The sequence below is a fragment of the Panthera onca genome, chromosome E2, assembly GCF_046562875.1.
Source record: "Panthera onca isolate mPanOnc1 chromosome E2, mPanOnc1 haplotype 2, whole genome shotgun sequence".
Lineage (NCBI taxonomy): Eukaryota > Metazoa > Chordata > Mammalia > Carnivora > Felidae > Panthera > Panthera onca.
The window spans coordinates 9,225,703-9,286,650 of NC_138353.1; the positions used below are offsets into that span (position 1 = coordinate 9,225,703).

At 44.3% G+C, this 60,948-nt stretch overlaps 2 protein-coding genes and 1 pseudogene across 12 annotated transcripts in view; 1 reads left to right on the forward strand and 2 right to left on the reverse strand.

Annotated features, from left to right (window-relative positions):
* ZNF114 (zinc finger protein 114) overlaps positions 1-11,091 on the reverse strand; it is a 23,124-nt gene extending 12,033 nt beyond the window's left edge. Inside the window, exon 1 of the mRNA XM_078439219.2 lies at positions 11,058-11,091. Coding sequence (XP_078295345.2) covers positions 11,058-11,091 — 34 coding nt within the window. The remainder of the gene's footprint in view (positions 1-11,057) is intronic.
* Positions 11,092-36,716: 25,625 nt separating this feature from the next.
* On the forward strand, positions 36,717-59,462 carry CARD8 (caspase recruitment domain family member 8). 11 transcript variants are annotated; one of them, XM_060651614.3, is made up of 12 exons: positions 36,717-36,819; positions 39,397-39,500; positions 40,992-41,150; positions 43,279-43,443; positions 47,758-47,813; positions 49,866-50,016; positions 50,809-51,038; positions 51,112-51,374; positions 52,653-52,778; positions 53,105-53,246; positions 54,853-54,897; positions 58,271-59,457. In XM_060651614.3, exons 2-12 carry the CDS (start codon positions 39,442-39,444, stop codon positions 58,540-58,542), a joined length of 1,668 nt encoding a protein of 555 aa, XP_060507597.2. In that variant the 5' UTR covers positions 36,717-36,819; positions 39,397-39,441; the 3' UTR covers positions 58,543-59,457. The 11 variants fall into 11 exon arrangements, with proteins under 11 accessions (XP_060507597.2, XP_060507596.2, XP_060507598.2 ...); XM_060651613.3 differs by lacking the exon at positions 36,717-36,819 and adding an exon at positions 38,270-38,401; XM_060651615.3 differs by lacking the exon at positions 36,717-36,819 and having other exon boundaries at positions 39,397-40,299.
* On the reverse strand, positions 45,680-47,122 carry LOC132691287 (density-regulated protein pseudogene; annotated as a pseudogene).
* Positions 59,463-60,948: the final 1,486 nt, after the last annotated feature.

Genomic DNA, 60,948 nt, shown 5'->3' on the forward strand with positions numbered 1-60,948 from the left:
CCGCCCCCTCCCCGCCCCACCTCCACCCCTGCTCCACCCCTCCTCCCCTCCTCCCCTCCCCCAAAGACAGAGGCCAGCCCAGCCAGCTCCCCGGCTCTCTAGGAAAGGGCAGGGAACCGCTAAAAGTCAAGTCAATTAACATTTTATGAAATGTCTCCTCTCTAGAAATGCAATTCTACCCTAAAGCTTACATTGCCTATTAGTACCCTGCACCTAAACTCGTCTTTTAAAAAGTAATCGCCCACCCAAGGTGAGTCTTGAACTCACAACCCTGAGATCAAGAGTCCAATGCTCCACTGACTGAGACAGCTGGGTGCCCCTAAACTTGTGTTGGAAAAAAGACTTCATGGGGGCGCCCGGTTGGCTCAGTCCGTGGAGCACGCGACTCTCGATCTTGGGGTTGTGAGTTCAAGTCCCACATTGGGTGTAGAGATTACTTAAAAAAAAAAAAAGCACACAAAAAAACACTTCTGGGCGCCCGGGTGGCTCAGGTGGTTAAGCTAAGCGGTCGACTTTGACTCAGGTCATGATCTCCCCGTTCCCGAGTTCGAGCCCCGCCTGGGGCTCCGCGCTGACAGCTCAGAGCCTGGAGCCTGCTTCCGATTCTGTGTCTCCCTCTCTCTGCCCCACCCCTGCTTGCGCTCCGTCTCCGTCTCTCCTCTCTCTCTCTCTCTCTCAACATTAAATAAGCCTTAAAAGGGGCGCCTGGGTGGCGCAGTCGGTTAAGCGTCCGACTTCAGCCAGGTCACGATCTTGCGGTCCGTGAGTTCGAGCCCCGTGTCAGGCTCTGGGCTGATGGCTCGGAGCCTGGAGCCTGTTTCCGATTCTGTGTCTCCCTCTCTCTCTGCCCCTCCCCTGTTCATGCTCTGTCTCTCTCTGTCCCAAAAATATATAAAAAAAAAAAAATAAAAAATAAGCCTTAAAAATTTTTTTAAAATATATTTTAAGAAGACTATTATTATTACGAAAGCAGTATTGGGTTTACAACGAAACTGAGGTACAGAGATTTCCCATATGCCCCCGTCCCCAAACATGCACAGTTTCCTCCCGTATCAACATTAGGCACCAGAATGCTACTTTTTTTCACTTAAATTTTAAGTAATTTATTTTTAATTAATTATTAATTATTTTAATTAATTTATTGTTCACGCTGGGCGTGAAGCCCAATGCGGGGTTCCAACTCACCACCATGAGATCAAGACCTGAGCTGTGATCAACAGTCAGCTGCTTAACTCACTGAGCCACCCATGTGCCCTGTACTTTTTTTTTTTTTAAACTAGAGACGAACCTACATTGAATACGGGGTAATCACCAAAGTGATTACACAGTTTACTGTGTGTTTGGGTTCACTCTTGGTGTTGTATGTTCTTTTTTTTTTTTAAACTATTTTATTTATATTTTATTTATAAATCATCTCTACCCCCAACATGGGGCTCGAACTCACAACCCCGAGATCAAGAGTCGCCTGCTTCTCCGACCGAAGCAGTCAGGTGCCTCTGATGTTGTATATTCTGTGGATTTGGGCGAATGTATAACGACCCGTGTCCACTTTTATACAGTGTTTTCACTGCCCCCCAAATCCTCTGCGCTCTATGCATCTCCCTCCACCCCCACCTACACTGCGACAGAGTTTTTGTTGTGATAAAATATACAGCAACAGACATGTCCCCTTTAACCATCCTTAAGGGTACAGTGCAGTGGCATTCAGCACATTCACACTGTTGTGCAAACATCACCACCGTCCGTCTCCAGAACCTTTTCATCTTTCCAAGCTAAAATTCTGTATCCTGTCCACTGAGAGAAAACCGACCTCTGTTCACCACCGCCTGGGAAACAGTCTTCTCCGTTGCTCTGAAGACTGCTCCAGGGACGCCTGGGGGGCTCTGTCCCTTAAGCGTCTGACTTCAGCTCAGGTCATGATCTCGCAGTTTGTGGGTTCCAGCCCCGCGTAGGGCTCTGTGCGGGCAGCTCAGAGCCTGGAGCCTGCTTCCGAGATTCTGTGTCTCTCTTGCTCTCTGCCCCTCCCCCACTCGCTCGCGCACGTGCGCGCGCGCGCTCTCTCTCTCTCTCTCTCAAAAATAAATAAACATTAAAAGAACTGCTCCAAAGCTTGTTAGCTGCTGGGGATCATATATACAAAAGGGAGAAGCATATCTTTGTTTGCAACCAGTTCTCCAAATACTTGAGCGTCACAAGGTGTAATTTGTTTCCGGCCTAAAAATTACGTCTCCATGGAGACAGGAGAGAGACCCTCAAGTCACCTCAATACATTATGTATCTATCCTATCTGATTAAAAATATTGCTTGCGTGCCTCTGCTTAACCGGGTTTTCAGCTCTTCCTTTTTTTTTTTTTTAATTCTTAAACAATTTTTTTTAATGTTTATTTCTTTTTGAGAGAGGGAGAGGGACAGAGCATGAGCAGGGAAGGGGCAGAAAAAGAGGGAGACACAGAATCTGAAGCAGGCGACACGGGGCTCGAACTCACGAACCCGAGAGATCGTGACCTGAGCCGAAGTCGGACGCTCAACAGACTGTCACCTGAGTGCCCCAGTTGTTTTTGATTCTTCCTTGAGGTCACTTGAGATGGTCACAGAAGGCTGACATCAGTCACTTGCCACAATTTGAGTGCTTGCTCCCTGCTTCCTTTTCCCTCCAGCCCTTGATAACGTCTATCTGCTTTCCCTCTCTACAAATGACAGTTCTAAGTGCTTCATAGAGGGGCACCTGGGTGGCTCAGTTGGTTAAGCATTTGATTCTTGATTCTGGCTCGGGTCATGATCTCACAGTTCACGAGTTTGAGCCCTGCATCGGGCTCTGTGCTGATAGCTCATGAGCCTGCTTGGGATTCTCTCTCTCTCTCAAAATAAACAAAAATAAACTCTAAGTACCTCATAGAATTGGAAGCATATAATACGTGTCCTTTTGTGTCTGGCTTTTTTATTTGACATAATGTTTTCAGGGTCCACCCGTGTCATAGCCTGTGTCAATGCCTCATGCACCTTTTTAATGGGTGAATAATATTCTATTGTATGGATACATCACATTGGGTTATCCCTGCATCCATCTACAGACCGGTGGGTTGTCTTCAACTTTTGGCTATTGTGAATTATGCTGCTATAAACATGGGTGGAAAGGGGCACTGACAGCAGCCTGATGTGGGGCGTGAACCCATGAACCAGAAGATCATGACCTGAGGCCGAAGTCAGACATTTAATCGACTGGGCCACCCAGGCACACTCATTTTTATTTTTAAAAGATATTTTTACTGGGTATAGAATTCTAGATTGGCTTTTTCTCCTTGGCACTTTGAAGACATCATTCCATAACTTTCTCTGTGGTCTGATCTTTCTATTGGAAATTCAGCTGTCATTATAATTTTTATTCTTTTAAAGGTAATATGCACTCCCCACCCCCTCCCCAATACTGCTAAGATTTTTTTTTAAGGTTTTATCTTTAAGTAATCTCTACACCCAATGTGGGGCTTGAACTCACAACCCCAAGATCAAGAGTCGAGCCCTCTACTGACTGAGCCGCCAGGTGCCCTCTTTTTCCATTCTTTTTTGTATTTCCTTCTCTTATACTCCATTCGGGTTTGCTTCCCCTACCAACCTCCTGTTCTTTGTTATTTTCTTCAGCTGTGCATAATCTGAGATTATTCATAAAAACTCATAAAGAATTAATTATAAAAGTGCTTTTCATCTCATGCTTCACCCCAGAGCTTCTCTGCTTCTGCAGGAAGTGATCTTGGGGGAGCCCACGTGGCCACTCGCACTGGTATGTGTTCCAACCTGAAAGTGGGAAGGCATCACACTTTCTTGGCAGCCCCTGACTGAAGGCTGATGGGAACCAGAGAGAAAAAGGCCAGCCCCCTGCCCTCTGTCCCAACAGAATGTCCCTACATTCCTTGTAGTTCCTCAAAAGATACCCAGAGGCACCTGGGTGGCTCAGCCGGTTAAGTGACCTTGCTCGGGTCATGATCTCACAGTTTGTGAATTTGAGCCCCGCATCTGGCTCTGTGCTCTCATCTCAGAACCCGCTTTGGATCCTCTGTCCCCCCCCCCCCTCCCCTGCTGTGCTGACAGCTCAGAGCCTGGAGTCTACTTTGGATTCTGTGTCTCCGTCTCTCTCTGTCTCCACCCACCCCCCACCCCATGCTCGCTCTCTGTCTCTCTCTCTCAAAACCGAATAAACATTAAACAATTTTTTAAAAATAAATAAAACATTAAAAAAACCTCACAAAACTTCAGGGGACCCAGTCACAGGGTTACACACATGAATAATATTTACACACACACACACACACACACACACACACACACACACACACAGAATTCTTGTTACACCATTGCTTAAAGTGGGAACCAGAGCGATATTATTTATTGGGGTGCCTGGGTGGCTCAGTCAGTTAAGCATCAGCTCAGGTCATGATCTCACAGTTCCTGAGTTTGAGCCCCACATCGGGCTCTGTGCTGACAGCTTCGAGCCCAGAACCTGCTTTGGATTCTGTGTCTCCCTCCCTCTCTGCCCCTTGCCTGCTCATGCTCTGTCTCTTTCTCTCAAAAATAAAATAAAACATGAAAAAATAAGTAAAAGTTTTTATTTATTTATTTTTAAAATTTAATTTGATTTTTATTTTATTTAGTTTTTTTAATTTAAAAACATTTACATTGTTATCTCTTTGGGTCTCGATTTCATTATGGGTCCTCTGTGTGTCTGTAATACAACTTTGTTGTTTTCTCATTGATCTGTCTCGTGTTAATTAATTAATTAATTAGTTCGTGTAAGTTTAATTCTTAGTCCAGCTGGGAAACCTTGAGGGATAGAGGAAGACTTTTGCTTTCCTTGCAAAATCATTATGATGAGGAGAACAAAGAGAAGAGAAATGCAGATAAAATTAAATTTCCTTACCTCTTGCAGCCCACAGATAAATACCTGGGGACCGGAAGAGCCCCAGGGGACCTTCCTTCAGGAACTCACAGCTGCCTTAATGTTAAGGCTTTGCTAGAGACTAAAAGCAACCTTAGTTTGACATTAGTCAGGCCTCCAGGATTCTATGTCTTCTTTAACATATGGAAATCCCTTTAGAGACTTCCGTAAACTCTACCTACCCCTCCAACTTAAAAAATATATAATCAGCCGCACCTCACAATTCCGGTGCGCCTCTTTCTTTCTGCCCACGGGTCTTGTCCCCATGCTATAATCAAAGCACTTCTTTTGCACGGCAAAAACGTCTCAAGAATTCTTTCTTTCTTTCTTTCATTCTTTCTTTTAAGATTTGATTAAAAACAAAAAAATTTTTAATAACATTTATTAATTGTTGAGAGACAGAGTGAGAGCAGGGGAGGGGCAGAGAGAGAGGGAGACCCAGAATCTGAAGCAGGCTCCAGTTGCTGAGCAAGAGGTCAGCACAGAGCCCGATGCGGGGCTCGAACCCCCGAACCGTGAGATCATGACCTGAGCCAAAGTCAGATGCTTAACCGACTGAGCCACCCAGACGCCCCAGAAAGTCTTTCTTTCTTTTAAAAAAAAACTTTATTTTGTAATGTTTATTTATTTTTGAGAGAGAGACAGCACATGCGTGATTGGGGGAGGGGCAGAGAGAGAGGGAGACAGAGGATCGGGAGCGGGCTCTGTGCTGACAGCAGAGAGCTCCATTTGGGACTTGAACTCATGAACTGAACTGTGAGATCATGACCTGAGCCGAAGTCCATCACTCAACCGACTGAGCCACCCCCCGGGTGCCCCAAGAAATCCTTCTTGACTGTTGTGCTCAACAACCCAGCACCAATTATACGGTTGTTGCATCCACACGACTCCTGAAACAGAATGCTACGGGCACCAGGGACAGTCACAACAAAGTTTATTGCAATGAGAGGCAAGGCCAACGGATCGGGACCGACACTCTTGACCAGAGTGCGGCCTCGAACAGGCAGGGTACAGAGTTTTTATAGCCAACCACATTGTCTTATCATCATCACCTGGGGACAGAACAAAGGAAATAGTTCCCAGATGGGGGTGGAAACAGTTCAGACCTTCTGCAGCTAAGCCACAACCAGTTGACCTCCTTGACCCTGCCTCTGGCCCACTTTTTCAAAGTTTTCCAGTCAAACACCAATCCAGTTGATTTCCCTTGAACTTTTGTTCCCTTGATTGATAGGACAAGGCTGTTATCTCTTTACCTACAGAGTCAAATTTCCTAAGGCTATAGGTTAGCCCTACACTACAATTTAACCCTTACACTGTATCCACCTTAAACCTGCATATATTACATGTCAATATCTCCATAAAGCTGGGGAGGGGGTGATGGTGGGGGAATATACCACCCCAAAATGTCACTTTGGCATAAGGATTATTTTGAGCGTCAACAGATGCAAGACGAGCTCTCAGTCCTTCCCTTAAGTCTCTGAAAGCAGGGCACCTGGGTGGCTCAGTCGGTTGAGTGTCCGACTTCAGCTCAGGTCATGATCTCACACTCTGTGAGTTTGAGCCCAGCGTCCGCCTCTGTGCTGACAGCTCAGAGCCTGGAGCCTGCTTCAGATTCTGTGTCTCCCCCTCTCTCTGCCCCTCCCCTGCTCATGCTCTGTCTCTCTCTGTCTCAAAAATAAATTTAAAATTTTTTTAAAAAACCACTGAAAGCAGACCATAAGTGTCTCTTTGAGGAAGGTACCTGTGCTCCCTTCCCAGCTCGGGATCAGGTAGAGAAAAGCAACTTTTATCCTAGAAGGTGGGGAGTCAACGCAAAGATGAATTTGCATAAACCGACCTTCTAAAATAGCTCCTATCTTCCATTAGTTTCTCCCTATGTTTCCTAGTCCCTTCCCTCACTAGGGATTGTCCCTTAAGGCCCAAAACCTCTTTCCTACTGCTTCTTTGAGTTTCGCTTCTTTACTGTGAACTCCTGAACATAAAGCTATTAATAAATCTGTCTTTTGTTGGTTTAATTGGCAGGCCCCCAGGAGAGTAAATAAGAGGGTAGAGGAAAAATGTTTCCTCCTTTACGTGGGAAAAAACGGTACAGGAAATCACAAACACTGAAGATCACGTGACTCTGTTTACATAATGAGGATAGAGGGCCCTTTAAGAAAGGGAAAATGACTTTGTAGCATCCTCTGGCCCTATTCCTTGATTTGAAAGTGATCCACTTTGAAAATAAAATACAAAATAAAAGAAACAAGAATTTCCCCCGAAGGTATTTTCTCCTCCACCAAGGCATTTCAAAGCATGGTCTTCTATATGATATTAACTGATCTTGCTTTATGCCTGAGGGCTGAGTTCTATTTTTAAAGGGGGCGGGGCACCTGTCTGCCTCAGTCATTGGAGCCAGGGACTCTTGAAATCCAGGGGTTGGAAGTTCTTCCAGCCCCACGTTGGGTGCAGGGATTACTTACAGCTGAATGCAGGATAATGTCTCCATTAAGCCATACTCACACAATCCAGGGACGCCTGGGAGGCTCAGTCAGTTAAACATCCAACTCTTGATTTTGGCTCAGGTCATGATCTCCCGGTTCGGTTCATGACTTCGAGGCCCAAGAAGGGCTCTGCCTGAATAGCGCGGAGGATGCTTGGGATGGTCTCTCTCTCTGTCTCTCTGTCTCTGTCTCTGCCCATCCCCCGCGCTCTCTCTCAAAAATAAATAAACTTATAAAAAAAAAAAAAAGGAAATCACATACTCCAAACCAATGGCAGATCAATCACACTATTATTCCAGGCAAGGGGAGATGAAAGGAATCAAGTCCACAGTTAATCAGTACCCTGGAGAGCGGATGTCCAGCGGCCAGCCCCAAAGTGAAAGTCCCTGGAAGCTGGAGCACTTGTTGATAGGGAATGAGATGGGTCCCTGTGCGGATGGCAAGAGGATGGCCTTTGGGGGTTCTCTACTTAGCTTTCCACACTGTTGGCAAGAGTCTCCTTGACCGTGGAAGAGCCTGGTCCTTCACTCTTACAGCAAAATGATTTTTCTCTCTTAAAAAAATTTTTTTTAATGTTTATTTATTTTTGAGAGAGAGGGAGACAGAGTGTGAGCAAGGGAGGGGCAGAAAGAGAGGGAGACACAGAACCCGAAGCAGACTCTAGGCTCTGAGCTGACAGGACAGAGCCCGACGCAGGGCTCAAACTCACGGACCGCGAGATCGTGACCTGAGCCAAAGTGGGACGCTCAACCGACTGACCACCCAGGCGCCCCAAAATGATTTTACTCTTAAGAACAATTTCATTTTGGGGGCACCTGGCTGGCTCAGTCTGTAGAGCATGTGACTCCTGATCTCAGGGTCTTGAGTTCAAGCCCTACTCTGGGTGTGGAGATTACTTTTTTAAAAAAGGACAATTTCGTTTTGTCAAAAACATTACATTTCCTGTGTTAAGAGTGACAAAAGTCTTTTTGTTATGTTAATGAGTTAATGGGGTGGGTCCTCCACCCGAGGATGGGGATGGTTGCCAGAGCAACCAATCTTGTGATTGGAGGGTTGGAGCTTACACACACACACACACACACACACACACACACACACACACATGCATCCCGCCCCGCACCCCTGCCTCCCTGGAGGACAGAAGGGCTGGAGGTGGAATCAATCACCAATGGCCAGTGATTTACTCAATCATGACTATGTAAGGAAACCTCCCTAAAAACCCAAAAGGACAGGGTTCGCAGAGATTCTGGGTTGGGGAGAGAGTTGTGTCTGGAGAGGGCACGGATATAATAAACTGGCGATTTAGCAAGTAAAATGTGTCTCTGGGTTCTGTGAGCCACTCTAGCAAATTAAACCCAAGGAGGGGGTCTTAGTGATGTGAGGGAACAAAGGCATAAAAAAAAAAGCAGATACAATTAAATTTCCTTGGAACCTGCAGCCCATTGACAAATACTTGTGTCTGCCAGAGTATGAGATTCTTCCAGGAAGTTCCTACTTATCTCAGTGTTAATGCTTTGCTAAAGGGCAAAGCAAGTGGCTAACTGACAGAGATCACAGTCATGCAGGACGGGAGTCTTGATCAGTTTGCAAATGTCTTAATGATTTACAAGGAAACACAGAGCAATCTTATCAATAGCCAAACTTCCGGAAACCTGTAGATTCAATTTCCTGTGACCCTGACGTCACCTTCCCCTCCAAAGGATAGAAAATCTTATATAATCAGTCAGCCGTCACAACCCCAGGCAGCTCTATCTGCCCGCGTGTCCTGTCAGCATGCTTTAGTAAAACCACCTTTTTGCACAAAGGCGTCTCAAGAATTCTTTCTTGGCTATTGGCTCCAGACCCCATCACTTCAAACCACATCATTAGGAACCTCTGATCTGTTGCCAGTTGGTCAGAAGCACAATGCGTGGGCTTTCGACTGGTGTCTGCAGGGGTGGGGACAGTCTTGTGGGATGGAGCTCTTCACCTCATGGGAATCTGACACATCGCTGGGTAGACAGTATCCAAACTGAGGCGAATGAGGGCTCTTGGCTGGCTCAGTGGTAGAGCACATGGCTCTTGATCTCAGGATTGTGAGTTCGAGGCCCACGTTGGGTGTAGAGATTACTTAAAAATAAAATAAAATAAAATAAAATAAAAAACTGAGTCGAATTCTAGGATACCCAGCTGGTATCCTGAGAGTTGCTTTTTGGTGTGCCGTGCCCCTCCCCCACCACATACTTTGGGATTGGTACTGGAACCAAGTTAAGAGGAGAATCCATTTCCTTGCCTCTCCCAGCATCTAGAGGCTGCCTGAATTCCTTGGTCATGGCCCCTTCCTCCATCTTGAAAGTGCATCTTTTCACCAATCACTTCTACTCTCTGGTCTGTGACTGATGCTCCCAATTCCCTCTTTCTATAAGGGTCTTTATAAAGACCCTCGGGATCTTGGGGCTCATAGGTGGCTCAGTCCAGTAAGTGTCTGACTCTTGATTTTGGCTCAGGTTGTGGTCTCACATTTCGTGAGTTCAAGCCCCGCACCGGGCTCTGTGCTGACAGTTCAGAGCCCGCTTGGGATTCTCTCTCTGCCCCTCTCCTGCTCGCTCTGTCTCTTTCAAAATGAATAATAAACTTAAAAAGAGGGGGCCCCTGGGTGGCTCCGTCTGTTAAGCGTCCGAATCCGGCTCATGTCATAATTTCGTGGTTCATGAGTTGGAGCCCCGTGTCGGGCTCTGTGCGGACAGCTCGGAGCCTAGAGCCTGCTTCGGATTCTGTGTCTCCCTCTTTCTCTGCCCCTCCCCTGCTCGTGCTCTCTCTCTCAAAATAATAAACAAACATTAAAAAAAAATAGAATGGATAATGAAGATGTGGTATATATATACGATGGAGTATTACTCGGCAATCAAAAGGAATGAAATCTTGCCATTTGCAGCAACGTGGATGGAACTAGAGGGTATCATGCTAAGCGAAATTAGTCAGAGAAAGACAAATATCATATGACTTCACTCATATGGGGACTTTAAGACACTAAACAGATGAACATAAGGGAAGGAAAGCAAAAATAATATAAAAACAGGGAGGGGGACCAAACAGAAGAGACTCATAAATCTGGAGAACAAACTGAGGGTTTCTGGAGGGGTTGTGGGAGGGGGGATGGGCTAAATGGGGGAGGGGCATCAAGGAACCTACTCCCGAAATCACTGTTGCACCATAGGCTGACGCACTTGGAAGTAAATTAAACAATAAATAAGTTATTTTTAGAAAATTTAAAAACTCAGAAAGATACAGTAAAAAAAAGGAAAAAGAAAAGGCATGGCCTGTGGGTGACCGCTTCATAGGGGAGAGAGAAAATTGGGAAGGCGCTGGAAAGCAAGGGCAAATTTATCTCCACGTGGATGAATCGGACGGTATGTGAAGTACGCGAGGCATCGGGACGTGTGTATCTTCCAGACGCAGAATGCAGGTAGCTGACTCCACAGAAGGAAAACGCGACAGAGACAGGAGAGCGTGGGGGCATCGCTAACGGGCAAAGGAAAGTGTGGGTTTGAAAAATCCTCATGGGTAATTCTCTCTACACAAACTCCGGGGGAAGGCAGCAGTCTGAACCTCGTTTTCTGAGGAGACTTCTCTCCAGGGCTAATTTTAGGAATTGTTCATTTGCATACCGATGGCCAGGAATGACTCGTCTATTACCCTCATTTAGGTTGTCCTCTTTCCACCTCAGTGAAGCTCTAGAAATTAAGTATCTATGTGGCTTCAAGACTTCTGTCTTCTAGATCCGGCAGTCAGTGGCTTATGAATTAGTCATGACTTAAAGGTCTTCTTTCCAATTTTAACCCAAAACAAGTTATAACATTTTTTTCCCCCACAACGTGTGGAAAGTTTCTTGAAGAAATCATGTTATCTTGCAGAATATGAAACACTTTATCAGAGTGTGAGCTGTACCAGAGAGACCGTTGGCTTTGGTATCTGATACGTCTAGACCTGAGCCTTCCAGTAGGGTAGGTTCCGTGGCCATTTAAATTTAAATTCACTATGGGCACCTGGCTGGTTCAGTCAGTGGAGCAGAGAGGGACCCTTCTTCTTGGGGTTGTGAGTTCAAGCCCCACATTGGGGGTGGAGATTACTTAAAAATAAAATCTTTGAGGGGCGCCTGGCTGGCTCCGTTGGTTAATCGTCCGGCTCTTGATTTCGGCTCAGGTTATGCATGATCTCACTGTTTGTGAGATCGAGCCCCAGGTTGGGCTCGTGCCGACAGCGTGGAACCTGCTTGGGGTTCTCTGTCTCTCCCCTTTTTTCTTTGCCCCTCCCCTGCTCTCTCACTCTCTCTCAAAATAAATAAGTGCTTTAAAAAAATAAAATCTTTATTTTTTAAATAATTTTTTAGTGTTTATTTATTATTTATTATTATTTTGAGGAGGGGCAGAGAGAGAGGGAGACACAGAATCTGAAGCAGGCTCCAGGCTCTGAGCTGTCAGCACAGAGCCCGACATGGGGCTCGAACCCACAAACCATGGGATCTTGGCCTGAGCCAAAGTCAGATGCTTAATCGATTGAGTCACTCTTGTTTTTTAAATTATGTGTTGGTGACAGAGTTTTTTCAGTTTTCTGACTTTCTTAACTCGTTATTAAGAACAGAAGACATCTACTTCCTAGTTAGATTTTTTTTTAATGTTATTTATTTTTGAGACACAGAGAGACAGAGCATGAACGGGGGAGGGTCAGAGAGAGAGGGAGACACAGAATCTGAAACAGGCTCCAGGCTCTGCGCTGTCAGCGCAGAGCCCAAGATGGGGCTCGAACTCACAAACCATGAGATCATGACCCGAGCTGAAGTCACATGCTTAACCGACTGAGCCACCCAGGCGCCCCTTCCTAGTTAGATTTTGTATGTATACATGATGTTTCTGAAATAGGGTCTGACACTAGATCCTCCAAAAAAAAAAAAAAATTACCTGCTATTTCCCTCATGAACCCCAGTCCCAACACCATGGACAAATACAGTGATTTGATCGTAGCAAAATTATTAAGACCCAATCTGTCTTGTCGCTGAACTATCCCGCCTACAAGTCATTTGAATAGATTCTGATCATTCCAACTGCCTCCAAAGTTCTTATTCTAAGTATAAATTTCAGAAATTCATTGATCAACAAATCTGCCATATTACTGATGAGCGGCCAGAGAACACCGTTTTATAATGGAAATTTGAAGTCAAAAATATATTCAAGAACAAAGGAATTTTTTTTTTTTTGATGGTAAAAATCCAAGTTATTTGGATAAGAGGTAAATCGTATTTTTTTGGCAAGAACCATGCAATAACGCTGAATGATCAAGAAACCCCCCCAAATTGGTCTCTGGTCACCAGACATCTTTCCCAACTAATAGAATTTAGGAAAAACCTTTGTTAAATGGACACCCATTCACCTAATCTGTGTCGTGGGGACAGGTGTCTGTGACACAATAAATGACGTTTCCCCCCACTTCAAAACTCCACGAAATATATTATCTGAAGTAGGAGCAACTTCTTTCTCAACAGTATATTTTCTTAAGGCATAAACAATACAGTCAAGTGAAGATGATGCCATTTTACCCGTCTCGTGGATTTTAATGATATTTTTGCATGGAACAGGCTTTGAAATGCCCATAATCTCCGGTATTCAGATCACTGCCTTTGCCTTGAATCAGAGGACAACATTCTTTTCTTTCGTTTTCTTTTTTTTAGATTTAAAAAGAATTTTTTTAACTTGTTAAATTTATTTTTGAGAGACAGAGACAGAGCACGAGCAGGGGAGGGGCAGAGAGAGAGGGAGACACAGAATCCGAAGCAGGCTCCAGGCTCTGAGCTGTCAGCGCAGAGCCCCACGCGGGGTTCGAACCCCACGAACCATGAGATCATGACCTGAGCCAGAACCAAGAGTTGGAGGCTCAACTGACTGAGACACCCAAGTGCCCCTTACTTTTTTTTTTTTAATTTTATTTTTTTAATTTACATCCAAGTTAGTTAGCATGTAATGCAACAATGATTTCAGGAGTAGATTCCTTAGTGCCCCTTCCCCATTTAGCCCATCCCCCTCCTATAACCCCTCCAGGAACCCCCAGTTTGTTCTCCATATTTATGAGTCTCTTCTGTTTGGTCCCCCTCCCTGATTTTATATTATTTTTGTTTCCGTTCCCTTATGTTCATCTGTTTCATCCCTTAAAGTCCTCATATGAGTGAAGTCATATGATTTGTGTCTTTCTCTGACTGACTAGTTTCCCTTAGCATAATACCCTCCAGTTCCATCCACGTAGTTGCAAATGGCAAGATTCCGTTCTTTTTGTTTTTTTGTTTTTTTGAACGTTTTTTATTTATTTTTGGGACAGAGAGAGACAGAGCATGAACGGGGGAGGGGGAGAGAGAGAGGGAGACACAGAATCGGAAACAGGCTCCAGGCTCCGAGCCATCAGCCCAGAGCCTGACGCGGGGCTCGAACTCACGGACCACGAGATCGTGACCTGGCTGAAGTCGGACGCTTAACCGACTGCGCCACCCAGGTGCCCCAAGATTCCGTTCTTTTTGATTGCCGAGTAATACTCCATTGTATATATATAGTTACCACATCTTCTTTATCCGTTCATCCATCGATGGACATTTGGGCTCTTTCGATACTTTGGCTATTGTTGATAGCCAAGTGCCCCTTACTTTTTAATTTTTTAAATGTTCATTCATTTTTGAGAGAGAGAGAGAGAGAGAGAAAGCGTGAGTGGGGAATGGGCAGAGAGAGAGACCGAGGATTTGAAGCAGCTCCACACTGACAGCAGTGAGCCCGATGAGACAGCAGTTTGAGCCGATGTGGGGCTCGAACTCACAAACTGTGAGATCATGACCTGAGCCAAAGTCAAAAGCTCAGCTGACTGAACCACCCAGGTGCCCCCCCAAAGGAATTTTTATATACACGTTAAAGTAGACTTACAGGATCTTGCAGGGTCTGGCTAAGATTGCCTTTTGCCCTTAGCAAAGTGTCATCATTGAGGCAGCTGAGCTCCTAGAGGGGGGTCACTCTGATTATCTCAAGGACTTGTCAATGGGCTGTAAGCTGTAAAAGAGACTTAATTTTTCATTTGCCTTTGTTTCCCATATCAATCTCTACACCCACCCTGGGGCTTTGCACTTGGAACTCCAAGATCAAAAGGGGCCTGCTCCGCTGACGGGGCCAGCCTGGCGCCCCCTGGAGGACAACAGATGTGAAATGCTAGATTGAAATGGAAATCTAAATTGCTCCTTGTGAAATGGAAAGCTGATTCCCAGAGAAAAGCAGTTCTTAGACCATCAGTACTTGAGCAATTCACAGAGGGGGGGAGCCTTCCTAGGAATCGGCCAAGGCTGCTTCATATGGAGTTCTCAGCCCTAGCTACAGGTGTTCAGAGGAAGCGGAAAGACGCCATGATTCGTGGATGTGGGAGGTCAGGTCGCCAAATGGACGTCCTGTCCCCCTCCCTGCCTCCTGCAGCCGAGTCCCGGGAAATCGATGTCTGACCCTCTCTCAGCTGGGAAGGATGAGTTGGTCACTTAGCAAGGACTCTGGCAGTCATGTGAAGAAATGTATCATTCATAAAGTCATCGATGATTATTTTTTTTTCTAATTTCTCCAAAATCTGAACCTTACTATTGAGAACACTGCACGACTCTCTCTGATATGTCTCCTAGGTGATTTGGACATTTGAAAACCATCTACAATCTTGGATATTATCACCCCGGTTTTTGTTCCCATCTACTTTCTCCAAACTCTGAGTCCCACTATGAGAAACACCGAAGGATATTTCTCAAACGCCTTGTGGGATACTTTGGAGATCTTCTCTACCAAACGCTTGCTCAACAAGGAGGGTGCATGTTACAATCTGACCAGGATGCTCCCTAGGCCAGCGATTCTGAAAGCTGACTTCACATGATCATCACCTTAAAAAAATTCCTAAGATCCCAGGAAATTTACTCCCCAGGTTTCTTCTATAAGGTAAACATAGGGGCGCCTAGCTGGCTCAGTTGAAAGAACATGTGACCCTGATCTTGGGGTTGTAAGTTCAAGCCCCACATTGGGTGTAGAGATTACTTAAAAAAAAAAAAAAGTTAAACAGAATTACAATATGATTCAGGATTTCTCCTAGGTGTATACCCAGAGGAACTGAAAACAAGTATCCATACGAAAATTTATACATGAATGTTCATGCGAGGGCTATCCACAAAAGCCAAAAGGTAGAAACAACCCAAATGTCCACCGACGGGTAAACACAATTGGTTATGAATACAATGGAATATTATTCAGCCATTAAAAAAGGAATGAAATACTGATACATGGTTCCACGTGGACGAACCTTGAAAACACTATGCTAAGGGGAAAGAAATCTGTCACGAAAGGCAGTACATAAATGGCTTTATTTATATGAAATGTCCAGAATGGGCAAATGGTAGAAACAGAAAGCAGATTAATGGTTCCCAGGGGCTGGAGGAAGGTGGGATAGGGAGTGACCGATTAATGAGTATATTCAGGTGTTTTATGCTGGGGACAAATTCGGGGACCACTGAATTAGAGGGTTCTGTTACTATGTTCTTTACTCTGCTGGGAGATACCCAAGGAAATGACAAATTCGAATTTGAGATAATCATGAAAATCATCAGGACTCAATGAGTGAGCCATATTACATCATTTTCAAAGGTTCTGGACTTCTTATTTAAAGTTTGTTTTTAAATTTACAGGGGCACCTGGGTGGCTCAGTCGGTTAAGCGTCCGACGTTGGCTCAGGTCATGATCTCACGGTTTTTGAGTTCGAGCCCCGCGTCGGGCTCTGTGCTGACAGCTCGGAGCCTGGAGCCTGTTTCAGATTGTGTCTCCCTCTCTCTCTGCCCCTCACCCGCTTACTCTCTCTCTGTCTCTCAAAATAAATAAGCAATAAATAAATAAATAAATAAATAAATAAATAAAATTTATATTTAGGGGCACCTGGACAGCTCAGTCTTGATCTCAGGGTTGGGAGTTCGAGCCCCATGTTGGGTGTAGAGATTACTTAAAAGTAAAATCTTTTAAAAAAGTCAATAAAATAAAATTTATCTTTAATAAAATTCATCCTTTTGAAAGTACAACTCTGTGATTTTTGACGATGCAGAGAGTTTTGTAGCCACCCCTGCCTTCAAGATACAGAAGGTTAAGGCGGACTTCAGGGCTGTCAAAAACCTTTTCTTGTGCTGCCCCCTTGTGGTCAAACATCCTTCATTCTTGAGCCTTAACTACTGGCAACCCCTGGTCTGTTCTCTATCCCTATAGCTTTGCCTTTGCTAGAAGGCTACAGAAATGCAGTCACAAAACGTGAAGGCTTTTGACACAGGCTTTTTTTTTTTTCTCCTCGGCATGTGGCATGTGACATTTATCATATGGATGACTGAGAACCTCGTTCCTGTTTATTTCTAAGTTTCTAAGTAACGTACTACAATTTGTTTATCCATTCAGCCATTGAGGGACATTTGTTTGGGGTAGTTTCTAATTTATGTGATTTATGACTAGAGATGCTTTTTTCAACTTTAGTTTTTTAATGATTTTTATTTATTTTTGAGAAAGAGAGAGAGACAGAGCATGGGCAGGGGTAGGGACAGAGAGAGAGGGAGACACAGAATCCGAAGCAGGCTCCAGGCTCTGAGCTGTCAGCTCAGAGCCCGACGCGGGACTCGAACTCACGAACACCAAGATCATGCATGACCTGATCCGAAGTCGGATGATTAACCGACTGAGCCACCCAGGCTCCCCAAATAATCCGACTTCAGCTCAGGTCACGATCTCACAGTTTGTGAGCTCGAGCCCCGCATCAGGCTCTGTGCCGACAGCTCAGAGCCTGGAGATTACGTGTCTCCCTCTCTCCCTCTGCCCCTCCCCCGCTCGTGCTCTCCGGTGTCTCCCTCTCTCCCAAAAATAAATAAACATTAAAAAAAAATTTTTTTTTATTATGCGAGGGTTATGCAGGGTTAGAAGGGAAGAGCGATTTGTCTCCCCAAACATCAGATTCTCAAGAAAAAAATGGGTTGTATCGCAGGCTCCTTCAGAGGATTTGCATATGACTCCCTCAGGATCTTCTGACAGAATAAATACAAGAGCGGCATCCTGATTATTATCCTGGAGGCTAACTAATGGAAGATTCGAGCAGAATGCATTAATGCCCAGTATAAGGCCGCCTCTTGCTCTCAGGAGGCGAGGCTATAATACCTACCAAGGGCAATCACCAGGGAAGTCAGGATGCATTGTCACATATGCAGACTAGAAAAACAATACATACCTTCTAGCATCTACGTATTATGTATAAATACCTCTCCCCCTGAGTCTGTGAGTGAGAGAGAGGTGGATGGAAAATCTTGCAGTCTTTCTCGGAGGGAATGAATTTGTGACATTTTAAACATGGTCATGACTGATCTCTAGTGCGTACCAGCCAGGGACGGCCACCTCCCTAAAACGTGCAAGGGACCTTTGGAGTCTGTTTTCAAGGGATGCCGAGGGATGGAAATGTTTGCTCTGTTCCTGATTTTTAATTTAATTTAATTAAAAAAATCTTTTTTAAATGTTTGAGAGAGAGAGAGAGAGACAGTGCAAGCAGAGGAGGGGCAGGGAGAGAGGGAGTCACAGAATCTGAAGCAGGTTCCAGGCTCTGAGCTGTCAGCACACAGCCCGATGCGGGGCTCGAACCCAGGAGCCATGAGATCATGGCCTAAGCCAAAGTCTGACACTCAACTGACTGAGCCACCCAGGCACCCCTAACTTTTATTTTTTTAACATTTTTTTAGTATCCTAATATTTTTTTAAAGTTTATTTATTTTGAGAGTGAGCAGGGGAGGGGCAGAAATAAAGGGAGACAGACTCCCAAGCAGTCTCTTTGCCCTCAGCACAGAGCCTGATGCTGGGCTCCATCCCACGACCTTGAGATCATGACCTGAGCCAAAATCAAGAGTTGGGTGCTCAACCCACTGAGACACCCAGGTGCTCCTCACCACCCCCACCCCCCTCAATTTTTTTACATGGATGAACTTATCAACTAATCTGAGGGCCCATATTTGCTAAATATTCCTGGGCAAACATTCATATGACCATTGCTCCTTTATTTATTTATTTTTAAAAAAAATTTTTAAATTTATTTTTGAGAGAGAGAGAGAGAGAACGAGTGGGGGAGGGCAGAGAGAGGGAGACACAGAATCTGAAGCTGTCAGCGCAGAGCCCGATGAGGGGCTTGAACCCACGAATCGTGATATCATGACCTGAGTGGAAGTCGGACGCCCAACCGACTGAGCCACCCAGGTGCCCCCATTGCTCCTTTAAATTTCTGGAAGCTTTCAGGGTGCCTGGGTGGCTCAGTCGGTTGAGCATCCGACTTCCGCTCAGGTCACAATCTCGCAATTCGTGGGTTTGAGACCCGCATCGGGCTCTGTGCTGATGGCTCAGAGCCTGGAGCCTGCTTTGAATTCTGTGTCTCCCTCTCTCTCTGCTCCTCCCCCACTCATGCTCTGTCTGTCTCTCTCCTTCAAAAATAAATTTAAAAAAGCATTAAATTGCTGGAAGCTTTCAAGTTTTTTTGGATTTTTTGGGGAGGAGCAGATTGAAAATTGGACCTGATATTTCCTTGGGTTTATCCTGTATCATCAGCAGTGGAATAGCGCCATGGCTTAAAACCATATCTTATTTGAGAATTTCTCTCCAGTTAGGAGATGAGGAGTATTCAAACCTGACACTGATTGAATACTTCTTCTCCCTCCATGCATCTCTCCTGAATACATTTATTCATCAGTAATTACTAAGCGAGGCATGACGTTTGAGTAGAAGAGAAAACCGCAGAGGACACAGCAGATAAAATGTCTGCTCTCACAGAGCTCCCATTTTGTTAGGGGACAAAAGAAAGAAATCAGTAAGACTAAGACATGTGCAGTGGTCCTATTAGTTAAATGCTTTATTTAAAAATAGAGCAGGGGGCAGGGCGCCTGGGTGTCTTGGTGGTTTAATCGCCAGACTCTTGATTTTGGCTCCCGTCATGATCTCATGGTTCATGAGATCGAGCCCCACATCGGGCTCTGTGCTGAGCCTGGAGCCTGCTTGGGATTCTCTCTCTCCCTCTCTCTCTCTCTGCCCCTCCTCTGTTCTCTCTTGTGCATGTGCAATCTATCTCTTAAAATAAATAAATGGACTTAAAAAAAATAGAGCAGGAGAAGAGGTGTGGGTCTCTGAGGTATTGGATGGGTGTGGTGGGCCTTGCTAGGATGGGATATATGAGAGAGATGCTAAGGGAATGAGGGGATGGGGCTCCATAGATATCCATGGAAGAACATTCCAGAAAAAGAGAACAGCATGTACAAAGGCCCTGAATGATGAGTGTTTTGAGCACAAGTCAGAATGCCAGGCGACTGAGGTGGAGTGAGTGTAAGGTACAACTGTGGAGAGCAGAGTAGAGGCAGCCAAGGCCAGAAATGGGTCTGTAAGGTCACAGGGAAACACATGAACCTGGGGTCGATCTCAGTGCTTTGCAGATTTAAATCTAATAACAACCTTGGAATGGTTCTGATTTTACATATGAAAATATTGAGGCTGAGAATGATTCCATTATTCATAGGCGTCCTTGGCCGATACATGGTAAGTTCTAGAAATGCTGCTACCCAATATGGCCACCACCCCCAGTGTGTGGCTGCTGGGCATTTGAGATGAAGTGAGTCCAAATTGAGATGTGCCCTAGGTGTACATCCTGGGTTTCAATATCTCATTATTAATTTTATTATATTGACTATGCTTTGAACCGATAGTATTTTGGACATAATGGTTAAATAAAATGTATTATTGAAAGGGCATCCGCCTAGCTTAGTCAGGAGAGCATGTGACTCTTGAGTTTGAGCCCCACGTTGGGCAAAGAGATTACTCAAAAAAAAAAAAAAAAAAAGAAAAAATATATAATTAAAATTAAACTTACCTTTTTCTTTTTTACTTTTTGTAATGAAGCTACTAGAAAATTTACTGTTACATATGTGTCTTGTATTTATCATATTTCTATTGGACAGGGATGTTCTAGAAAACAAACTCATTTTTTGCCTGGCATGAAATATTGTGATTTTATGGTACTGTGCTTGACTTCAGGGAGCTGAGAAGATGATTTTTCTAATATTTGACTCTATAGCCCTAGTATGATTGAAGCTTTCAGCCACACAAGGACATCCTATAGCAGGCTTGTCTTTAAAAGACTGCCAGTGAAAATAATACCATTTTTACAGCAAATTGGACCATCTTCTGATTTTCGTGCTGCTATCCAAATATGTCATTTTTCAAACAAGCGTTCTGTATAGCTCTATATCTCAGAGTGTTTGTAGAATTATATTTTATACCTTATTTTTTAAGAAAATATTTCCACTTAAGTATACTTTATAATATATATACATTTACTTTTCTATAAACTGTATTCAATGATTTAGAACTCAAATTGTAGGTGAAATTTGAGTTTCACTGGTAATTTAACATTGAGCATTCTAGCACCCAGGAGATGAATTACATCGATATATTTTCAAAATGATGTCATTGAGTATGGATAAATGACACAGTTTTGTGGCTTCCTGAAACTCACCGTCAGCGTTAAGCGACTTACAGGTGTTAAAAACCACCACAGTTCTTTTTTTTTTTTTTTTTTTTTTGTGAGAGAGACAGAGAGTGGGGGATAGGGGCAGAGGGAGAGAGAGAGAGAATATTAAGCAAAGCATGATGAGGGTCTTCATCCCATGACCTTGGGATCACAGCCTGAGCCGAAATCGAGCTGAATACTCAACCGACTGAGCCACCCAGGGGTCCCTAAAACCACAGCTCTTTTAATCTCTCTCTCCCTCTCAAACAAAATCAGTCCCTTTGTAACTGCCTCATCCCTGCTGGTTCCAGACCTGGTCAGATAACCCATTTCTTCTATCATTGGCAACTCTATCAGGATGAGCGATAGAAGGGTCAGGAAGTAGGGAGGGACAAAGGGATGACAGAACACACATAGAAGGTAAAGGCAACAAGAGAAGTCAATTTGGAAGAAACCATATGAACACTGAGAACAGAAAAACAGGATGTTGTTGAGTTAAGAAAATAGGTGGGAGGGGCTCCTGGCTGGCTCGGTCAGAAATGCTTAGACAATTTTTAAGAACAAATTTGTTTTGTTTGTTTATTAAGTTTACTTATTTTTGAGAGACAGAGAAAGAGCATGACTGGGGGTGGGGGGCAGAGAGAGAGAGAGGGAGACACAGAATGTGAAGCAGGCTCCAGGCTCTGAGCTGTCAGGGCAGAGCCTGGCACGGGGCTTGAACTCACAAGCTGTGAGGTCATGACCTGAACTGAAGTCGAATGCTTAACAGACCGAGCCACTCAGGCGCCCCAATAATGCCTTAAAAATATTTTTATTGGGGCACGTGGGTAGCTCAGTCGATTAAGCATCTGACTCCAGACTTTGGCTTAGGTCATGATCTCACATTTCGTGAAATCAAGCCATGAGTTGGGCTCTGCACTGAGAGTGAGGAGTCTGTTGGGGATTCTCTCTCTTCTTCTCTCTCTCCCCCTCCCCTGCTTGCTCTCTCTATCTCTTTCTCTCTCAAAATAAATAAATAAATAAACTGAAAAGACTGTTTGAAAAATAAAGTAAAAAACATTTTAATTTTATTTTCCGTTTTAAGTAGGCTCCACATTCAACGTGGGGCTCGAACTCATGGCCCCAAGATCGAGAGTCGCATGCTTTTCTGATTGAGCCAACCAGGTGCCCCTGATAATGCTTTTGAGCTGCATTTCCTTTTTTTTTTTTTAATATATGAAATTTATTGTCAAATTGGTTTCCATACAACACCCAGTGCTCATCCCAAAAGATGCCCTCTTCAATGTCCATCACGTACCCTCCCCCGCCCTCCCACCCCCCATCAACCCTCAGTTTGTTCTCAGTTTTTAAGAGTCTCTTATGCTTTGTTGAGCTGCATTTCCAATACCTATTTCATCTTGGCTATCTGTGTAAGAAGGAAATTACTACCAATATTTGCTGCCAAACCCCGCCATCTGACATGGGCAAATCAAACCGTGAATAATTATTATTGTCCACAGCTCTTCAAGCCATTACTCGGAAACAATTATAACATTCAGTGACACTAGATCGTTGATTGCCTCAGGAAAACAAAGACTCTGCCTGTTGGCTGTTTGCTCCAATCTGTTTTCTCCTTTTGCCTTAGTACACGGACCCTGAGATTTTGGAGGTGGTTAATTGCTTTTAGCAACATGCCAGGCTTCCTTGTAGTGGGATGACAGTGTGATTAGATTATGGCAAATGACAAATACCATGTACATAAATACTACTGTGTTCCTTAAAAAGAAGACTTAATTGGCTGGCATGTGATTTTATGTCTTGGCTTTTCTTTCCCACTAATTGGAATGTAAACACTTTAGTTAGAATGCCAACAATAATATGACTTGACTGTTAGTTATGACAGGGTATGGAAATTATAAAGGTACCCCCACTGAATCTGCTGGCTCCTGGACAACGTAGTACTCCATGCCGTCTTTGGTAACAGCCAGCCCATTTCCTCTTGGTAATCAGGATCAGTTGCCCTAACCTATAAAGCAAACCACTCCCCGCTACTGTGTTCTATCATTTTGGTGGTGTTAGGAGCACAAAATGGTGCTGGGGGGCAGTAAGCACGCGATTTAGAGGAACGTAACTGTGTTCCCTGGTAGAAGAGTTCCTTCCTTGACAGGGAGGATCTCCGAACCTGCTAAGTCGAAGGTAGTGAGGTTGAGAAGCAAAAATTCCAGAAATGGGATAATAGGTGTATCATTGAAAGGGGCCGCTCCCAAGTTTATGGCATGTTCATGAATCCGTGTGCACTGGCTATGAGTGAAAGAGCACAAAATCACAGGTACTTGTGAGGACATATACCACATCTTCTATTTCGTAGTTTTTTAAAGTTTATTTGAGAGACAGAGACAGCGGGAGTGGGGGAGGGGCAGAGACAGAGGGAGACAGAGAATCCCAAGCAGGCTCCGTGCTGTCAACACAGAGCCCAATGTGGGGCTCTGACTCAGGAAACTGTGAGATCATGACCTGAGCTGAAATTGAGAGTCGGATGCTTAACCGACTGAGCCACCCAGGGGCCCTTACGTATACCACATCTTTTAAGGAAGCACTCAAAACTCACAGGGTGCCAGAAATTAACCTTAAGTAGGCTATTCCAATTTTTCACCTGCCAGCTCCTAATCAGTGATGGGCATAGAACAATACCAGACATTTCCATCAGGGTAAGCACTTCCTTCATGAAAAATGATTTTCCTTGCCAGAAGCAATGTTGTACAGAATAAAAGGGGGTAAATGAGACTTTTAAAATTCATGGATATGGTGAGTTTTGGAAGACAAGCCAAATAAAAAAATATGTATCCAACTCCTGTGTCCATGAGGAGACTGTAATCAATTCACCATTACTTCATGAGAGCGGTCCATATCAAAGATAGATCATTAAATTTTGGAACAAGCCAATGGATAGTGGTCCTAGTAAACATCCCATTATGCTCTCTGGGAACCTTTTAGGGGGTGAAACATAGGTAGCTGTAGTCTTACAAACACACAACCCAGCACCAATTAAGTTGTCTTGGATCAGATTAATTTGTCTCCAATGTATCTGCTGATAAGAGGATAGAAACACACTCTTGAAGAAGATATCATTATTCATAGCTTCTAAGGCCTACCATACACAATGCCCACCATTTAAGCAAACACTTAATTGTTAGATTAGAAGCTCTGTTATTTAGCCAGAAACATCTTGATTTTTTATTACGGAATGATAGCCATAACTAAACAAACAAAACCTGCCCAAGGAATGGTCTTAATAGTCATGAATTTAGCTAAAAAGATCAAATTCATTTGTATACAAGACCTTGAGGTTCAGAAGTCTCTGCCACAGTGACTGACATGTCTGTATTCTGGGTTGTATAAATATTTTCACAGACTTGGGCTGTCTTTCAATAAGAAAGATTTTTAAAAATGTTTACTGGGGCGCCTGGGTGGCTTGGTCGGTTAAGCGTCCGACTTCGGCTCAGGTCATGATCTCATGGTCCGTGAGTTCGAGCCCCGCGTCGGGCTCTGTGCTGACAGCTCAGAGCCTGGAGCCTGTTTCAGATTCTGTGTCTCCCTCTCTCTCTGCCCCTCCCCTGTTCATGCTCTGTCTCTTTCTGTCTCAAAAATAAATAAACGTTAAAAAAAAAATTAAAAAAAAATTAAAAAAAATTTTTACTTACTTATTTTAGAGAGCAAGAGAGAGTGAGCAAGAGAGAAAGCAAGTAGGGAATGAGGGCCAGAGGGAGAGAGAGAGAGAGAGAGAGAGAGAGAGAGAGAATCTCAAGCAGATTCCACGTGCAGCACAGAGCCCAATGCAGGGCTCAATCCCACGACTGTGAAATCTTCATCTGAGTGGAAATCAAGAGTCAGATGCATAACTGACTGAGCCACCTAGGTGCCCCAAGAAGATTTTGAACTTGTTTTCCAGGACCTAACTCCATCATGGATATCCAGTCACAGAGTAAGCTACTAAATCATATAGTTAAGACCTAATAATCCAATAAGCCATACAAATGATATTATTTATCCAATAATTATTCGGGGGTAACGATGGCCTATAAAGGATGGGCACTTCGTCAGAGGTGGGAGAGGTCGTAAAATAGAGTGGTTGGCAGTACAGACCGAGAGACAGAAGTTAGGTTTAACTTCTGGACCCACGCTCCTCGGATATATGACCACGGTAACATTAATTCATTTTTCTGTGCTTCAGTTAACTCTTCTGTGAAATGAGCGTTAATGATTGTAACCACCACATAGACTTGTCATGAGGATTAGAGGAGTTAATACACACAACGCAAAATGTGGGGAAATCCTTGGTGCATAATAAGCGTTATGTAAATGCTGAATTGGTTATTAATATTATTCTCTATTAAAACAACAACGCCAACAGGTCATCTATTAGGTAAAAACAGAAACCTCAGGACAACGAAGTCAGCTTGCTATTTATTCTTACAGGCTGAAAGTTGAACAAAATCATGCCTACCACTTGGGGTAGGCTGACAAATAGCCCCTCAGAAGATATCCACGTCAAATCCCTGGAATCTGTGAATGTCCGTTACCTTAAGTAGCAAAAGATGTGATCAGGAAAAGGACCCTAAGTAGAGGAGAGGATCCTGACTCATCCAAGAGGGCCCCAAATGCAATCACACGGATCCTTAGAGAAGCAAGGCAGAGCAGAGTTTTGAGAGAGACACATACACAGAGGATATGAAGGTGGTGAAGGCAAGTCTTCTCCCCTGGAACTTTCAGAGGGGGGCACAGCCACGCTGATGCCTTGATTTGGGACTTTTGGCCTCCAGAGCTTCAAGAGAAGACGTTTCTGTTGTTTTCAGCCACCAAATTTGTTATGACAGCTGTAGGAAGCCAAGGTACCATCTATCAGACTGTGTTTTAGCCAACATGAAATACAAAGAAACAGCCTTGCAATAGGAATAGAGGGGGTTGAGATTCCAAAGCTAAATAATACTGTAGTAGAGGAAAACGGGGGTCACTGCCACCATCCCAATTACCTCTGAAGAATGATTACTTTTTTAGCTGGTCCTTTTTTTTTTTTTTTAAGATTTTATTTTTAAGCAATCTCTATACCCAGCATGGGGCTTGAGCCAACAACTCCACGGACCAAGCCAGCCAGGTGCCCCTAGCTGGTCATTGATTGGCAGTTTAGTGACAAAAAAACTTTTCCCCTAATTCACCCAGGGCACCTTCTTTAGAAGAATTAAGGGGGAGGAAGATCTCTTCATTAAAATGGCTGATCAATTTATTAAGATTAAATACATACACAGCTGGCATTTTGTTATGGGTTTCCCTAACACATGCATGGAAGAATACAAGTTTTATAAGGCAGTATATACCCGCTGACTCAACTGTTTCTCAAAATACAATAAAACAGCTTGTAAAAGTTGATGGTAGCCCATCAATACCTCAGCGGGTTAAATAGCAAAATTTGTCTCTTGTCTCCATACATCCCAGGTGTGCTGAAAGATATGATCTTTGGGCTTGATTCATTTTTCTGTTGGCCTTTTAAATTCTTGACCGGTAATTAATGAGGTGAACACCCTGAAAATATTTTCTGTTCTTTCCTTAGGAAGAAAGACTGTGTATACGGTGGAAGATTTTTAGGTCAGATTACTGTAATTACCTTTAATGTTGAAGCATGGGGCTCTGTTCAAAGACACATCCTACCTTGGAATGATTTTCATCCCAGTGAAGGCCCTGACTTTTCATCTGGGCTCAGCTCAATGCTTAAACTGATCATCTTTTGAGGGCAAGCCTTGTTAAGGGAAGCAAAATAGAGGTGCCTGGGTGGCTCGGTCGGTTGAGCATCTGACTCTTGATTTCGGCTCAGGTCATGTTCTCATGGTTCACGGGATCGAGCCCTACATCAGGGTCTGCACTGGGCACGGAGTCTGCTTAAGATTCTCTCTCTCCCTCTGCCCCTCTCCCACCCCACTTGTGAGCGAGTGCGTGTGCTCTCTCTCTCAAAAAAAAAAAAAAAAAAAAGTAAAAAGAAAGGAAAAGAAAAAAAACCAGACACATCTTTCAGATGAATCTCTAAGAGCTTCATATATTCAGTCTTCAGATTGATTAGTCATGGTGAACAGTAAAATGGAAGGAAGAGGTATGGTGGGCGGGTCTACCTACTTGGAAATATGAACATTTAAATATCAAAATAATTTACCATGATGAGTATGATGGAAAGTGCAGGGCTAAATGTCAAAGCCATCTGATGTTCCAACGGAAAGTACCTACACCATAAACCCACACCAAACACCCACACCATAACCCTACACCATATATCCACACTATAAATCCACACCATAGCTCCAGGCTATAGTCCTAAAGGTCGAGAACTTGTTAGACAGTCCAGAACAACCAGGGCCAATAAGATGTTATACCTACAAATATACAACCTGTGTGGTCCCACTAATCTCACCCCAAGGCTATGGATTCATTAAGTCATGAGTCTTGAGTTGCTCGGGGAAATGCATCTACAGAGAGAAGAAATCCAAAAGGAAAGCTTATGTCAGTACTGTGGACCCCAATCCAAGGACACTTAAAAATAATTTTAGATGGGGACACCGGGTGGCTCAGTCGGTTAAGCGTCCAACTTCAGCTCAGGTCATGATCTTGAGGTTCATGGATTCGAGCCCTGCGTGGGTCTCTGTGCTGACAGCCTGGAGCCTGCTTCAGATTCTATGTCTCTCTCTCTCTCTGCCCCTCCCTTGCTCGTGCTCTGTCTCTGTCTCTCTCTCTCAAAAATGAATAAATGTTTAAAAAATAATTCTAGTTGTCTTCTCTGTAGTTTATTCTGCTGACCAGCATTTACCACCTGTATTTCATTTACTACTAGACCAGGATTTATCTGAAAAAGCATACCTTGTTCAGGGCCTGGTGTAGAGTCATTTTCAGTGAGGTTTCCTTAAATCAATGACTACATGGAAGAATGGATGCCTGAATCCACAGGGAAAAATAGATGGTTTAAATTCAGTATCATCTGGGGTGCTCGGGTGGCTCAGTTGGTTAAGCGTCCGACTTTGGCTCAGGTCATGATCTCACGGTTCGTGGTTCGAGCCCCGCTTCAGGCTCTGTGCTGACAGCTCAGAGCCTGGAGCCTGCTTCGGATTCTGTGTCTCCCTCTCTCTCTGCCCTTCCCCTTCTCACGTGCTGTCTCTTTGTCTCAGAAATAAATAAACATTAAAAACAATTTAAAAAAAGAAAAGTAAATATCTTATAACTTTGGTGATACTAGTTATGTCGATGAAACTAGATGTTATGATAATATGGGACATGGAATTAGAACTTCCAAATGTTGACCCATTTCTTTTCACATATGAAAAAAAAAATCACATCTGTTAATGTCATCACTGATCTCAAAAAAGGGAAGTCTTTAACTATTGGGTAGTTAAAGCCCAGATGACAGATACAAGTTTTCAAAACTTCAAAATTTCACTTGAATGCTCAAATTTTATTATTGGCAAATGCTTAAATTTTATTATTGGCAAAATAAGCTGTTTCTTATTTTCCTTGAAACGGCAGGCTTTCTTTGTTGAGTTTTCATGAAAATGTTTGCCAAATATTCAAGTCTGAACAACCATGGTTTGCCCATTAGTTGTTTTTTCAAGTGAAAAAGGAGCTAGTTTAAAAAAAATTTTTTTAACGTTTATTCAGTTTTGAGAGACAGAGTGTGAGTGGGGGAGGGGCAGAGAGCGAGGGGGACACAGAATCCGAAGCAGGCTCCAGGCTCTGAGCTGTCAGCACAGAGCCCGACTCAGGGCTCGAACCAACGAACCGTGAGATCATGACCTGAGCCCATTGGACACCCAACCGATTGAGCCACCCAGGCACCCCCAAAGGAATGTCTTTTATTTTTATTTATTAATTTTTTAAATGTTTATTTATTTTTGAGAGAGAGAGAGAGAAAGAAGGAGACACAGAATCCAAAGCAGGCTCCAGGCTCTGAGCTGACAGCACAGAGCCCGATGCGGGGCTCAAACTCACGAACCAGAGATCATGACCCGAGCTGAAGTCGGACGCCTACCCACCGAGCCACCCAGGTGCCCCCCAGCTGCACACGCTAAAAGCCTTGGTGCCACCTCCTTGTTTGCCTGTTAGAGTTTCAAACCACAGGAGCCCCTTCCTGTGACTGAGAATCCTCATCCGGGCCACCCACTAATGAACACAAAACCTCCACGCCAGTCTTCTTTCTTTGCTCTCTCATGTTATTTTTATTTTATTTATTTTTTTAAGTTTATTTATTTATTGTGTGTGTGAGAGAGAGCGAGCAGGAGAGGGGCAGAGAGAGAGAGAGGGAGAGAGAGAGAGAGAGAGAGAGAGAATCCCAGTTGGGCTCAAACTCATGAACCAGAAGATCATGACTCCAGCTGAAACCAAGAGTTGGACGCTTAACCCACTGAGCCACCCAGGTGCCCCTCTCTTGTTATTTTTAGACCTGCTTGGAAATCACCCTGCTCTCCCCAGAAACCTTGACATCTGAATAATAAATAAACCTTCGATACTCTCTTTGGGTACGTGTACACGCAGGTACACACATGGGGGGGCTCATCAGTCTCAGTATCTGGACAAAATTTCAGGTGGGGATCCATCGTGTTTCCGTGCACTTTCCACAGCCCCGTGTCTTTATTTCTTTGAACTCACTTTACACCTTGCGGAAATGCAGCAGCGTCAGCTTTATGAGGCTTCAGTAATTTTTCAGCTATTCCTTTGTGTGCTTTGCCACCGTATGCAATACATCAACTTCCCCTGTGAAATGCTTCCGTGGCTTTTCCACACCCCATTTGAAAAGTTATAAGGAAGAATTTTTGGCTTTAAAGAAGTCGTCACGTCTACATTAATATCGTCAATTACTTGGGGCGCCTGGGTGGCTCGGTCGCTTGAGCGTCAGACTTCAGCTCAGGTCATGATCTTACAGTTCATGGGTTCCAGCGCCGCCTGGGGCTCTGCGCTGACAGCTCGGAGCCTGGAGCCTGCTTCAGATTCTGTGTTTCCCTTTCTCTCTGCCCTTCCCCCCTCGCACTCTGTCTCTCTCAAAAATAAATAAACATTAAAAAAAGTTTTTTTTTTTTAAATATAGTCAATTACTGATTCTTTAAACTCTCAATTAGTGCTCTCAAAATGATGCCAGGACACAACTGGCACCATAACTAAAGTGTCCTATGGCATAGGACCCCGTGAAAAAATTTATTAACAAGTCAAGAGTAAGTAATCCCCATTATCTTTCCATTTTTTAAAAAAATTGAGGTACAGTTGACAACATCATACTTCCACTTTTAAAAATAAACGTTTAGGGGCACCTGGGTGGCTTGGTCGGTTAAGCGTCCGACTTCGGCTCAGGTCATGATCTCGCGGTCCGTGGGTTCAAGCCCCGCGTCGGGCTCTGTGCTGACAGCTCAGAGCCTGGAGCCTGTTTCAGATTCTGTGTCTCCCTCTCTCTCTGACCCTCCCCCGTTCACGCTCTGTCTCTCTCCGTCTCAAAAATAAATAAACATTAAAAAAAATTTAAAAAAATAAACGTTTATTCATTTTTGAGAGAGAGCATGAGTGGGGCAAGGGCAGAGAGAGAGGGAGACAGAGAGTCCTAAATGGGCTCTGCTCTGACAGCCAAGACCCTGATTCGGGGCTCAAACTCACAAACTGTGAGATCATGACCTGAGCCGAAGTTGGACGTTCAACTGACTGAGCCACCCAGGTGCCCCACTTCCATTAAAAAGAAAAAATTTTAATGTTTATTTATTTTTGAGAGGGACAGAGACAGAGACAGAGCACAAGCAGGGGAGAGACAGAGAGAGAGGGAGACACAGAATCTGAAGCAGCTCCAGGCTCTGAGCTGTCAGCACAGAGCCCGATGCGGGACTCAAACTCACGAACCGTGAGATCATGACCTGAGCCAAAGTCGGACACTTAACCAACTGAGCCACCCAGGCGCCCCTCTTCCATTTTTTTTTTTTAATTCACAGATTTACTGTTTACCTATGGTAGATTTCCTCCCTTCTGTGAATCAGAAAACTCTGATATGTCAGATCCACCTGTTGTATTGATACAGTGAGTGCCAAAAGTTCACAGTGCAAAGGATTTGGACTAGTTTGGGAGCTTGAGAAATAATTTCCTGGATGATGAACTATTTTTGAAAGTTGGGTGTTTCTTTCTTACAATAGTAGCAACGAATAGGGCAGTTAGTCACAGTTTGCAGTTAATGTGTTTTATTTTATTTTTTCACACTTCTCCATTTTGTCCTCACATCCCTCCCCTGGGGAGGATTAGCTGACATGCACCCGTTCAGAGAACGAGGAAGTAGCTCCGCCAGAGTGGAACCCGAGGCATGAATCCCAAGTCTGTACGTAACCCACTGACTTCCAAATCACTGGTTTTGCTTCTAGGAGCTGAGGTTATGTTACTGGACTACAGCTCCTTCATGATTACAAAATCCTGCCAACTCAGAATATCCAACGAAGTGAATGGGAGTAGGGTCTGCGAGACACTGGGGAATCATGAATGCAAGAGATTAAGGGAGAGAGAGAGAAAGGTCATAGAGCACGGCAAAGAGAGCCAAGGAAAGTATAAGGATCCCCACGGTTCCATCCTTCAGGGAAGAGCCTCTCTGGTAGTGTGTTGTCAACAGAATTGAAATAAAGTGAGAAAGCCATTTCCTCTGTTCACACCGAAACGGGAAGTATGGTTGTTGGTGGAGAAAGACTCTGAGAAGAGAAACTACAGAGTCAAAAGATAGAATTTCTACGATCCCAGTGCTGAGTTCAAGAACATATAGCTTCACGTTCAACCCCTTTCCCCCAGTCATTCCTGCCAGATCAGTGATAGGTAAAGACTTGAGGACGCCATATCAATTAGAGGCCCCAAAGAAAGGAAGATTCCTTCCCTCAATGAGCAGACATATGTGCACTCCAAATTTTCAACACAATTTTGGGTTGCTGGATCCTTGACCAAGGACAGTTTCCCTGGCAATGGTTTTTCAACCTCAACTTGAATACATCTGCTAATGGAAACTTCCTTACCTATGGAGCCTGTAGATGAAGTCTATGGGCTGAATTATGTCAACAACTACTTTCCAGGGGCACCTGGGGGCTCAGTTGGTTGAGCTTCCAACGCTTGATCTCAGCTCAGTTCATGATCTCAGGGTCGTGCTGAATGTGGAGACTGCTTAGGATTCTTTCTCTTTCTCTCTCTCTCTCTCTCACCCAAATAAAAAAATAAAAAATAGGGGCGCCTGGGTGGCTCAGTTGGTTAAGCGTCCAACTTGGGCACAGGTCATGATCTTGTGGTTTGTGAGTTTGAACCCCGAGTCAGGCTTTGTGCTGACAGCTCAGAGCCTGGAGCCTGTTTGGGATTCTGTGTCTCCCTCTCTCTCTGCCTCTCCTCTGCTCATGCTGTGTCTCTCTCTCCTTCAAAAATAAATAAATATTAAAATTAAAAAAAATTTTAATCTTTATTTACTATTTTTGAGAGACAGAGAGAGAGAGACAGAGTGCAAGTGGGGGAAGGGACAGAGAGAGAGGGAGACACAGAATCCGAAGCAGGCTCCAAGCTCAGTGCTGTCATCACAGAGCCCGATACGCGGCTCGAACTCACGAAACTGTGAGATCACAACCCGAGCCGAAGTCGGACACTCAACTAACTGAGCCACCCAGGCTCCCCTTAAAAACTTTTTTTTTAATAAAAAAATAAACAACAACAACAACAACAAAACAAAGGAAAAAAAGAACTACTTTCCATCAGCTGCATTGGTGGAAGTGGATTAAACTGGATTGGCTCTTTTTTTTTTTTCAATACAGAGCTTGAACTCATGACTGTGAGATCAAGACCTGAGCTGAGATCAAGAGTTGGACACTTGACTGAGCTACCCAGGCACCACTGGATTAGCATTTTTAACGGCCACCACTCAGGAGCCCCTTATGGTGACAAATTACCCTCCTGTCCCATTCAGTGCCCATGTGCGTTCTGTATACAAGTTGTGTGACTTGTGTACTTCTGCCCATAGCCACACACACACAATCACGGGGTGGGGGGGCTTAGCTGGCGTGTACTCCGTATCTGGCCTCTGGATCAGAACTGCCCCTTCGGTTCTGACGCCAAGAGGGATTAACTTGCCTCATCTTGAGCCAGACCAGGCTGGCCCCCTGGAATGGATCAGGGTGGAAAGAGAAATATGCAGGCACCCAGGGTCCTAAGACTGTGAGATACCATAAGAGAAACAGAGAAACACACACACACACACACACACACACACACACACACACCTTGCTCCGAACAGCACTTAGGCAAACTTAATGACTAACCATAAATCACACATGGGTAGTGTATATATTGCCCTGGCGGGAATGGTTAGTTGGAAGTCTCACCTGAGGGGAGGACGCTCTGCCCAGGACCTTCGCTCGGGACTCCAACCAGGCTGTTCATCCAGCCAGAAGGTTGGATATTGTGAGTTCCCGATTTGATGTATTAACCTTTCTTCTCTCTTTTCTTTATGTTTCCTATAATTTATACTTCCTTATATCCCCTTTCCCTTAGATTATTAAAGTTTTCCTCTATGAAACTGAAAGTGTGGCTATCGTGAATTACTATTATTCAGAACAATGTGCTAGCCCTCGGGACCCCATCTGGGAACACACAAATGGAGTCTTCCCCAGAATATGTATTCTGAGATTTGGAGACAAGAGTCATGACTGTGTCTTCTCTTCTCTGGGTTCAAACACCCCAGACCAGTCCCTGTATCTCCTGCACCTGTGTTGCGGCTGGACTGTTAAAACTACAGTAAAATATTGCAAAAGGAGACCCAGCGCTGTGTTGTGGCCTCAGGACCAGCTGTGTGTGTTTGTTCAGCAATGTTTGCAGAGCGCTCCTTCTCTGCCATGGTGGCATCAGCATGAGCATCATTCTGATTATGTCAGAAATAGACAAGACAACAAGAAATGTGGGGAAATACCCAGAGACGAGAGGCAGAAAGACTAGAAGGAGAGACAGTTTCACAGGAAAACCCAAACGTGGACAGCCTGGCGGGCTTGCGATATGGTGCACATCACAGTTGGAAAAGAAATTCACAAAGGGAGGAAGGAAGAGTTTTCTTCACCAGCGCAAGAAAACATTGTGCTTTTTAACCCCTAGCTAATTTGATCTTTGAAGGACAGCATGACAATAAAGCCTCGATAGGTGGATTCAGCAATGTATTAGGGGAAAAAAAAACAACAACCCGGAAGAGATCGTTAGTGACCGGAAGGTAGATTTGAAGAAATTATCCAGAGGGCAGTCTGGGAAGTCACAGAAATGGCGATCAAGGTTTGAACATGTCACAAATACAGAGAACAGACAGGTGGGTGCCAGAGGGGAGGGGGATGGCGGACAGGCAAAATAGGGGAAGGGGATTAAGAGGTACAGGCTTCCAGTTATAAAACAAGTAAATCACAGGGATGAAAAGTACAGCCTAAGGAAGGAACACAATATTGTAATAATGTTATATGGTGATAGCTGGGGACTACCCTCATCGCAGTGAGCACTGAGTAATGTATAGAATTGTCGAATCACTACGTTGTACACCTGAAACAAACTGTATGTCTGCTCTGCTTCAATAATAAAATTTAAAAAATAAATAAAATAACATACAGGAGCGCCTGACTGGCTCAGTGGGTGGAACACAACTCTTGACTCTTGATCTCAGGGTCGTGAGTTCAAGCTCCACGGTTGGGCATGAAGCCTACTTAAAAAAAAAAAAAAAGAACATACAGATTATAGAGCAAAGGATGCACATCTGTGTATTGAAAATCCTGTAATGAGATCATAGAGAGGGTAGGATAGGCGATCCACACCTAACCACAGGGCAACACTGAGGTTCAAACAGAAAAAGCAACTGGAAGGAAATGCCTTCTTGTCTCTGAGAAAGAGGGATGAGTGTGTCAAGATTTGACTCTGGCCGGAAACATTAGTCATTAAACATTCACCTTAAATGCTATCTGATGCTATGTGTTAAATAATGCTGATAACACAAAGAACTGTCAACCTAGAACTGAATATTCAACCAAACAACATCTCAAGAGGGGCGCCTGGGTGGCTCAGTCGGTTGGGTGTCTGACTTCAGCTCAGGTCATGATCTCACGGTTCGTGGATTTGAGCCTCACGTCAGGCTCTGTGTGGGCAGCTGGGAGCCTGGAGCCTGCTTCGGATTCTGTGTCTCCCTCTCTCTCTGTTTCTTCAGCTCCCCTGCTCATGCTCTGTCTGTCTTTCTCAAAAATAAATAAACATTAAAAAAATTAAAAACAAAACATCTCAAGAATGAAGATGGGAAAATACTTGCCAGACCAGAAGGATAGGAAAAATACCGCGAAAGGAAAATGGCAACCAGGCGTGAGAATATCCATAACGGGTGACTATCTAAGAAGACATTTGACTTGTGGGTTAACTCTGGAACTTGGACGGCAAAGGCACTGAATTTAGGAGGAAGACAGTTGGAATACGTTTTCATTTTGTTGAGAAGCAATAAAAAATGTTTTTAGAGAATTTGTTCAGTTTAAAATGTGTGTCAGAGGTACTGCCTGGCTCAGTCAGTAGAGTAAATGACTCTTGATCTTGGGGTCATGAGTTTGAGCCCTGTGTTGGGCACTGGGCTTACTTAAAAAAAAAGTTTATTAAAAAAAATTAAATAAATGTGTGCTACAATTTTCAGGTCGTTGTAAAAAAACAGAGCATAGATTTCAAAACCAAGAAAGGGAGAGAAAAAAAAAAAAACAGAACAAGAAAACATTCTCATCAAACTTGAAGCAAGAAAGGGTAAAGAAAAATTCCTAAAATAAGGCAGAATAGGGGCACCTGGGTAGCTCAGTTAGTTAAGTGTCCGACTCTTAGTTTCCGCTCAGGTCATGATTTCACAGTTCCTGAGTTTGAGCCCCGTGTCAGGCTCTGTGCTGACAGTGTGGAGCCTGCTTAGGATTCTCTCTCTGCCTCTCCCTTTCTCTCTCTCAAAATAAATAAATAAACATTTAAAATAAGGCAAAATAGAAATCACAAAATATATGGTAGAAACAAATACAAAAATATATCAGTAGTGACACACACATCATACTGTACAATTAAGGTACAATGACAGGTTTGGAAAAATAAAGGTTTTATTTTGTTTACCCCTAAAACAACTCAAGGCTACAAATACACGTATTATTTTGAAATAAAAGGAAAATTTCAAAGTATGCAAATTATGGGATCTTTAACATTTTTTTTCTTAATGTTTATTTATTTTTCAGAGAGAGAGAGAGAGGGAGAGAGAGAGAGAGAGAGAGCATGAGCTGGGGAGGGGCAGAGAGAGAGAGGGAGACACAGAATCCAAAGCAGGCTCCAGGCTCTGAGCTTGTTAGCACAGAGCCCGGCATGGGGCTTGAACTCACGAACCCAGAGATCATGACCTGAGCTGAAGTAGGATGCTTAACAGACTGAGCCACCCAGGCGTCCCCTAGGATGTTTTGCACTAAAGCCAAAATGACTGTTGAAAGGAATCTATTCAAGGCTCTCTGCCCCACCAGCCACACTTAGTGGCAAGACTCACAGGGTCAAGTGTGCCCTTGACCCTGAACTCTTTGTTTTTCTAGGTCAGGGTACCCACCAACCTCAGAAAGTAGGCACCATACTCTTCTCTAGCCTGACCACAACCCACATCCTGGACAGCGTTTCTTAAAAACCTACCACCTCTAGGTCTAACTACCCTGTCGAGAAATTGGCCCCTCTGAGGACAGAGCCTCAGCCCTCTCAAACCCTTAAAACTCCCTGGCGGGAACTCAGCTCATCTCTAGATGTCTGGCCCCTCTCCTCCCCAGAAGAGTGAGTAAACTCTGCCCTGCTGATTGGTCTCCTTTCTGCAATCCTTTGCTGCCAGTGTCCCTGGCCAACTGAACAACGGTGCTCTATATCCTACTCGATACTCTGGCTCGGTTGGTGGAGCGCGTGACTGTTTGTTTGTTTGTTTGTTTGTTTGTTTTTATTTTTTTTAATATTTATTTTTGAGACAGAGAGAGACAGAGACAGAGCGCAAGCAGGGGAGGGGCGGAGAGGGAGAGAGATGTAGAATTTGAAGCAGTGTTTATGCTTAAGGCAGGTTCCAGGTTCTGAGCTGTCAGCACAGAGTCCAACGCGGGGCTTGAACTCACAGACTTCGAGATCATGACCTGGGCCGAAGTCTGACGCTCAAATGACTGAGCCACCCAGGGGAGCGCGTGGCTCTTGTTCTCAAGGTTGTGAGTTTGAGCCCCATGTTGGGCACAGAGATGACTTAAAATTAAAAAAAAAAAAAAAGTGAGCATTAGGACAATGACATCCAGATCCTGGCCAACATCTAAAGTTGGGTTGTTGCTTGGGGCTCCTGGGTGGCTCAGTCCGTTGGGCGTCCGACTTCAGCTCAGGTCATGATCTCACAGTTCCTAAGTTCCAGCCTCATGTCGGGCTCTGTGCTGACAGCTCAGAGCCTGGATCCCATTCGGATTCTGTGTGTCCCTCCCCTGCTCGTGCTCTGTCTCTGCCTCTCAAAAATGAATAAGCTTTTAAAAAATTTTTTCTTAAATAATAAAGTTGGGTTGCTTTTTCTTGCCATTATCTATTTATTTAATTTTATTTTAAAATTTATTTATTTATCTTGATAGAGACAGGGACAGTGTGAGTAGGCAGAGAGAGGGAGAGAGAGAGAATCCCAAGTAGGCTCTGCACAGTCAGTGCAGAGCCTGATGCAGGGCTTGAACCCAGGAACTGTGAGATCGTGACCTGAGCCAAAACCAAGAGTTGGATGCTTAGCTTACTGAGCCACCCAGGCTCCCCTTACTGCCTTTTTTTTTTTTTTTAATTAGTTTTCATGCCTAGCTCAGAGCCCAACGTGGGGCTCGAACTCACAAACTGTGAGATCATGACCGGAGCTGAGGTCGGACCCTTAACTGACTGAGCCACCCAGGTGCCCCAACAAAGCTACCTTCTAATAATTACAGTATTACATGCACAATTCAAAATTATTAGTATCAACATTACTGTAAAAGTATTATTATAATTACATTTCAAACTGAGAATCAGTGGGACACCTGGCTGGCTCAGCGGGTAGAGCACCCAACTCTTGATCTCAGGGTTGTGAGTTTGAGCCCCATGTTGGGGGTAGAGATTACTTACAAGTAAAATCGTTAAAAAAAGTAAAATTGAGCATCAGTGATCACACATTCTTGGGAAAGTATTATGTCATAAATAACAAGAGGCCGGACTTCTTCTTTTAATAAGAGGAGGTCCCTAATTCTCCTCTGACTCAGCCTCAGCCTCTTCACTTTGGGGCAGTCTTTCCCCAGATGAACACAACCTGGGGCAGCCCGGGGATGTCTGAGCCACCAGCTCTGCCTTCTCCTTTCTGTGCCCTGGGGAAACCGAGACTTAGGTAAGTACTGCAGGAAAAGATCAAGTAGGGTGGCTTCAGGGGAGGGAGGGACAGATGGGAGGATGCCCTTGGCTGCAGATTGCCTAGTTCCAAGCTCCTTTTGAAATCAGCAGGGGAAGTGGGCTTTCAGAACCCCCTGCAGCTGGTTGTGGGTAGATTTGAGCCAGACAGAGCCGGCATCTGACTCAGAAGAAAGCAAAATCAAAGTCATTTCTGTGCCTGGGTGGCTCAGTCAGTTGAGGACAGACTCTTGGTTTCAGCTCAGGTCATGATCTCACAGTTCTTGGGATTGATCCCTGTGTTGGGCTGTATGCTGGTGGTGGGGAGCCTGCTTGGGATTCTCTGTCTCCTCTCTCTGCCCCTCCTCCACTTGTTCTCTTTCTCTCTCAAGATAAATAAATTAACCTGGAAAAAACCTTCACTTCTGCAGAGTCTGTAATATCCTCCTACAAATCTTTCTTCGGTATCGGGCTGTAATGAATCTCTTTGAGTTTTAATCGGTACTATGGTTTTTGGTATTTGCCCGTGTTTACCATGTGGTTCTGATTTCTGGGTTTTTTTTTTCTTTTTAAAGTTTATTTGTTCTGAGAGAGAGAGACAGAGAAGAGAAGGAGAGAGAGAGAGAGAGAGAGAGAGAGAGAGAGAGAGAGAGAGAGAGAGCCCTGCATTGGGCTCATTGCTGTCATCAGGGAGCCCACTTCAGATCCTCGGTCCGCCCCCCCCTCCCCCCGCCCCTAGCCTGCTTGCACTCTCTCTCTCTCTCAGAAAGAAACAAACACTTAAAAAATTGAAAAATTAAAAAATAATTTTTAAACTTCACAGTCTTTTCTGGGTCTCTCTTCCAATTGCCTAGCATTACTGGGAACAATTCACCTGATGTACCTCTTTTGAGCGGACAATAAACAATGTTGGCAATTGTGTGGCGACATAAAAGCTAACATTTATCTGCAGGTTCTTCCAACTTATGTGAATACAATTTTCTTTTCTTTTCTCAGGGTTAATAGAGACGTAGCAGAGAGGTAAACACACCGGCTGATAAAATGGAAAAATATACATCTAAGAAAAGGATACGCATATTTAAGAGATGCCCTTTGACATGGTGAGAGTATATATACTGCCCTTCGAGGACTCTTGATGGCTTTGTATCCTCTGTACCTCATTATTTTCCTCTGCCTCCTCATTATTGATGCATGAAATACTGAGTACTACGGTCTTTTTGTTTTACTTATTTCATTTTATTAAAAAATTTTTAGGTGTATTTATCTATTTTGAGGGGGAGAGAGGGCAGAGAGAGAGGAAGAGAGAGAGAAGCCCAAGTAGTCTCTGTGCTGTCAGCCCAGAGCCCAACGCGGGGCTCAATCTCATGAACTGTGAGATCATGACCTGAGCCGAAACCAAGAGTCAGATGCTTAACCGACTGAGTCCCCCCAGGTGTCCTTGCTTTTTTTTTTTTTTTTTTCCTTTTTTCTTTTTAAAGAAAAGGCTCTGCTTACATTTCTTATTCATTCACTCGTGTCAACATACCTGAGGGGGAACACCTTCCTGGATGGCCAGATGCACTACCTAGACTTTCTCTCTCCATCGTTGGGTAATATGACCTTGACTCTGACCACAACTTCATACCTGAGCACAAGTGAGTCTCCTCCAACTCTTTCCCTGATGCCATGGCTGTGCTTTTGACCATCCCAAGGCACAAGGCAAACTCACTAGGCTGTATCCATGAACGCTTCAGCTACTCCTCAACAGCACACCTTCCAGAGGTTCTTGTTTTCTTTGTGACCAATGAAAGCACATTTTTGCCTCATCTTGGAACTGGACAGAAATGAATTGGACCAAAGATGCAGCCAATATGGCAGGTGTACAAGCCCCCATGCTAGGGAGTATTGAGGGTGACTGACGTGAGTTATTTTCTTTGGGAATCTAACATTTTTTAGGTTGGGTACTGGGTAATATTACCCTGCTAGAATTAATCATCACAAGGATTTGTGAGGATGGTGTTATATCCTTGCTTTACAAGTCAGGAAACTGATACTTCCCTCAGAGAGTTAAGCAACAATGTTGATTTGGCTGTAAGTGCCAAGAACCAGCCTTTGGATTCTCTTCTCTTTGGTCGCCATAGTCACGACAAACTCACACTAAATAAACAGATGTTGCTTTGGGGGAAGTTTAATTCATCTAGTGTGGTGCAATTGTACAAAAGTTCCCCCTTTTTAGGACCGATGAAGGGCAGCAGAAGAGTAAGGAACTTCTCACACTCCCTACTTTACTACCATGCAATATTGTTGTACAAGTTATATTCGAGTCTGTATTAAGTCTTACCAAGTATTACATATACATGTGATGAACCTGAAGCATTGAGAATCAAATGAGCCATGTCTCCTGAGATGAGCTCACTGTCTGCTGAGTGGTGATGGGGTAACAGTCAACACAGTGAAATAAGTGAATCCCAAGGTGGACATCAGAAAATGCATCACTCTGAGGATGAGGCATCTGGTTTGTGTTACTTCCACTGCATCACAGTGAGGAGACCATCCCCCCATCCAGTTCCCTGCACATACACACAAATCACAACACCCTTTGTGTTTTCCAGGTTGTGTGTGTGCAGCAGTGATGCAGACAAAGTGGAAAAGAACGCCTACCACTCAGAGAACTTCTACCTGTCACCGTGGAGGATGTCCGCCCGGTCAAAGCAAAAACAAAAACAGATCTCTACCCCTTCTCAGGACCAATGCAAAATTGACTTTCTCAGGTAAGAGATACTATATTCAGTGTGGATAAAATGGAAGATTCTGGATCTTGTCCCTCTGTCTCAGAGAGATCAGTGAAAAGCAAAGACGTTGAGATTATTTGCATAAAAATCAGCGTATTTGTTCTTTCTTTTTCGTCGTTATGACTTTTTATTTTGAGATGGTTTAAGACCCACAGGAAGTAGCCAAAGTAGTACAGAATGAGCAAAAATGTTCACTCAACCCAGCTTCCCTTAATGATGATATCTTTTATAACCATAGTCATTGTCAGGGCGCCTGGGTGGCTCAGTCGGTTGAGTGCCAACTCTTGATTTCATTTCAGGTCATGATCCCAGGGTCGTGGCATCCAGCCCTGAATTGGGCTCAGAGCTGAGCATGAAGCCTGCTTGAGATTCTCTCTCTCTCTCTCTCTCTCTCTCTCTCTCTCTCTCTCCCCCCCCTCTGCCCCTCCCCCACTCTTCTGTCTCTAACTACATTAACAACAACAACAAAAATATCACTGCCACAATTTGGAAATTGACATTGACCCAGTACTAGTAACTCAGATATAGATTTTATTTCAAGGTAATATTTGACAGGCTGGAATATATTGCCGATGAACACAAGAATTTCTCAGTGTTGCTTCGTCTATCCACCCTTTCTCAATAGGATATTTCTATACAGGGTACCGTGGCTTGTAGGACTCAATAAACCACTTTATTTGGTTGAACCAATGCCAGTTACTCCAATGCCAATCTCTAGTCAAGTGAACCATCGTAGATGATTAAGGTCAGGGCTATCAATAGAATTCTTGCCAGCATGGACATAGCTCATATGCGTGGTGTCTAATATGAAAACCATTGTCCACCTGCGATGTTTGGCCACTTGAAATATGGCTAGTTCAAGTGAGAAACTGATTTTAAATTTTAATTAATTAAAATTTAAGTTTAAATAGGCACGTGTGTCTAGTGGCTATCATGTTAGACAGTACAGGTCTTGGCCGAAAGGATGCTCCCTTGCTCTTAACCCCAATCTTGATATCAGCCAGCCAAGGGACCCTGGACCCCAGCTCTCAAGTGTGAAGAAGAAGAAAGGACCTAGCATAGGACTTTTCTGTTCCATATCTTGACGAGGATCCCCAGTGGAAGAAGGAAATAAGCCTGATAGCCATCGTTTAGCATCTCAGGTGTATCTCATCATGTGGAGGCAGGAGGTAGAAAAGGAGCATTAGTACTGAATGGGTTCTTTTCCTCTTACATTTTTATTTTATTATTATTTTTTTAATTTTTTTTTTTTTTACATTTTATTTATTTTTGAGACAGAGAGAGACAGAGCATGAATGGGGGAGGGGCAGAGAGAGAGGGAGACACAGAATCGGAAGCAGGCTCCAGGCTCCGAGCCATCAGCCCAGAGCCCGATGCGGGGCTCGAACTCACGGACCGCGAGATCGTGACCTGAGCTGAAGTCGGCCGCTTAACCGACTGAGCCACCCAGGCGCCCCTCCTCTTACATTTTTAAATGTTTACTTATTTTGAGAGAAAACAAGAGAGCATGAACAAGGATGCGGCAGAGAGAGAGAATCCCAGGCTGGCTCTGCACTGCCAGCGCAGAGCCCAACTTGGGGCTTGAACCCAAAAACCATGAGATCATGACCTGAGCCAAAGTCAAGAGTCTGTTGCTAACCAACTCAGCCACCCAGGTGCCCCTGTTCTGGGCGGGTTCTTACAGAACATAATCTCACTGATATCCTGGAATTTCACACACTCACATTAGGGTCCCATTCTCTCGGGCACCAATGATGGGTGAAGGCAGAATATAAGCTAGGAATCTTCTCTTCTCCCTAAACTTCTCAACAAGGTCACTTAGGTCAACAATCTAGTATGAAACAAAAGGTTACAGCAAGTACTTGGTGTTGAGAATCGACTGAGTTCTGCTTCCCGGGATGGAGAGAGCAATGTGGAATGGGAAATAGAGACACAGTGAAATCTGGTATGAAGCGGGGTGAGATGGGCTCACGGGGGCTTGAGAGAAGACTTCTATAAAGACAAAGCATGGGGTCCATGGCTTTTAACATAAAATCACGCTGCCAAGATTGTCCTTCCACCAGGCCTCCACGCTGTATTCATAACACAACTTCCGTTCTGTGTGCAGTGGATATGATGACGTATCTCACCCCTGCTCTTCGGCTGTGCACATACAGGATGACCAGTTTTCTACTTTCTCAGAAAATGGAGGATATTGTGAAGTGTTGATATCAAAGCCACCACCGCACATCACTGCTCTTGGAACTGAGTCCTGTGAGGAAGAGATTTCCTGGTAAGGGGAATGATTATATGGAAAAAGCTGTAACAGTACTGGATTCTGTTCCTCGATACCAGAGGGGCGCACAGGAATCAGGGGAATTTGGTCATTTATATGGGAATCAGGGGGAGAATGAATATACAGTCTTACCAGCAAACCCACAAATTTATGAATGAGATCAACCACCTCTTCTTCCAGGAAGGCAGGATGAGAAGCTATACGCGAAAAGGCAGTCATGGATGCAAAGATCACTGTGTCATTGGTTAAGCTGGGAACCAAAACAAATTGCTAACTCAGTGCCTTGGGAATCTGGCTCATGACGAGGCTGAAGGACGGAGTGGGGAGTCCCTGAAGGGGTGTGCTGGAAAATATTCAACACCAGCTTCCTCAGGGGAGGGAGAGAGCTTTTATTTGTAGTGCCGTCCAATTTCTGTGGGGTGATTACTTGTATCATGGTGGATTTCAAACTACTAGCATAACCTCAAGAGTACAGAGTATAGAGGCGCCTGGGTGGCTCAGTAGAAAGAGCTTGCAACTCTTTGATCTCAGGACCCTGAGTCGGAACCCCATGTTGAGTGTAGAGATGACAAAAGAATAAATAACAAACTTAGAGAAAAGAGTGCAGAGTAAGATGTAGTAAAAATGCGAGCATTTATTTATTTGTAATATGGTCTATTTAAATGAAAGTCTTAGGTAACTTAATTCTTTTTTTTTTTTTTAATGTTTATTTATTTTTGAGACAGAGACAGACAGAGCATGAACAGGGGAGGGTCAGAGAGAGAAGGAGGCACAGAATCTGAAACAGGCTCCAGGCTCCGAGCTGTCAGCACAGAGCCTGACACGGGGTTCGAACTCACGGACTGTGAGATGATGACCTGAGCCAAAGTCGGCCGCTTAACCGACTGAGCCACCCAGGCGCCCCGGTAACTTAATTCTTAATAATAGCTGTGTTTAACAACCTGCACACAAAATTCCTGAAAAATTTAACAGTCGGATCCCACCTACTGGGATGAATTGGCTCCCGCTCACCAGGGTTTCCTCCCACCCCCGAAATCCCAACCTCTGCCACCCATTGGAATCCAGCGTGCAGGAGCATCACACAGAAGGCAGTGTATGTAACCTCCGTGCTTTGCATGGGGCCAACACAATCCATGACTGCTTCTGTAGCCTCAGACATAGCGCCAAGACTGAGCAGGGCAGGTCAAGTTTCTCGCACGTGGCTTGCCCAAGAACGCTTTTGAGAAAAGAGCCACAGATTCTTTCTTTTAAGTCCACTTCTGCAAATATGTGTTCTTTTTTATCCATAGCCTGTGTATCAATTTCTCTGTTAATCCCTTTCATGTTTAAGTGAATAGACATAGCAAGGAATAGATAAGGAGTTTGGGGATCAAGGATTACGTGTATAGATCAAGAAATGAAGGGAATCTAAGAACACATCAGTGAAACTAGACATTTCATGATACCATGGAAGCAATTATGCAATAACTACTTTACCCACAGAAAACAATGCTTTTGTTTCCTCTTTCATCACATCTCCCCCTCCCCCCCTTTTTTTTTAACTTAAGCAGGCTTCATGACGAGCACAGAGCCCAACACAGAGCTCGAATTCACAGCCATGAGATCATGACCTGAGATCAAGAGTCAGACGCTCAACTGACTGAGCCACTCAGGCGTCCTTCATCATACCTCTTTTTAGGAACTAGGATTCTTGCCTTGTGATACCCCAGGTCTTGATTCATTCCAAATTTCCAACTCCCCAAGACAGAGGCTGGATTGTGTTGGTTGTCGTCATGTGTTAGGGACAGATTCTCACAACCAGGTGCCTCATGAACCACTAGTTCACCCCATAGATCATGATTTTCAGCTTTGTCTAAATAGTGGAATCATGGAAGCTTTAAAAGTAATGGTGCTTTGGTCTCACCACCAACCTCCTGACTTAATTGGTACGGGCTGTGACCTGTGTTTTGTGATAGGTATGTGTGTGAGTTGCAGGGGAGGGGGGGGCGAGTGGTTTAGCTTCCCAGGTGCAGTCAAGTTTGGGCACCACTGCTATGGGAGCATGTGTTTCACCCATGAGTCAATTGCTAATTCAGTGTTTTTATTCCAAAAGTTATATGACACAAATGAGAGCCAATTAATTAATTAATTAATGCTAAATGACCCAAAATGTTTATTTGACTAAATTCTATTTCATGTATAAGCATTACAGTCTCCCCTCTGTTTATCAGACTTTGGCAGTTAAAAAAACGAACCAACCTTATCCAGAACAGTGAAAATACCAAGTGTGCTGAAATCTACAGTTTTACTGTAGGACACACACACACACACACACACACACACACGTACACGCACACACACACACACATAAACATGTGTGTGTGTACGTGTACGTGTGTGTGTGTGTGTGTGTATGTATTTAAGTCCTCTCTCCCTTTGGCCACATCAACTCTCAGTTATGATCATTAACTACAGACAAATTTTCAAAATCACTTCTTTGCTTTTCCAAGATCTTTGTAGCCATCATCATCCACCTCTGGCCATTTTTTCCTGAGTGACATCAATCATGTCATATATAAAGTCTCCCTGAATGATGATCTCATCCTCTCCTGTTACTGAGTCCCCACAGGAGAATTTTTGAGCAACAAGTCTCTGTGCTTCTTTAAGATCAATTTCGAAAGTTGCAAAGCCACGTAATCCTGTCACATATTTCTTCTTCACTCTGGGAATTTTGGCGATCAGAATCTTTTGTGGTACAGTCTTCTTTTTTGCTTTATTGGACCTCTTCTACCTCTCTTCTGCTTTTTCTTCTCTTCCTCTTCCCCTGCTGTGTCTTTTGACCCTCACCGATGTCAGCTTCTTGTTTCTGTGAATTTTCTCCAGGAAGTTTTGCAGGCTCATTTCGAAAATTCTTCTCTAGTGTTCGCTTCGGCAGCACATATACTAAAATTGGAAAATCCTTCTCTAACCACTGTTGACATTTAGTGACACCAGGCACGTGTGTTCACAGTACTTTGTTGGTAGTAAAAAGACTCCACAGTAAAAGACTCAGAGTGGGTAGCGTGCATCTAACTTGCCCTGGAATATTGTCTCTCAGACCTCCTTTGCCATCATGCCCATTGGATTTGGAAATATAAGCAGTCGCATCTCACAAACCCATGTGGTCACAAAATTCTTGTCCCCCTCCAGTCCTGCCCCTACTGCCAGCTGAAGTGACACAGTCATAGCAACTTAAATATTTTTTAAAGTTTATTTATTTTGAGAGAGAGAGAGGCAGTGAGAGAGAGAGAGAGAGAGAGAGAGAGAGAATCCCAAGCAGGCTCTGCACTGTCAGCACAGAGAACGATGTGGGTCTCAAACCCACAAAACATGAGATCATGACCTGAGCCGAAATCAAGAGTTGGGACACTTAATTGACTGAGCCATCCAGGCACCCCCCAGCCAGAGCAACTTAAACAATAGAAGTTAGGTATGGCCACTTTGGACACTGGTATAATAGGAGAAGAGGTAGAGTGGTCAAAACACATTTGGTATGAGAGATCCTCTTAGTTCTACTATACTTACATTTTGTTAACAAACCTCTCTTTGTCCAAGTTATCTCTTTTTTGAGAGTCTAATACAACTGTCCAGTAGAACTTTCCATGATGATGGAAATGTTCTGTTCTGCAGTAGCCAATATGTTATCCATTTTCCACATGTAGGTATTAAGTATTTGAAATGTGGATAGTACAGCTGAGGAGCTGAATTTAAATTGTTTTTAAATTTTATTAATTTTCAAGAGATGGACAGAGACAGAACATGAGTGGGGGAGGGACAGAGAGAAAGGGAGATACAGAATCCTAAGCAGGCTCCAAGCTCTAGCTGTCAGCACAGAGCCCGACGAGGGGCTCAAACCAATGGACTGTGAGATCATGACCTGAATGAAGTTGGACTCTTAGCCAACTGAACCACCCAGGCACCCTTGAGGAGCTGAATTTTAAATTAAATTAAATTAAATTAAATTAAATTAAATTAAATTAAATTAAAAGTTTAAATGGCCTCTTTTGGCTAGTGGCCACTGTTTGGGCCAAACAGCTCTAGTTTTTAATCACATCCCTTTCATTACTATTACTATTACTATTATTATTATTATTATTTATTATTATTATTATTATTGCGTGTGTGTGAACTGATTTATTTCTTTTTTTTTTTAAGTTTTGGTTGTAAGTAATCTCTACACCCAACATGGGGCTCAAACTCATGACCCCAAGATCAAGAGCCTCATGCTCTACTGATAGCCAGGTGCCTGCTGTGAACTAATTTCTAATATTTTCCTCATTTTTGACACTCAAGTTCTCCATTCAGAAGCGAATCTGAAGACCAGGAATCTTCACAGAGTCAAGAATCAGGTAATTGGCTAACATAGAGATGAGGTCAGGGCTGCGTCAGTGGGTTGATGGAAATGTCCCGTGGCTTTACATAGAGAAGACAGTGTTGAAGTCCTTTATGGCAGTGACGACCAAAAACAAATTTTCTTATCTCTAACACCATCCTCCATACAACTTAAATGGGGATACGAAGTACTCAAAATCTTGGACGTTATATCAGGAATGAATTCCATATTCCAAATACTCTATTAGGGTTATTACACATATTCTCTTTTTATTATCCATGGAAACTCTATGAGTGGATTATATAGATTCTACTTCAAAGACAAATAAAGCAAACTTAGAGGTGAGAAATCTTCCAGCTGGTAGGTGAGGTGTGGCAGCATTGGATTGTATTTGGTTAGGAGACGTTTCCATTGTATTAGTCTACTAGGACTGCCATAACAAAATACGGTAGACTAGGAGCCTTAAACAATAGAAGTTAATTTTCTCATGGTTCTGGAAGCTAGAAGTCTCAGATCAAAGGCTGGTAGATTTGGTCTTTCGTGAAGCCTCTCTTCCTGGCTTGTAGATGGCCACCTTCTCCCTGGGTCTTCACATGGCCTTTTCTTTGTGCATCCAGAGAGAGAGAGAGAGAGAGAGAGAGAGAGAGAGAGACATCTGGTCCCCCTTCCTTTTCTTGTAAGGACACCAGGACACCTTTCCTATTGGATAAAGAGTTCTTTCTTATGACTCGTTTAATTTTTTTTAATGTTTATTTATTTTTAAGAGAGAGAGAGAGAGAGAGAGTGAGAGAGACCATGAACAGGGGATGAGCACAGAAAGAGAGGGACACACAGAATCTGAAGCTGGCTCCAGGCTCTGAGCTGTCAGCATAGATCCTGATGCGGGGCTCAAACTCATGGGCTATGAGATCATGACCTGAGCCGAAATTGGACACTTAACTGACTGAGCCACCCAGGCGCCCCTCTTATGACTCATTTAACCAGTAATACCTTCTTATAGGTTCCATCTTCAAATTCAGCCCATATATCTATGCTCATTGTGTTGGGTTGGAAAAAATTACCCAACATGACTATTTTAGATTCTGTCATTACTTGCTCCACCTCTAACTGCTGATGGTTGAAAACTGTCCTACATGGTGTGAAGTAGTTTGAAAGCCATGCGAGATTCAAGGAGAGCAGGGCACTGGTGTTGGCTGTATCTTGATGCCCAGCCCAACTCCTGTCTTCCCAGTCATGTGGTCACTGGGTAAGCTAATCACATGAATAGCTAACATTGTGTGCTATTTTCGCTGGGTATCACACAGCCAGGTACCAAGATTCAGAGCAATTCTACATGAGGAAAAAAACTCAGAGAGGTTAAGTAACTGTTTAATTGAGACTTTTCATTTTTCCTATACAAGATTTCTACTCTCTGCAAAATGAGATTCCATCATATATAATTCCTCATAAACCAATTTTCGTCAGAGGACAGTGGCTAAAAGATTTCTATCGCCCAGGTTAGAGATATTTGTTCTATGCAAATCATCCTCGCCCAGAGCCTAAGCAGTGGGAAATGAATTCAGCAGTGCGTGCACGGAGGGTCTCCAAGCATTGTTGCCCAGCCGGATCCTGGAAGCGTTCAGGGAACGGGCGATGGTCTGGGGGTGCCACGAGATGGATGGTGGAGAGGACGAGAGTGAACAGATGTGTCTTTGCCTCTTCAGCTTTCATGCTTGTTCGCTTTATGGACTTGGCTTCCCTCACCAGCAACAAGCATTTTCTGCTCCTTGGGACCATGTAGAAATTTAGCTGCTGTGGTTCCTGACTTAGGCAAATACACCCCCTGCCCCTCATGCTGCCCAGCCTGACTTCCTTCTTAAATTTGGGGGTGTAATTTCAGCAGTAACAAAGAACCTTCTTGTGGCTTTCTCTGTGTGGATTCAAAACAAAGCCGCTTGTGCTAGTCCCATACCCTTCTCTCTGATATCTGGATTCCCAACAGTACATGTGCAATTCAACATCCAGGACCCCTTCAGGCCATGCCTTTTTCAACAATCCACATATGACACATGCAATATATTTTTTTCAGAAGATACTTGCTGGGAAGAGAAGACAGTAGTGCCCCACCTGGTTGCTAAACTCTGTTCTGGGACTGAACCGGTTTGTAAAAGTAATCAGTTTCTGGGACCGGAAGGAAATGTGGATATTGAGTTGATTGATAAGAGTGCAAACAGATACAGGTAAGAATCGAAGATGCTGATTGTTTAAACACAATTCTGTTATAAAGAAAGTATATAATGTGTGATACTTAACATGTATACACGTACATGACATATCTCTTAAGACATCTGAAATTTTGTCAATATTCTCTGTATTCCATATTCCGAGTTGGTATTTTAATTTTGACAGATGTAGAATACAGAGAAATCAGGGCCCAGAAAGCCTAATTAATTCCCCAGAATTTTCTTTAAAAAAAAATTTTTTTTACATTTATTTATTTTTGAGAGACAGAGGGACAGAGCACAAGTGGGGGAGGGGCAGAGAGAGAAGGAGACAGAATCCAAGGCAGGCTCCAGGCTCTGAGCTGTCAGCACAGAGCCTGACACGGGGCTCGAACTCACAAACCGTGAGATCATGACCTGAGCCGAAGTTGGACGCTCAACCAACTGAGCCACCCAGGGGCCCCCTCCCCCCCACAGAATTTTCTAATCCTTGCTCCACCCCAAACATCACATCCCTCTGCACAATTGTTCTTTATTTTTTAAATGTTTATTTATTTCTGATAGTGGTGGGGAGGGCAGAAAGAGAGAGAGAGAGAGAGAGAGGGAGAGAGAGAGAATCCAGGCAGGCTCCATGCTGTCAGCACAGAGCCCAATGCAGGGCTCGAACTCACAAACTGTGAGATCATGAGTGGAGCTGAAATTGAGTCAGACGCTCAACTGACTGAGTCACCTCGGTGCCTCTGCACGTTTGTTCTTTAAATCAAAGTCCTGGTGTTGTCCCTGTATGACTATCATTCTGACTCTTTTCAGTGTCCACTTCCCCGTGGCCGGCTTCTATCTGTGGCCAGCAACAGGCCTTGGCTTCCTGGTATCAGCAGCAGTGACCGTGACGATTACGTTCGATTCTTGGGGTCGGCACCTGGACCTGAAGTTACAGCATCACGAGAAGTGGATGGTGGCCGGCCCTTTATTTGACATCTCTGTGGAGCCTGAGGGGGTCATCACTGAAATCCACCTCCCCCACGTCATCTCCCTCCCAGGTACAGAGGGGAGAGAGGAGGCTGTGGGGACGGTGGGGAACATTGTCTAATGGCCTTTCTGGTTGCCCTGCAGCAAATGAGGTCGATATCTCTTGGTTCCAAGTTGCTCATTTTAAGGATGAAGGGATGGTCCTGGAGCCACCAGCCCGAGTGGAGCCTTTCTATGCCATCCTGGAAAACCCTAGCTTCTCTCTGATGGGGATCCTGCTGAGACTTGCCAGAGAGACCTGTCTTTCGGTCCCCATCACATCCACGGCACTAATCTATTATCACTTCCACCCCGAAGATGTGAAATTTCACTTGTATCTTATCCCCAGCGACTCCTTGCTAACGAAGGTAAGTCCTGCAGATTTGGGAGAAGATGTGAGAATTACATTTTCAGCCTATCACCTTGGACCTTCTGTCTCCCTATTGAACGGAAAAGTCAAGGCACAGGGGCACCTGGGTGGCTCAGTAGGTTGAACGTGGGACTCTTGATTTTGGTTCAGGTCATGATCTCAGTTTTGTGAGTTCGAGCCCCGTGTTGGGCTCTGTGCTGACAGCTTGAAGCCTGCTAGGGATTCTCCCTCTCTCTCTGCCCCTCCTTGGCCCGTTCTCTCTCTCTCTCTCTCACACACACACACAATAAACAAACAAACAAACAAACAAACAAACATAGAAAGGAAAAGTCAAGGCACAGCTTTCATTGATAGAAGCATGAATCACCCTTCACAAGGTCAATCTGTAGGTGCTGACTCTAGAGCCATACGCAATGATCCCAATAGGAGTTTGGTTCTGCTAAAAATGGAGCTACCTTTTCCGGCTTTTAAGGAGAAGCAAAAAAGGGAGAGGAGACTTATGGGGACTGGCAGAAGAGGTAATGAAGAGATTTCATTGTAGAAATGGACATTAGTAATATCTAAATGAAACACACACGCGCCCCTCTGCAGTCATCCTCCTCCTGTGCATTTGTGAAAGGCTCAGAGTCCCCCCCCCCCCCTTCCAGGGTTAGTGCTGAAGCAGAAGTGTTGGTGGCCATTGTGGCCCCCTAGTTACTGCATCCCTGGATAGAGTATCACTTCTGTTCCTCCAACCTCGGTGGAGAGGGTAGTGGGGGAAGACTCATCTGATTTTCTGGCCAATTGGTTAATTTTCCTACAGCTCAGTAAGAGGCAAGTGTGGGCCTGGCGGTTGTTAGGTTGTGAGTAACCGTGGGTATTTAAAATACAAGAGAAAATATTTTAAAGTTTATTTGTTTATTTTGAGTGAGAGAGCAGGGAAGGGGCAGAGAGAGAGAGAGAGAGAGAGAGAGAGAATCCCAAGGAGGCTTTATGCTGTCAGCACAGACCCTGATTCGGGGCTTGAATTCACGGCTGTGAGATGATGACCTGAGCCTTTTCAAAACGACATTCCTTCCTTATATACAGAGACATATTCATATATATACGAATATGCATATATATAGGTATATACATATATATTTGAATGTATCAGTCTGTACACGAACCTTTACGTCCATTGAATGATGTCATACGTGCTACTTGATACCGTGTATGGAGAACTTTGTATGCGACTGCTTTTGCTTATTTCCTTTTAGCTTTGCCCTCTGATTTGCTTCTGCTGCTTCTTCCTCAGGCAATAGATGAGGAGGAAGCTAAATTTCAAGGTGTGCGTCTGCAGACCTCGCCCCCAGTGGACCCACTGAATTTTGGTTCCCGTTATATTGTGTCTTGTTTGCCTCCCCTGGAAATAATACCCAAGGTCAGTAGAATTGGATCTAACTCAAATTGAACACATGTTTCAAAAATATTTTGTACTTTTGAAGAAAAAAAAAAAGAGAGAAGATTATTCTCTGAACCATGTCCTGATAAGAGCTGGTCTACTCTTCCTTCCATGGAACAATAATATTTCCTGAAATTGTAAACTTACCAAGAATGTTGACCTTTCTCCCTCTGTTTTCCTCTCAACCAGCCATGAGATTGTATGGGAAATGGATTATATTTCAGTGGCCAGTTTCTTGTAGGCAAACAGAACTTGCCACCCCCTCACCCCCCCCACCGATGCTTTAAGTCATGTGTTTCCTCTAGGAGTTGAAATTATCCTACAGGAACCCTGGAGAAATCCAGGTCTTCTCTAAAGTCTATGCTGGGAGGATGAAGGAACCAATCATGCTTGAAATTACTGACAAAAGATACAAGACTTTGATCTGGTACACTTTGGTGAAGCCAGGTAGGTAAAAAAATATATATATAAGGCTAGAATTGGGGGGGGGGGGAAATCATGCACCTGTCTCCTTGGTTGCAGTGAAGTCTATCACAGGAGAAGGTCTGTTTATGGTCTCATCCCAGAGAAGAAAATAAATCTACTGACAGTTTATAGTGTCCAAAGTTCTGCACTATCAACAACCCCAGTGTTAGAAGGTTTAAGGAATGTACTCGCTTATTGTTCACATTTAATCACTTCATGATGGTATTTCATGCCAAAACACGTTTGCCTAGAAGATAATTGTTTTCTTCCTAATTTTTCTTTAAATTCTGGTTAGTTAACATCTAGTGCAATAGTGGTTTCGGGAGTAGAATTCAGGGATTCGTCACTTACATACAACACCCAGTGTTCATCATTACAAGTGCCCTCCTTAGTGCCCATCTTCCACCTGGCCCCTCCCCCACCCGCCTCCCTCCCATCAACCCTCAGTTTGTTCTCTATCATTAGGAATCGCTTATGGTTTGCTTTCCTCTTTCTTTCTTTTTTTTTTTTCTCCTTCCCATATGTCCATCTGTTTTGTTTCCTAAATTCCACATATGAGCGAAATTCTATGGTATTCATCTTTCTCTGACGGACTTATTTCACTTAGCATAGTATACCCTAGCTCCATCCACATAGCTATAAATGACAAGATTTCATTTTTTTTGATGGCTGAGTAATACACACACACACACACACACACACACACACACATATATATGCCACATCTTCTTTATCCATTCATCAGTTGATGGACACTTGGGCTCTTCCATAGTTTGGCTGTTGTAAATAATGCTGCTATAAACATTGGGGCTCATGAACCCCTTCAAATCTGGACCTTGTTGTATCCTCTGGCTAAATAATTTCTGGTGCAACTTCTGGGTCATAGGGTAGTTCTGTTTCCTAGAGGATAATTTATGTAGAACAGTATGATAACTTAAGGGTTGGCTTCACATTGTCTCACATACTGGCTTATAAATAGAAATAGAAGGAATGTTGGGAAAATATATTCCTTCCTCTGATGCATTTCCCTAATGGGTAGGGAGTGACCTTCTACCTCATGGGGTTCCATTTGTATATTAATGTTCGAATGGGATCCTTCACTTAGGAAATGGAATTAAATTACTTTAGTGTGTTACAGGGGTGCCTGGGTGGCTCAGTCGGTTGAGCGTCCAGCTTCGGCTCAGGTCATGACCTCATGGTTTGTGGGTTTGAGCCCTGCATCGGGCTCTGTGCTGACAGCTCGGAGCCTGGAGCCTGCTTCGAATTCTGTGTTTCCCTCTCTCTCTGCTCCTTCCCTGCTCATGCTCTGTCTCTTTCTCTCTCTCTCTTTCAAAAATAAATAAAAACATTTAAAAATTAAAAAAAATTATTTTAGTGTGTTACATCAAAGCCTAGAGAAACCAAGGGGCACCTGTCTGGCTCGATCAGTACAGCAATGTGACTCTTGATCTCGGGGTCATGAGTTCCAGCCCCAAGATAGGCGTAGAGATTACTAAAACAATAAACTTAAAAAAGAAAAGAAAAGAAAAACTAAATAAAGGTATACAGCTGATTTCATATCATTCTCCAACTTTTCCTTCCTTCCTAGAGGAGCTCCAGTTTGGTGCTACATCGGCCCCTCCTCCCCTCCCAGGTCAGTGCAGTGTTTCCACCAAAAGTCTGATTTCAGGAGATCTTTGAGTGATGTCGCTCAATGTGGGTTCATACCTTCTCTTCATTTACAAAGACTAAGTGGTTCCAGAGACAAACACAGAGTCTGATGCACTTCAGCAAACACATGAGGCTGTAATACGCAGACTCTGAGCGTGCAACCACACTTTTTTGGGAAACCATTTTGCATCCGCTGAACTTTAAGTAAGAGTAGTTTGAGGCGGCTGGGGATCAAACTTTAGAGAGACGGAGACCACATGAGACCAGAGGGGCAGGCAAGAAACAGAACTTGTAAGCATAAGGATGATCATTGAACTCTTTTGGAGCCTAGTCCGAAGGCAAAGGTGGGCTTTTGAAGGGTGAGTAACAATGCACTCACTCTTCGGAACTGTGTGGATGACTGTGAGTGAGGAATGAACAGGAAGTGGGCATTGGCTTATGAGGCTGTTGTAAATGTCAAGATCAGGTGTTAGCTGGGAATTGGTTAAGGTTAATGGAAATGGTAGGTAGCGGGGAAAGAAATTATTTAAAATAAAATGCCAAAGGGCACCTGGCTGGCTCAGTCGGAGGAGCGTGGGACTCAATCGCACTAAACTTTTAAAAATAAAATAATAAAATAAAATAAAATAAAATAAAATAAAATAAGGAGCCAAGATTCAGAGGACTCCATTCTGCCTTCCACGTTGTTGGCCATGATTGTCAGGCTCCACACAGTAGAAGTGACGGGCCCCCTTTGTCAAAACAGATCATCCAGGAGGAGAAGGAGAGCATTTTCTGGTGTCTCTCAGGGAGGAGAAGGCTCCTCGGGTATCGCATTGGCTTGAAATGGCAGCAGACCCATCCTGGCCAGCGGGTGCTGTCAGGAGGTCCAGAGAGGCAGACTAGCTGGAGAAAATCAGGCCCCACACCTGGAGTTGCAATTGGGTTCAAACTCAGCTACAGCTCTTGGTGAAGAATCAGGTAAAGGTGATTTCATAAAGGAAATTGAAAGGACTTAATGTAGGTGGTGAGTGTGTAGCATTAATACAGGGTCTCTACCCTTCCTATCACACAAGCTCTTGAGCAAGAGATATCTGTCACCTGTCGTCTGAAGGATGAAACTGACACTCATTCACTCTGTCTAGAAGACCCTTCAGAAGCTTCTGCCGGCCCACATCTTGAGTCAAATCTTTATCTTGGCCACCATGTGCCATGAATCATGACACCTCTTTACCCCTCTTTCCCTTTTGGCATGGTGGCATCTTGCACTTAATACCAAAATTCTTTTCCTTCCGGGGCACCTGGGTGGCTCAGTTGGTTGAGCATCCGACTTCGGCTCGGGTCATGATCTCACGGTTCATGAGTTCCAGCCCCACATCGGGCTCACTGCTGTCAGCCCAGAGCCAGCTTCGCATCCTCTGGCCCTACCCTGCTTGTTCTCTCTCTCTTCCAAAAATAAGTAAACATTAAAGAAGTCCTACAAATCCTTCAAATCCTCCTTTGATACTAATTCTTCCGTGAAGACTTTGCTTCACAGTCTAGTCATCCCCTCCTTTGTGACCTGAAGGCTGTGGTGACATTTGTCCCTCATGGGACTATGGTGATAAAAATGATCTTGGTGACAAACACAGCTTATCAAAGGCCTGTAGCATGCTAAATAATCAGGGTACCTGTATTTGTGCTTTATATGGTCCACTTCTGTTTAGTCCTGTCAATAAACGGTGGCTGGCTTCCCCAGACAATCACAGAGGAGCATCAGAGTGGGGACATGGTAGTGGCCGTGAAGTAACAATGTTGCATGCAGTGTAGCCTGAGACAGACACACTCTGCACGCATGGGGTTTCTATTCCAGCAGGTGAAAACAATGAAGCCTGTTCCACACTGCTTATCAAAATATACTTGTGGCGCGTGTTGCCAAGGAAAACTGGAGGGGTTTAGAAGAGGATAACACGAGGAGCTTGGATCTAGCATTGAGGGAGCTGAAAACGTCTCAGAGTGCATCCTGGAGAAAAGGAAAAAGTGAAGTTTATGTCCAGTTAAGAAGATCGAATAGCAAGGGCGCCTCCGTGGCTCATTCGGTTGAGCGTCCGACTCTTGATCCCGGCTCAGGTCATGATGTCCCAGTTCGAGTCCTGCATCGGGCTCTGCGCTGATGGCGTGGAGGCTGCTTGGGATTCTCTCTCTGCCCCTCTCCTGCTCGTGCGCGTGTGCTCTTTCTCTCTCTCTCAAAAAGTAAATACACTTAAGAAAAAGAAGGTTGAATAGCAGTTGCTAAACAAACGGGAAGGTTGAAACAATCGAGGCAGCAAGAATAGGTTAAGCTGAGAATCTTTCTGTGGCAGCAACATCATTCATTCAAACTGTGGGGTCACTGACCATACACTTGCAATGACTTTTCAGTACAAAGACCGAGACTTCACAGAAATCACGTCATTAAATTAAGCTGTTTGGCTATAGCCACAGATGACTGGGCATGAATTACCTGTGCCACCGTGTTAAGAGCAAAAGTTCTAGAGGCATGACTTGTACATAAAAAGCAATCACACTTTTTTAAAAATGTTGTTTTATTTTGAAAGAGAAAGAGAGAGGGAGAGAGTGCAAGCCGGGGGAGTGGCAGAGAGAGGGGGACAGAAGATCTGAAGCAGGCTCCAGGCTCTGTGCTGACAGCAGAGAGCCCAATGTGGGGCTTGAACTCACGAACTGTGAGATCATGACCTGAGCCGAAGTTGAAACCTCAACTGACTGAGCCACCCAGGCGCCCCCCCCCCCCCACTTTTAGTGAAGAAACTGAGGAACAAGAAAGCAATGTTATTTGGCCAAGGTCACAGAGGTACTATACATGGGCACCAACAGGAACCCTGAGTCAGCATGATGCAAAATACCTTCTTCTGTCCAGTGCCCCTGTCCCTCCTGTGTGGTCCTTAACCAGGTAAATCTCTTTCTACACAGTTCAGCAGCAGAAGACCCTTGAGGGTGGGGAGCCAGCCTTATCCATCTGCCTCTCTGGTGTCATGCACAGCTGCTGGCAATGTATGAACTCGGAGACGGTTAGAAGGATGAGTAGTTGGATGGATGGCAACGTAGAGCCCTCTCTCTAGGGTTCCGATGACAACCGGAAAGTAGCGAAGGCGAGGTGCTCAGAGCTTGGAGGGGAGGGTGCTGGGATTGAAGAAGAGGTCTCACTGAGTTCTCCCTAGGTTCATTGACCCCCGAGAATGGACTGCGCGTCCCGAGCGTGCGTCTGTGAGACCCGGGCAGCCCGCAAAAGAGAATGAGCAACGTCTCCATGCAGAATTATGTCTTGAAGCTGGGCATGGGTCCTGACCCCTATAAACAAGCTTCCCCTTTCTGAGTCTGCAACTCTTCCTTCTGTCCAGCTGTGGCCTTTATGAAGGAGCACCATCGTCATCTTCAAGCCAGGCTGGGGAACCTGAATGGAGTCCTGGATGATCTTCAGGACCGTGGGGTCTTCACCGAGGAAGAGAAGGAGATGGTGCAGCAGATGCCAACACAGCAGAGAAGGAACGAGACCCTACTGAGGATGGTGGAGAATAAAGGGCACCAGGCCCAGAAGGTGCTCTTCAAAAGCATTAGTAGAAGAGACCCTTATCTGATGTCCTACCTCAACCAGCAGAGTTTACAACAGTGATTCAGACCGATACTCAGGAAGAGAGAATCCAGTGTTCTCCGCTGCAAATGGATAAACGGACGTGTGATCATTGAGTTCAGGGTCCAAGGCACGAGGTCCAGGTAACACAAACACATCACACAGGCTTTCCTGAGGACTGATGTGTAATTTCGCGGAGACCTATTAGTGTATCCTAATATCTTAACGTCAAGAATATCTGAAGAGAGGACTACTGCCTCGAAGTGCTTTTTAAAAACAAATCCTGGGGCGCCTGGGTGGCTCAGTCGGTTGAGCATCTGACTCTGGCTCTGGTCATGATCTCACGGTTCGTGAGTTCGAGCCCTGCGTCGGGCTCTGTGGTGACAGCGCGGAGCCCGGAGCCTGCTTCGGATTCTGTGCCTCCCTCTCTCTACCCCTTCCCTGCTCATGCTCTGTCTCTGTCTCTCAAAAAGGTGAATAAACATTGAAAAAATTTAAAAAAAAATCCTGTTTCATCCATTGGCACATTTCTTGGACATCTGGGCAGAGGCAGATAAACGCAAGTGTGTTCGTGATTGACAAGGCCCAGGGAGACCAGTTCTCCTGAGCAATGTGAGAAGCAATTCCGGTGAACATTACCTCTGGGATGTTACCGTCTCACAACAAAAGGCAGGAAGTCTTACAAAAACTCTCTGTTGGCGGTGGGGGGGGGGGGGCTGGGTGGCTCAGTCAGGTGAGCGTCCAACTCTTGACTTTGGCTTAAGTCATGATCTCACGGTTGGTGGGTTCGAGCCCCACTTCAGTCTCTGCGCTGACAGTGTGGGGCCTCCTTGGGATTCTCTCTCTCCCTCTCTGCCCCTCCCCTTCTCTCTCACTCTCTCAAAATAAATAAATAAACATTTTTTTAAAAAAACCTCTCTGTTGAGGACATTCATGGCATTCCTAAGTCTTAATGTTGTCGTTATTAAAAACATGCTGTGTTGAGGCGCCTGGGTGGCGCAGTCGGTTAAGCGTCCGACTTCAGCCAGGTCACGATCTCACGGTCCGTGAGTTCGAGCCCCGCGTCAGGCTCTGGGCTGATGGCTCGGAGCCTGGAGCCTGTTTCCGATTCTGTGTCTCCCTCTCTCTCTGTCCCTCCCCCGTTCACGCTCTGTCTCTCTCTGTCCCAAAAATAAATAAACGTTGAAAAAAAAAAAAACATGCTGTGTCTTTAACATTTTATCCACTGGTATTTATCCCAGAATGATCTGAGTCCCTTTCATGGAACAGAGCACAGGAATGGAAGCCCATGTGAACGTTGGCAGAAAACGTTTTGGTGCTGGAATATAGGCTGGTACTGGGCGTAGGCAGGTCCACACAGTGGTGAAGTATGGATAAATGGCCTGCACAGAACCAGCGAGAGGAAAGATGAAGAGCATCCAGCTGATTCTGAGAGAGGCCCTCCTGGCTAAGGATGTCACAAAAATAAGCCTGACATTTGGAGTCTCCATTGGGCCCTGCCATTTTCTATCCATCCCAGCCGTCTTTGAACTAGTGTTTGCATGGCATAATTATTGCTACCCTTTGACTTTGAACTCAACTTATTTCATTATATTTGAAGTGAGTTTTTGTGGAAGACGGCATAGAGTTGAGTCAGTTTGTTTTTGTTTTGTTAACCCACGTTGACAATCTCTGCTTTAATTGGCACGTAGAGCCGTTTACATTGAACGTAATCGTTGACATGTTAGAATCTAGCCTGGGTCAGCCATTTTTGTATTTGTTTTCTGTTTATGCCCTTTGTGTTGCATGGCTATCTTTCCTTTCTTGGCTTTTCAGGGGTTACGTGAAGAGTTTTTTCAGATTCCACCTTAATTTATCTGTTGTGTTTTTGACAAGATGTGGTCGTGTATTTTTTGGTGATTGCACTAGAGATGAAAAGATACACACTGAATGCCTCAGTGGTAGTATCAATATTGTGTTAGAGTAGAATCTAGAGGGGCGCCTGGGTGGCTCAGTCAGTTAAGTGTCTGACTTTTGATCTCCCCTCAGGTCTTGATCTTGATCTCAGGGTCATGAGTTCAAGGCCTGCATTGATCTCTGCACTGGGTGGGGTGTCTACTTAAGGAAAAAATAAAGATAAAGTGGAATCTAAAAGCCTTACCACCATTTTGGCCATGTTACCTTTTATGACCGGGTTGTCTTCAATATTACCTCTCTCTATATATAATAAAGTCCCAAACAGAAAAATGTTATATATGTTTTCTACTTGCAATTGCTGAGTATGCTTTAAGAACCCATGAGGAAGGGCGCCTGGGTGGCTCAGTTGGTTAAGTGTTTGACTTCGGCTCAGGTCATGATCTCTCAGTTTGTGAGTTCGAGCCCCGCGTCGGGCTCTGAGCTGACAGCTTAGAGCCTGGAGCCTGCTTTGGATTCTGTGTCTCCCCCTCTCTCTGCCCCTCCCCTGCTCAT

Coding starts and splice junctions, on each gene's coding strand:
- CARD8 (XM_060651609.3), top strand. CDS start 40,867: ATGCATCACTCTGAGGATGAGGCATCTGGTTTGTGTTACTTCCACTGC. Junction 51,039..51,111: donor CCACGTCATCTCCCTCCCAG/GTACAGAGGGGA, acceptor GTTGCCCTGCAG/CAAATGAGGTCGATATCTCT. Junction 53,247..54,852: donor GTACACTTTGGTGAAGCCAG/GTAGGTAAAAAA, acceptor CTTCCTTCCTAG/AGGAGCTCCAGTTTGGTGCT.